A 72089-nucleotide genomic window follows, 5' to 3' on the forward strand; every position below is an offset into this window, starting at 1 on the left:
TTCCTCAATAAAGACACATGGAATATCGAATGAATCGAGGCTAACTCTAATGGTAAATCAAGTTTATAGGCCACCTTACCAATCATGCCTTAGGATCCTATCCCTCTATAGGGTATTTTATCCGAAGTGTACTACTTCTCACCACTTCATTCAACAAACCTCGAGTCATAATCAAGAAACACCTAATGCAATGTGAATTCACCCACATGCCATCAACACCACATTCAAGCCTAGTTCTATAACCACTCTAATGCACTTACTTGAAACCTTTAACAAGAAGTCATCGGTAGCCTATTACAATCAATCGCATAATGACAACCAAAAATTTAAGACTATCATTCTAACCACTTTATGGCCTTTATGAAGTCAACTTCACCTAAGAATTTTCATGTCTACCTTAGCATCTCTACATCCGCACTTGCTCTAACTCCTACCAAAAAGGCACACTAATATACTCTTACCTATCTATTTCACACAATAAAATCCCATCTTGCTCTTCCTCTATGTATATAACCTTAAATGTAATAAACATACCATAATTACCATAATAAGGAACACCCCTTCTCTCCCTATCTTCCATAACTCATCTACTACCATCAACATTGGTATCTAGATTGAGAAGGAAGGATCACTGGAATATCGAGAGCTATGGGATTTTTTGAATATCATTTCTCTCAAACCATAGACATCGGGAATACCTAATTATCTTTGATATGTCAAAACACCATCTCCCTTTTGGGAAAAAGCCTCAATGGCCTTTGCGGCAATCGTTTTATTCGATTCAAACAAAGTAAGATCATTATCTTGCTTAGACTTGACATCCTCCATCATAGACGATTCAGAACCATTTGGAAAACAACATCTCCATCCTCGACATAACCCAATCAACCATCCAAATGGCTAATCTATGAACATCTCAAACAAGTTCTTCCTTCAACTCTTTGAAACCTTCCTCACATGCTCCTAGCCTTTATGATTTCACTTTCCTTTAGGTCAACTTAATCAAGGATGAATCCATAATTAAAAACCCATGTCCAACTAGTCTTTCAACTTATTCTAACTCTTTCAATTCTACTGGGGGCCATTCGATAAGGAGAAAGAGATAGGCTATGTATTGGGGATTAGATCAATATTCCAAAGTCTATTTCCTTTTCAAGAGGGATGTCTAGGAAATTCTTGGGGAAAAATTCTGAAAACTCATTAACAACTGAAACTGACTCCAGAGTAGGAGCTTAAGAATTTGCATCCCTAACCCGGACTTGATGATAAATGCAATCTTTGGAAATTGTTTTTTGAGCTTTAAGGCATTAGATGGATTGACCCTTAATCATGGAATTACTACCTTTCAATTGTAGGACTGATCATTAGAAAACTAAAACTTTAGCACACGAGTTCTACAACATATAAAAGCATAACATGCATAAAGCCAATCCATATCGAGAAAAACATCAAAATTAGTGATATCAAGTCAATTGAGGCAATTTTTTGAAAAACTAAAACTAGGAAATTTATATTGACTCTTTTAGCAACAACTGAATCACCAACTGGAGTATAGACCAAGAACGGCTCTAACAAGATCTTGGGACTAACAATGAATCTCATAGTAAGATAGGGAGTAATAAATGATAGAGTAACACCTATTTCTAACAATGCATAAATATCAAATCAAAGACTTTTAACATACCAGATGGAGTACCTTGCAGGGTCGGAGAGTCTGAAGGATCACTAGACTCAACCTGTTGATAAATCTCCTTTCCCTTTCTAGAAGCCAATAGACAATCCCTCTTCTTATGTTTACTTTTTCCATAACCATAACAAATTCTTGTACTGGCAAAACACTCCTGTTGATGATTCTTACCATACTAATAGCACAAAGGTAGGATTTTTCCCTTCCATCATTCTTCATTGAATATGAACCCAATGTTTCCCCCATTGATATCATTTGAAAATTCAAATTAAAGTCATTTACTCTCCTCATATTCCTTTGGCTCACCCATTTTCTCTTCTTAAAATTTATGCTCAAAGAAGTTACCATTTGTTGATTCAATTGATCGGTCACAGCTTTAGCCAATAATAACATGGCATCACAAAACTCAGCATTAGAGATATCAATACTTGAGGGTAGATTAATGGGAGTGGAAGAGCAACCATCTTGATCAATCTTGTGGCTGGTCTCTTCTTGGTGAGACATAATCTAAAACACCTAGGACATGAGTTATAAGGAATCCTTATAGGGTTCAACTCTATCGCATAATAAGATTATGAAAGAAGTTGATGTTTTTCCTAAATGCCTCGTAGCCTCCTATTCACAGATATGGTATGCTTCATACCGATGAATAAGAATCTATCGATGTAGCATGTTGGTCTCCCTAGGATGCTTTAAATCTTTTTCTCTGTTACAAAGTTTGTCATGACCCATGCTATACCCTAGGTGCGACACGATGATTATCATCCCGAAGGACCCCAACCAAGCCTCTTAGCATATCATTTATGAGCATACATAAGATAATTAAGGAAATAAGCTAAGGCATAGACTCAGAAGCATAGTCTCAATAAGGAGCATAGGTCTCAAAATTTGGAATGAAAGACACCATAGAATCTAAACATCCAACATGCCTCTACTAACTATATGGTGGCATAGGAAAAAATGCTAGCTCACCCAATATAAGCAATGAAAGGAAGTCATAAGCTTATAAGAAAGTAAAGTTTCACATATTTGGAACATGAGGACTCGCCACAAGTAAAACCGTAATAAACTCTAGCCACAAAAAAGAGGATGAACGTGATCATCAGAACCTATATTATGATACAATATAAGAAAAAAGTATGCGTTAGTACATGGAATGAACTAAGTATGTGAGAAGTACGAATGAAAAATAAATATATGATATAATCACTATGAAACATGGAATTCAAGAATAATATCTTAAAATATGATTGAAACCATGAAAATATTAAAACATTAAACTTATTAGTCAATGCATCAAAACATCATCAACATGAGAATAGCTACTGGACCGAACTCCACCTTAAAAGTCCTCTCGATGCTAAGTCTTTGTCCCAATGTAACTTTCATGAAAACATAATAATTTACATCACTAGGAAAGATAATAATAGATATCAATCCTTCTTTACAAAAAACACAAGAATAGTTCATTTGTTAACTTCATCTCGAATGTGTGAGAAGTTTTCCATCACAATATTTAACTTCTTTAACACGATTGTGCAAGAATTATCCTTATTGCACTGTATGTTATTTGCTTATAGCATCATTGAAATATCATTCATAAAGATTTCATTGAAATAACTTAAAAATCATGATCATAACTCATAAATCATACTTGAATATCATAATCATAACTCATAAAACATACTTGAAACTAGCATATAACATAGGTCTTTGAAATTAATCTTGAAATCATTCAATGTAATGTGAATTATCCATAATTAAGATAATATAATTGAAATGTATCATATTTAAGAAGATCCAATGCAAATCATGAAATTAGGGCTTATAGAAGAAGAATTCATAAGAGATTTTGAGAAAAAATATTTGGAATTCAATGAGTGAAAAGGATGAAAGATGAATTCCCACATACCTTGACCTTTAGAAGCCCTAAATTGAAAGTAATTGAAGCTTTATCTTGAGGAAATCCTTAAAATTTACTTGAGGAGGAAGGAAACTTGGAGAGCACACTTTTAGAGAGAAGATTTTGATTTAGGGTATTTGGATGAGAATGAGATGGTTAAGAGGGCTTAGATAAGGTAGAATAAACTCCCCAAAACCATCTACATTCATTAATGAACACATAGGGAAAGAACAAATTACCCTAAACTTAAAAATTGGAAATCACATGGATGGGGGACCCACTATGGTTCGTGAAACTCACCACGGCCCGTGGTGGTGGTCATTGTGATTGACTTTGATTTGGGTCTGAAGGGGTGATCTTTACGTAGGCCACCATCGCTCATGGTGCCCACCATGGGTCGTGGTCCCTCTCATGGTCCTCACCCATGATCCAACCTTGCACTAGGCTAGACCACAATGCATTTTCACGGTCTGTATTCATCTTCACGGTCGGTGAAGGGTGGTCGTGAACAGGTGACTACCTAATAAGGCTTCTCTAAAATGGATATAATTTTTTACTCCAAACTCCAAATGAGACAAAATTATTGGCATTGAAAAGAGGACTTAGAGAAATTTAATTTGATAGGTAGTGGAATACCTAATTTATTATATTCTATATCAAAACTCAATCATTGAGGAGGCTTTCAACTCAACTTTGTGCTAGAGGATTCTTGTGACCTTAATACATCTCCAAATCTATTCCCACACTAAAGAATTAAACTTAACACCTAGGAACAATTTAGAATCACTCTACACGACCCTATACGCATAAGAAGAATAGTTATGGTTTTAGATTAGAAATTTTTATGGTGTTACACCTTTAGATTTTTCTTTGTTATCCTCATATGAGGCCTATTCCAATTCCTTATTTAGACCATGAATTTGATCCAAATGCCTAAGAGCTTTTGGTAAAAAAAATTGAATGGAAAGGAATATGTGAGTGTGAAGACCCATAAAGTAAGAGTATTTGTGCTTGGAATAACTTATACCTTATGAGTAAGTAGATTAATGATAAGGGATAAACGAAGAAAAAGTGGTGAAAAAGACGTAGTTGTTGAAGAAATGCGTAATGAGAAGTGTAATGTATTAAAGTTCTTGAAAAAGTAGTCATTATTTATAGCCAAAACATAGTTCCTACCCGTCCCTCTGCCTACATTACAATCTGTGAAGTCCTAGTTGATCTTAAACTATCATATTCTTAAATTAAGGGAGTAAGAAACTAAGGGAAAGCTAATGGTTTATCTTCTATTGCATGAGAATTTGTTTGGGAGAGTGAGCGGAATTTTATTATGTGTGAGTTCTTGTGGGTGTCTCTCTTGTAGTGAGGGCATATGTTCAATAAAAGTTTGGTTATTTATGTGATCTCTTGAATAAGTAGTATGCATGAGTTTGCTAAATTGGTGAGTCAATTCTTGAGGTTGGAATGTTTGAATGATTACTTTGTGCGATATTAGTTGGATAACATGCTTGTGAGTGATATGCCATTCATGCATATAGTGTGCGTGAGTTGTCTTGTGTTTTGAGTTGTGGATTTGTTCGAGGACAAAAAAGCTTTAAGTGTGGGATGGTAATCTTAGACGTATTTATATATCTATTAGCTATGTTTAACCCATGATTGCTGCTAAGTAAGAGAGAAAATCCCTAGTTATACTTACCAATCTAGTCTTATTTATGTAATTTTGTTAACAAGTGTAATTAGATGTTTTGTACAATGGAAGCTGGGCAAAAGGAGCTAATAAGGACAAGAATGGAAACCAAGCTCAAGAAGGACGTGAAAGACGAGTGAAAAAGCTTAGGCCATGTAAAAAAGGAAGTACATACATAAGTCTGCAATGCGGACCTGGGAAATGAAATTGGGCTTTGAGAATTTTGTTAGGCTGTGGAGTTCGCGTTAGCTGCACGCCGTCGAGAAGAAGCAAAGTTTTTAAAACCTTAGGTTAGGGAAATAGTCCTTGTCGTGGACTTGGCAATTTAATTTTGCTCACGTCAAGTTTTCAAACTCTATAAATAGCACAAGTGTATTAATTATTAATTTTTTAGTCTTTTATCGATGCGAATTGGGCGAATCATGTGATGAACTTTAAGGTTATTATACTACTCTTTCATTTTATTATACTTTTAAATTTTCATTAAACATTTTGATATGATGATTCGAACAATGAGTAGCTAATTTCCTTATTCTAGGGCTGTGGCCACAAGTGATGGTATAATATTGATTATCTTTAGTAGAAGATAAGTTATTGGATTAGTTATTCTTGAATTCTAGTTTTCTTTATTTTAATTCCTGATCAATATTAACATACACATATTTTCCATTTTTGAATTCCAGAGACGAAATGAGGGATCGAATAAGGAATGTGTTCATTCTAGGGCATAAACTTAGAATGTTTCAAATATAAGATCAAAATATAGTTATATGTGTTGTTTGGTTAATAAGAAGATGATAGATTAATGCTATTCTTATTACGACCAAATTTCTCACCTCATGATGGCACCTACTATCAACCCACCAGTAGTTAAGCCTAACCCTATAGTCCGGAACCTTAGGGTATGGACCATTACAAGCGAAAGAAAAGAACCGAATAATAATAATAATAATACTGAGAAAAGAAGAATAATAACAATACAACAAGATAAACCCCAAGACCTGGTATTAGTTCATAGTCAAGCTACTAGGCCAAATAAAGAAGTAAAAGGTTTATACATATACAATAATAATAATAGTAATACAGACTATCTCCAAATACGAAATAAAGACTGGTCCAAGTCCATCATAGAAGGAGATTGGCAACTCTGAATGCCAAGAGCTCACCCAAGTCTCCAAAATCCAAGAGCTACTCCACATAATATCCAAATCAATAGTGAAAACCCGTACTATGATCTACAAGGTGCAGAAGTGTAGTATGAGTACCAATAGGTGGCACTCACTAGGCATCGACTGACTGAGCTCTAAAGTTAAAGCAAGTATAAAGAACATGTAAGCACGGAGTGTATATCACAAGTAACTAACAAGAATATTAGGGAATCTTGGTGTTGCGTCCAAATGCACACGCAAGTGTACGCGATCTCAAAAGTAATTTAGTGACCCCTTTTAAGAGCCGGATATCGAACCCACAGAAAAATTTAATTAGGCATTAGTTAGCTTTTCAATGAATCAAATTATTCATGTGTGTTTTCAAAGAGTTGAGTTCATTTATATCTACAAAATAATTATACCAAAGACAATATGAAAATCTGATTTTAACGATATTAGAGAAATTTTATCAATTTAAAGTAGAGTCCCAGTGTTTTATCACTCATAGATTTCCTGTCTAACCTCTTTTACTTTGGTATCTAATAGGTTTTTCGATTACTGATTTATAGGGTTGATTTTATAATTATGATCTTCCGACCTTTAATTGCCTACTCTTGTTGACAACTTAAGTACATCGTTGAGAGGAGAAAAGCATAAACCAACAAAAAAGCATTAATCATATCAACCTGTTTAGAAACCAAACATGGTGTATACATATGCGTCATGGTCATTCTATACACGAATTATTCTAGACAATTCTTGAACAAACATTCTCCTTATATTCTAGTGTTCTATCCCCTTTCCATCTTCTGAGTTCCGGATGGACAACAATTTTTTTCTAATGGTGATCAAGCATTAAAACAATCAAAATGAGAATATAAGGGTAATCACATAAAAAAACTCATTTTCAACCAAAGCAATAAGATTTAAACCTTCATCTTGTGGATACAACCCAATAACAAGGGGATTTAGCCACTCAGTGTTTGTAACATAACTACATAAATCATTACTAACATAAAAACTTGAATTCCAATGAAAGAAAAGAAGAAACTATCACCAAAAGTAGCTCTTCCTTCATCTTCTTCAATCCTTTACCGACAACCTAATCTACTTTTTAATAAAGTATATAAAGGTGTTATTTATAGCACCAAAAATGCGGAATTAAAGTAGGTGCACTGAAGTCCGCGACATGGACATGGTTCATTTTAGAGCAATTTTTCAATTAATGTATCGGCAGAAATTAGTTCTATCCAGAACTAGGTCCGCGTCACACTATTGAGTTGAATAAATTCCAACTTTTGGAATTTAATCACTGAAGTTTAAGTCCGCGATGCACATACTTTTTTATAGTGCATTTTCTTCACATTTTGTTCTCAACTTCTCATTTGAGCTCCACTTTCAATCCGGTCAAGCTTTGAATGTCTATTCTTTCTCAATTAGCCCTGAAAGTGTCTAATCATGTTGATTGGTTACAACAATACACAAATATACAAAAACTATGAACTAAACTCTAGGAATTTGCTCTCAACTTGACTAATGAATTATGAGTTTTATGTACTATTGGGCACATAAATGTACCCAGGATCACCACCCCACACTTACAACTTTGTTATTCCTCGAACAAACTCCCAGCCTTATTTCTAAAATAACAAATACATGATATATAAAGTAATTCTACCAAACCACAGTGATTGCATAATTAGCTTGCAGTACAAACACATTTCTAATTTTTCAAGTAACTGACTAACTCAACACTGCATAAACTCGAGAGTTGACTCTATAATGAATCAAACTCATAGATCTTGTTAAATTAAAATTCCTGAAGAATTACCATTTCTTCATTAAACATGTTCTCTCACCAAGAAATATTTACCCATACTCTCGCAGTTACATTCTTTGTCAACAACAATGGGTATTTAGACAAAATTCGCTCACTCTCTCAAATGAAATCACAAGTTTCTCAAGATGAACCATAGGCTTGCCCTTAGTATATTAAGCAGTTCTATTAAGGCAGCTAAGAATTAAGGATCACTTAGGACTTTTTCAAGTTGTAACGTAGGCTAGGGGACGGGTAGGTAGAAATCTAGACATGTATAGTGACTTGGTTCCCAAGCGCTTTTAACACACTACATTCATTAATCCCATGTAAGTATTTTATAACCTTAGTCTTACCACTTTGTTATTTCATTAGCTTAACCTTTTACTTCCTTTATTTGTGTAGAGGAATTCTTCTTTTCTTTACTAACTTCAATCATAATGTGGTTGACGTTCTTTTCGCTTTCCACAAGCTTGTCTTCCCTAACACAAGATTTTATTTCAATTAATTGCACCAATGGTTTTATTCTTAGTAACCCAAGGTTGTTAACCCCCCATTTCTTAGCATTTTCTCTTGTAAAGCGCTTGGCTTCTTGGATAAAAATTATGGTCTCAGAAAAAATGGGAATAGGCTTCAAACTAGGCTGCCAAAGAATCAAGTCAAAGCCTCAAAAGGGCTAACTATGTACAACAAGTGGTTACCAAAGAATTGCCTAGATCCTTTCCCTAAATTCTAAACTTCCTTTGTTTTCACTACTCATACACATAGGGCAAGTTCTAGCAATCAAAAGAAACCAGGACTATATAATTAATCTTACTCAAACTGCATATGTTTAATTTCAGAACGATAATTCTTCAGAAATTTCAACCACAATCACATGAATAAAACATTATTCAAAACCTAACAACAGAGTCTTAAGCTCTGGAGTTCCCAATATTTCATTTATGCCCATTGGAGATAGAGGAACATCAATCCCTTGCACTGTGATGTAATGAGTATGTGATCAGGTTTATAATTTGCATAAAATTCCCATACCATGTGAAAATTACACGGCTTTAGGTCAGCGAACAAGAAATGCATATCTAGTTACTCTATTCTCCTCATGATTTGGGGTTAGTCTCTGGCCAATTTTTCTTTATCAATCGGCATATCGGAGAGATAGTAAGACTCAGTGTGTCATTTGTACCAGTGTTTCCCTGTTGGATGTACCGCTTTTAAGATAAATCGATGAGATTACCCTCGAGGCATAAGTGGGGCAGTTCGTATAAAGGGTTACCATTGCAAATAAGCCATCCAAAAACAACATATAAGAACCTTAATGTGCATTCGAATTTCAGGCCCGTAACCCACACTCAAGCATTTCATTAGCACACAAGTGATATAAAGGTACTCAAACTTCCCTTTATTTGAATACTTTGTGTATACATGCTAACAAACCAACCCACACTTCAAATAATCAATATGGTGACTCCAATACTATACAAATTCAAAAAAGCCTCCAATAATCTAGTATATCCCTCAAAAGGAAACACACATGATTCAATACCATAAGCCATTTCAACCCAAACTTTTAGAACAGTCCTACATCACCCACACTGAACTCACAGATAAACTCAAAATTAAAACAACATAGTATTCAAGTTCAAGCAGAAATGTGTATACATAATCATGACTACTACAAGCATGTTTTCAACCCAAGATTTGGAAAAATAGAAACTTCACCCCATACTATTTTCATAAATCAAACCAAGTTCAACACATTACTTTATGCATGTTTACTCAAGAATTTAACACATATTGTTCATAACAACCACAACATCCATTTTTTTCTAATTATCAAAATTCGGGTTAGATTTCAAGAACTTAACCCAAAATCAGTTAACCACAACAAACAATTTCTAAGAAATTTTACACACTTATAAGCATTTCAATCTTAGAAAAATGAAACTCAATTATATTGAGTCAAAACCTGAGGCCCAAGAACTTACTCATATAAATTTCAACCATTTATATCATAAAAGTAGTTCAAGAATACATACCTTGTTGGTCTGAAGTAGAAACTCAAAAATATTTACTTGAATTTGATGTGTGCATCACAGATTTTCCTTAGAATAAAGGAGATATTGAGAGTAGAAGAGAGAAAATGGTTTAATTTAAGGAATAAAATAAAGTTGAAAGGATCTTTCTTGGTGTTTAAAAACTGATTTAGTCAGGTACACCCATTAAAAATGATTTAAACTTATCTTTTTAAATGAAAGATCCCAAAAAATGTCTCAAGTCCGCGATGTGGACTTGCCACAAACCTTACTATTTAGCATGCCAAAATTCGAAATGGCAGTTTGTGCTAAAATAAGTCAGGTCCGCCGCGATGTGGACCTGGCGCAGACTTTACTTGGAACTTATTTTCACCAAAAATATTCAAAAACATACCTGAGAAAAATTTGAACTGAGATGAAATAGGTTCGCGATGCTGACTTGTTGCGAACCTTATTAAGCAAGCTTCGTCCAAATTCTGTTTTATTTTCTTTTTTTTTTTTTTTATACACTCATTTATACACTAAAACAAAATAAAATTTTAGCAAACAAAAAAATCCATTATAACATCTAATTAAAAAAAAATACACTACCTCACGGGTTGCCTCCCGTGCAACACCTAATTTAAAGTCGCGGCACGATTAAGTTGTAGCTTCATTCATTCTTAAAATCAATTCTTTCTTCCTCACGATCGACATCTTGTCCAAAGTAGTGTTTCACACGCTAGGCATTCACCACGAATATGGTTGATTTTTAGTTATTCCATAGTTCCACGACTCCATGTGCCGACATTTTCACCACCTCAAATGGTCCACTCTATTTTGATCAAAGCTTACCTAAAAAAAGATACAAAAGTGAGTTCAAAAGAAAGACTTTTTGACCTGGCTCAAATGTTCGACCGACTATATGCATGTCATGCCATCACTTCATCTTCTCTTTACACATCTTTGCATTCTCATAACCATGGAGTTTGAATTCCTCCAATTCATGGAGCTAATCCATACACTTTCTACCTACCTATTCTGTGTCTAGGTTCAACTTTTTGATTGCCCAATATGCTTGGTTCTCCAGTTCTACCGGCAGGTGACATGCTTTTTCAAAAACCATATGGTATAGTGAAGTGTCAATTGGTGTTTTGTATGTAGTCTGGTAGGCCCAGAGTGCTTCATCTAGTTTGATAGCCAGTCCTTCCTTGTAGCATTGGTTTTCTGAATGATTAGCTTTACCTTACGATTTGATACCTCAACATGTCCGCTAGTTAGGGGGTGATATGTTATGGTGACCTTGTGATTGACATGAAATATAGCTAACAGATTCTTTATCGTTTGGTTTATGAAATGCTTACCTCTATCGTTGATGATAGCCTTTGGATGCCAAACCTTGTGAAAATGTGCTTCTTGAGGAAGCGACTTACCACTTTAGAATCATTGGTTGGCAATGCAATGGACTCAACCCATTTAGAAACATAATCAACTGCCATAAGTATATACTGATTTCCATATGACGATGGGAAGGGACTCATGAAGTCAATTCCCCGCACATCAAAGATCTCTACCTCCAGGATGTCATTCAATGGCATCTCGTGCCTTCTTGATATTGTTCCCAAACTTCGGCATTGATCACAACTCTTCACAAATCCTGCAGCATCTTTAAATAAATTAGGCTAAAAGAAACTTGACTGTAATACCTTATAGTCTATTCATTCGCCTCCATGATGTCCACCGTAAGCAGGCAAATGGCAACTGTATAGAATTTATTGAACTTTAGACTCAGACATACATCTCCGTATCGTCTTATCAACTCATTTTTTGAACAAAAAAGGTTCATCCCGTACATAGAACTTTGCTTCATACATTAGCCTCTTCTTTTGTTGGAAGTTTGCTCCAGGGGGAAATACTCCACTCATAATATAGTTCACAATATCTGCATACTATACGAGGTCTTGTACCTGTATAGCCAATAATTTCTCATCCAAAAACTCTTCCTTTATTGACTTTTCCTCACCTACATGGGATGAATCCTCTAATCTTGATAAATGGTCTTCTATTTGATTTTCATGTCCCCTCCTATCTTTGATTTCAATATTGAATTCTTGGAGTAGTAAGATCCATCTGATTAATCTAGGTTTTGCATCCTTCTTGTTGAACAAGAACCTGAGGGCTGCATGGTTAATATAAACAATAACGTTTATACATACCAGGTAAGAGTAGAATTTATCAAACGCATAAACCAATTCTAGCATTTCCTTCTCTCTAACAGTGTAGTTGGCCCAAGTAGAGTCAAAAGTCTTTCTGGAATAATAGATGGAGTGAAAACATTTCTCATTCCTTTGTCCTAGAACTTCTCCCACTGCTATTAGCATCGCACATCAGCACAAAATGTAGCTCCCAGTCAGGAGCTATGAGGATGGGGTCTTCAATCAGCTTCTTCTTCAAGAGTTCAAAGTCCTACAAATATTTATCATCAAAAATAGATTTTCCTTCTTTTCTAACAACATGCACATGGTTCTTGCGATCTTTGAAAAATATTTGATGAATTACCGATAGAATCCAGCATGACCTAGAAAACTGCGGACACCTTTCACTGAAATAGGTGGTGGAAGCTTCTCAATCACTTCAATTTTAGCTTTGTGTACCTCCAAACCCTCTTTTGAAACTTTATACCCCAACATAATACCCTTCTTACCAACAAATGACATTTCTCCCAGTTTAAGATGAGATTTGTTTCTTCACACCTTGCTAGTACTTTCTCTAGATTATGGAAACAAAGATCAAAAGACTCTCCAAAGACTAAAAAGTCATCCATAAAAATCTCTACAAACTCTCCTCCATATGATGAAATATAGAAATCATGAACCTTTAAAAAGTGGCAGAAGCATTGCAAAGACCAAATGGCATACCCTTAAATGCATATGTCCCATACGGGCATGTGAACGTTGTCTTTTCCTAATCTTCCGGTGCAATGGTGATCTGGTTGTAACCCGAATACCTGTCCAAGAAATAATAGTACTATTGGCATTCTAACCTATCAATCATTTGGTCAATAAATGGTACAGGGTAGTGATCCTTTCTTGTGGCATTATTTAACTTTCTGTAGTCCATGCATATATGCCAACCAGTTACTGTTCTTGTGGGCATTAACTAATTCTTCTCATAAGTCACTACAGTCATTCCCCTTTTCTTTGGTAAATACTGAACTGGGCTTACCCACTTACTGTCAGAGATTGGGTATATTATGCATGCATCTAGCAACTTAATTATTTCTTTCTTCACCACCTCTTTCATGATAGGTTTTTTAACCGGCGTTGTGGTTGCATACTAGCTTTATGTCCTTCTTTCATAAGAATCCTATGCATCCACAAAGCGGGGCTGACACTATGAATACCATCCATTTTCCATCTAATTGCCTTCTTATGCCTTTTTATTACCTCAAGTATTGTTCTGACCTACCTCTCAGACAAAGCAGAAGAAGGAATTATAGGTAAATTATTATTCACTCTGAGAAAAGCATACCTAAAATGTGTTGGCAATTGCTTCAACTCCAAGGTAGGAGCTTCTTCCAGAGATGGCTTAGATGAAGGACCCAATTCTCTATTTAAAGGTTCCACACTCTTTTTCCACAGGATGACATTTGGCATATCAATCACACTAGCTAAGGAACTTTTGGTAAAGTGCATTGAGCTAAGACTTCCTCATCGATGACAGTTATAGAGAAAAACTCTTCATAGACTGCGGGCAACTTTAGTGCCTGATATACATCGAACACCTCTACTTTGTCATGTGCTCTCATAGTCAATCTACCTGCAGCCATGTCAATAAGTTCACTGCCTGTTTCTAAGTGCGAACGCCCCAAGATAAAAGAAACATCTAGGTCAAGATCAAAATATAATACAACAAAATCAACAGGAAAGATGAGGGATCCCACTTGAACTAACACATCCTCAATATTACCATCAGGTCTAGCTACAGAATGATCAGCTAACTATAACAAAATAGTGGTTGCCTTAAGTTCTCCCAAACCTAATTTCTTAAGCATAGATCTAGGCATCAAGTTTATACTAGCACCTAGATCACATAGACCTCTTGCATTACTGTACTTACCAATAGTTACCTTTACCATGAAACTACCTTATTTTTGTTCAGCTAGAAGCTAAACTTTGTTCAAGATTCTTGAGCTATACTCTTTAGTGAGTGCCACTGTTTTAAATTTAGCTAACTTGCTCTTGTTGGCCATAATATCTTTGACAAACTTGGCATATTTTAAAATGCCCTGCAACACATCAATCAAAGGTAAGCTAATTTGTACCTGTTTAAGCATGTCTATAAATTTTTCAAAATATTCCTCCTCTTTCTTCTTTTTAATTTTTTGTGGGAATGGGGGAGGTAGTTTTATTTTCTTCTCTTACTCCATTTGTGGTCGTCTAGATTCACTAGCTTCACTCTCCTTAGCTTTACCTTTGCCTTCACTACCTTTTCTTTGTGGTGCTAGCTCAACTAATGCTCATCTACTTTGTGTGCTCACAACATTTGCCTACTTGGGGTTGGGATCAGTGTTACCTGGTAAACCACCTTGTGGGCGCGAATTTTGAGCACTTTCTAGCTTTTCTACCTGTTTCTTTAAATTTTGAGTAGTGATTTGGTATTGACAAATGTCTGCAGCTAGCTTATCTTGGTCATTCATGAGTTTTTAAGCATGTCTTCCATACTCATGTTTCCTGCACTGCTTGATTGTTGGTTAGACTGGTCTTGCTAGTTATAGTGATGGCCTCCTCCTTGTGGTCTATATGGACCGTGAACTTGATGTTGATTTTGCTAATTTCCATCTTATAAGAAGTTAGGATGGTTTCTCCAATTTGGGTTTTAAGTATTTTCATAGTTCTAATTGCCTCCACCCTTAGGTGCATTACCTACTAAATCCACCGACTCAGAATTAGCTCCATAGTATTCTGGCACATGTTTGCTACTGCCACACATCTCGTACCACATGTGTTGTTATTAGACCATCTTCACCGGAACTTGCTACTGTCCTTTTGCTAAAGTGTTGAAATGTGTTGTCATTATGTTTTGCATTGATGTAATTGTGTAGTCAATGCTGTCACCGCATCAACTTCCAACATGCCTGCTTGTTTTTAAACTACAAGTCTAGAGTTTCCTCCGTTCCACTTAGGATTTCCTTGAGATATGTGATTAAGCAATGTATAGAGTTTATCATATGTTTTCTCTAGTGCCTTTCCACCTGCTGCAGAGTCAAGAAGAATTTTGGTGTTTGGTTCCAACCCTTGTATAAAGGTGTGGACCAACACCTCATTAGCATGATAATGGTGAGAAAAACTAATGAGTAAATATTTAAACCTGTCCCAAGATTGATATAATTTTTCTCCAAAGTTTTGTTTAAAGCTTAAAATTTCAGCCCTCAACTTAGCTTTTTTCCCTGAAGGAAAGAACTTGATAAGAAACTTGTGATCTAAATCATTCCATGAAGTGATTAAATTTGGTGTTTCCGACTTCAGCCACCTCTTAGCTTCCCCCAATAAAGAAAAGGGAAACAATGTTAACCTTACATAGTAAGGATATACCCCATTAGGTGTATAAGTATCGCTATTCTCCAAGATATTCTGGATATGGACTTGGGGATCTTCACGAGGCAAACCTGTAAATTTTCCATTAGAGTGCAACAGCTGCACCGTGTTCTATTTTAGTTCAAATCTTCCTTTTGCTGACAGTTTCTAAATATTGGAGGTTACATTCACTGTGAGTGGGACTGCCACATCACGTACTGTCCTGGCTTTCATATCCACAGGGACCTCTACAGGCACTTTGTTAGTATCGCCCACATTTACCTATGGTATTGGATATAGAAAAGTTGCTCTCCTTCTTTGCTGATGCAGAAATCTTTTAGGCTCAACTAACGACTCTACAATATTCCCACTTCTGTCCAGTGTGCCTTTGTGAGTTCTCCTACCAGCAATAACAGTTAATATCAAGTTGTTAACACAAACATAAATAATAATGAAACTTTGCAAAGAAAACTATTGCCAAATTAAATAATTTCCCTGGCAATGGAGCCAAAAACTTATTGCGTACAAACACACATGCAAGTGTATGTGATCTCAAAAGTAATATAGTGACCCTTTTGAAGAGCCGGATATCGAACCCACAGGAAAATATGAATCAAATTATTCATGTGTGTTTTCAAAGAGTTGAGTTCATTTATATCTACAAAATAATTATACCAAAAAGAATATGAAAATCTGATTTAATGATATTAGAGAAATTTTATCAATTTAAAGTAGAGTCCCAAAGTTGTAGCATTCATAGATTTCCATCCAGTCTAACCTCGTTTACTTTGGTATCCAATAGGTATTTAGATTACTGATTTACAGGGTTGATTTTACAATTATGATCTTCTAACCTCTAATTGCCTACTCTTTTTGATAACTTGACTACATCGTTAAGCGGGGATAAGCATGAACAAACTAAATACATTAATCATATCATCCTATTTAGTAACCAAACATGGTGTATATATGCGTCACAGTCATTCTATACACAAATTATTCTAGACAATTCTAGGACAAACATGCTCCTTATATTCTAGTGTTCTATCCCATTTCCGTCTTCTGAGTTCCGGGTGGACAATAAATTTGTTCTAATGGTGATCAAGCATTAAAACAATCAGAATAAGAATATAAGAGTAATCACATATAAAAACTCATTTTTAACCAATGTAATAAGATTTAAACCTTCATCTTGTGGCTACAACCCAAGAACAAGGGTATTTAGCCACTCATTATTTGTAACATAATTACATAAATCATTACTAACATAAAAACTTGAATTCCAATGAAAGAAAATAAGAAAATATCACCAAAAGTAGTTCTTCCTTTGAATTCTTCAATCCTTTCCCGACAATTTGATCTACTTTTTAATAAAGTATGTAAAGGTGCTATTTATAACACCAAAAATGCGGAATTAAAGTAGGCGCACTGAAGTCCGCGATGTGTATTTGGTTCATTTTAGTGCAATTTTTCAATTTATATGTCGGCAGAAATTAGTTCTATCCAGAATGCGGACCTGGCATGCACCACACTGTTGAGTAGAATAAATTCCATGTTTTGAAATTTAATCACTGAAGCTCAAGTCTGCTAAGCGGAAATACTTTTTTTTAGTGCATTTTCTTCACATTTTGTTTCCAACTTCTACTTTGAGCTCTACTTTCAATCCAATCAAGGTTTGAATGTTCATTATTTCTCAATTAGCCCTGAAAGTGTCTGATCATGTTGGTTGAGTACAACAATACACAAATATGCAAAAAATATGAACTAAACTCTAGGAATTTTCTCTCAACTTGACTAATGAATTATGGGTTTTATGTGCTATTGGGCACATAAATATACCCAAGATCACCTGTAATAAGAACATCTGATAAAAAGGGGGGGATAGTAAACAATCAAGGAAACAAAGGACGTACCTGGTGGCGTCATCCCAAGACCTAAATACGATAACACACTATGAAGGGGAGACAACTAAATGACAAACTACTAACAGAAGTAAGCACAGATAGAACATAAAGGCCCAAAGGACTATATCAACTAAATCCCTGTACAAAAGATAGATAAATAAGAACAAGGGTAGTAACTACCTTCAAACAAGAAACCACCCTTTATACCGCTACAAGTTCGCAAATAGTATAACAGTACCTCTCAAGCCCTTATGTACCCGAGAAGTTCACTCACAAACAGGTAAACCCGTATGGCATCCTTTACTATCGACAGGTACAAACAACTCTGTTGGTGATAGATAATGCATATATTCATGAAAGTAATGCAGCAAAACTAATAGTACCATCGATGCCCAGCACCTCATACCAAGATAGTATACCTACTTCTAGTCCTAGCCAGGAAGTAGGACCCATGCGCCTCTATGGGATCTCCATGGGGGGCTTGGGAATGCCCCTATATACCGCCTAGTCCCGATCCAGGTCTTATCTCAATCTGTAACATGAACGCATCCTCGATGCCTCAAATCAATATCATAAAATAAGAGCATCCTCGATAGCTCAAATCAGTATAAAATGAGCGCACCCTCGATGCCTCGAATTAGTATAAAAATGAGTGCATCCTCGATGTCTCAAATTAGTATGATAAAATGAGTGCATCCTCGATGCCTCCAGTCCACTGAAATAGTAGTAAAAAGGTAGTACAACCCTCCACTCGTATAAAATAGTTTGAGTTACAACCCAGCTTTCTCAAATCAATGCTACATCCAATGCATGCATTGGGATCGATTACATCCGTGAGAAAACAATGATCCAATGCAATGCATGTCATCACTAGCACCTAAAAAAATACACAATCACATACAATAATGACTCCATAAGCACCTATCCTCTAGAGCATACAACAAGGCTCACAAACATAATCAACCTCAAATCAAGACCTGAAACTCAACTTTACTCCTCTAACTCAAACACAAGGCCCAACAGGGAACTCAACCCCAACTGGATAACAAGAAGGAAGAAAAGAGGAAACAAGTGCTTAACTAGTCAATCAATACCTCCAGATCCATCTGGGAGAATATCCACCTTGAGATTCATAACCACAGATAGCCCCGCCAAATGGCAATAGGAAAGCATAGGGGATTCTAACTCTAAATCTAGAAATAGAGTCCAATAGTATTACACAAGCCTAACCAGGTGGAAATCACTACACCAAGGCTCTAACTCAAGTGTACTATAATAATAAAGAAACCAAGTCTCCCAAACCTTTGCCAACAATAATTACAGCAACTATAGATCAATTCAGACAAGTCTAAGGCACAAATCTGCCAATCATCATAAACAATGAAAACATCGCCTAAAATAGGTTAATAAAGGACAAACTAAGTAATTAAGGACAAACTAAGACATAATTAATAAGCTTACCAACTAGATAGGAAGTCTTATAAAGGCGAACTAGCCTAAGGCTCATACCGGGACAAAGAACCAAAAATCTAGGAATCAAGCCAAACCCGTCATATACAATCCAAACCACAAGAAAAATATACTAAATAATTGGAGCTCAATCAAAGAATAGAAGACCTTAGCTATAACACCCCTCAAAACTTTTCCCTAAGATTCGAACCCTTCTTGTATTTGGGTAGTGTCGAACTCTAGTATTGTAGAGCATTTGCATGAATTAAGATGAGTCTTTGAGAAATGGAGCAGCGTTAGAGGTGATGTGGGGTCATGAAGGACCCCTAGGACCAAATCAAATCCAAAAGATTCGTCGTGGCTAAGTTTGAGGAAGAGTTCACATAAGGGGGTTGACTTCTAAGGACCCTATCTTTTGAAATATGATGATCTGGGTGTCCCACGACCTATTGAATTAAAGGTCGTCAAGTCTTCTTTCCAACGCCACCAAGAATGTACATTTTGGAGTTTGGAATAAAAAGATATGACGATCCTAAGACGAACTATCATGGCAGGAATTTCATTTTTGGCCTGGGTTGCAACTGTTGGGGAAATGGCCTTGGCGTTGTAATGGAGAGATGTGCCACTATCGTGCCAGAAATATGCCTCAGTAGTTTATTCCTTAGCGCGACGCGCCACTAAAAGTTGTGCAGGATTTTTTAGGCCAAATTTCCAGAACCCAGAAAAAAAACTGGCCTTAGCGCTGTAAGGGCGCGACGCGCCACTATTGCTCTAGAAACATGCCTCAGTAGTTTGGTCTCTGGCGCGGCGCGCCACTAAAAGTTGTGCAGGTTTTTAGGCGTAATCGGCCTGGCGCTGCACTGGCGCGATGCACCACTTTCGCGCCAGGAGCATTTTAGCCTATTTTCAGAACTTTTAAGAAGGGGCAATTTGGGAACTTACCCAAGTTATATATGTATCATCCTTGGGAATTTTGGGATCACAATTTGCATCCCCACTCTCTCTCTAGAAAAGCCCTAGGAGTCTCTCTCTCTCTCTCTTCTTCTTCTTCTCCATTTCCAACAAGAAGAGTTCCAAGAGCTTCAAGACTCCAAGTTCCCATTGAAGGCCCAACAACAAGGTTTTCTTCAAGTCTTCACTAAGGTATGTAAGGATATCCAAAACATGGGTTGAGTCCACCCATGTGCCCTACTCTTGCTTTGAAGTTAGATGTCCATGAAAAATGGAGTTTCTTGGTATGGTTTATGTTTGAATGAGTTTTCTCCCCTATTTATTTGATGCTATATGTGTTGATATTGTTGAGCTAAGAAGTTCCTAAAACCTTCATGTTAGTGTGAGTTGATGGAGAGGACTTATTAATATGTTTTGTTGATCTCTTTAACCATGTAATTATGTTGCATAAGTCAATTTCCTTAAATGTGTTATTCTACTTAAATTGTTGAGCTAAAGTCATAGAGTTGTGATGAGTCTTGAGGAGATGTCATAAATGCTTATCTAAATGAGGCTTGATTGAGTTAATTGGAGGATAGAATTGACGAGTGGACGAGGTCCTAAATGGAACTTGCCATTATGACTTAATTAAGTTGAAATGAGGATAGAGTTGATGAGTTGGCAATGTCCCATATGAAACTAGCCGTGAGAGTCTGTTTGAGATAATTGGAGGGAGTCTTATGAGCATAGAGTCATGGGAGGAGTATTGAGCACCTAGGCGGGCGAGAGTATAGTTCGTACTCGAACCCCAGGAACTACGCCGCCAACGTAGGTAGGGATAGAACCGTTAAAGTCGGATGCTTACCATGGGATCGAACCGTTAAAGTCGGATATTTCCCATTTATTTGTCGTGAAATGATAGGACTTGACTAATCAATGGAATCCATGATTAGGGAGACGTTCATGCCCTGGCAAGGTATGGACGGACGTGGAAACAACATCTTATTTTTGTACTATCACTGGCTCATAAGTGATGGTTGTCGGATAAGAGAAACTCCTATTTAGATCTTGCTAGTACTCCGAGTCAGTTGAGTTGAGTGGCATGAGATTTGTTCCGATCTAAAACACTTCTTGTTAGACTTAGGACCCTTGAGTGAGTTGTTATGTATATATGTATATATGAGTTGAGATCCTGAGTTGATATTGATGTTTTCTTGATGTTCGTTTCTTCCGGCCATTTAACATACTCGTACATTCCATGTACTGACACCATTTAGCCTGCATCGTTTCATGATGCAGAGACAGGTACTAGAGATCATCAATCGGCACTTCGTTGAAGATCCACATACACTTCCAGCCAGTTGGTGAGTCCTCCTAGTTTCCGGAGGATGTTGAGCTTTCTTGTATAGTTTTGTTGTCATTTCCTTTATTTTGATTGTTGGTAGCCATGGGCTTGTCATTGGCACCTTCTAGACTTTGATAGAGGCTTCATAGACTAGAGTGTGGGAAGGTTGGACTGCTACTTTTGAGAAGTCTTATTATATCTGTTTTGATGAGTTGATAGTGATTGGCCCTTGGCCCTTATATCATAAATAGTATATTATGATTGAACCCTCCTTCGAGTGAATGTGATTGAATGATAGTGTGACTGAATCAGGTGGTTCGTTTGAAGGTCAGAAATGGCTTTCGAGTGCCGGTCACATCTAGGGTACCCTCCCGGGGCGTGAAAGTAGCCTACCTCGAAGCCGAACACGCACGCTCTAAGTCCACTTCGTGATAGTTTTTTGCTCCAAAATCAACTCCAATTGCCTCCAGGCTAACAAAATATGGATCACCTCGTCAATACAAACATTTTGACACTAAAATTATATTTTTGGAGACGGACATAAAATTGGGTCTAAAATGAGATTGTGGGACCCGCAATGGGAATCCCAAAAATAATGCACACTATTGATCTTGTACCCAAAAATGGGGCAAAAAATCGATGCTCAAAATATCCCAAATCAGCCCAATTATTTAAAACTCCATTAAAGCCCTAACTAAGCTTGAGCAGCTCCTTTGGGGTGGATTTTACCTCAAAACGTCACCTTGCATGCTTTCCTGAATACGCCAACACGTAGCCACGATCAACACAAACCCATAGCATATAAAATCACTCAATTGGGAGGTCTATATCTTCCAAAATTACAAAAGAGGGAAGGGGGTAAGGGATATTTACGTCACTGGTCTTAATTAAAAGACTAGTGAATTTCTATCCACAGACACGGAGAAAGGGTCCGCAAATGTGCAGGATAACCTCCAAAGGCTTCACGTACATGGAAATTCCATCGCGAATGCAAAGGGTTAAGCCATCTGGCTCTGCGAACGCGGCAGGGACAACGCAAACATAAAAGTCAATGTCTTAGGCTTCCGCAAATGAGGAGACCAAGATCCTTGGCTTCTATAAATGTGGCCCCAGAGGCACGAACGCGAAGACAAAAATTCGTCTGCACCATCTGATGCATATTCGTTGGTTTTGGAAATTTCCCAAACTCTGGTGGGGTGCTCAGAATATTTTTGAAATCCCGTGCATACACATGGACTATGCTACCCAACCAAATTCGATGTTCCGAACTCAATGGCACACTCGAAATTTCATCCAAGGTTTTCTTGACAAAATATGAGTCCCACACCCAAGCATAATTTTTTCCCATTTCCACTAGAATGTTCGAAATGAGACCGGAAGCCTTGGGACACAAAGGAAAGGTCGTTCTAGACCAAACTCGACATTTTGGAGCTAACTGCGCTGATAGAATTTCAATCTGAGGAAGTTTTCCAAGAATATTGACCAAAGTCAATCTTAGGCCATATTTCAAAGGCTAAAGAACCAAGTGGCCTCAAACTTGCACTGATTGCCTCGATACTCATGCTGACCATACTACTAGCCTAATTTGATCATTTCGAAGCTGATGGAACCATCGAAATTTTTTTTGAGGTCAATTTCATAGATTTTTGACCGAAGTCAACCATTCAAACTCCAAGGGATTCAAATCAAGGAAACGGGCATAAAACCCAAATGAATGACCAAGCAACCAAACTGTAAGTGACAGCAAGTCATAAATGGATTTGGGTCGCTACAAAACAGCTCTAAATATTGAAAATATTGGAGAAGGGCAAAAATGATCTTGAGGGTCATTACAATTGTGTTGGTTCATGCCTATCCCCGCTCAATGATATAGTTAGGCTGTCAATAGTAGTAGGCGATTAGAGGTTAAGAGACCATGATCGTAAATTTAACCTGGTGAATCAGTAACTTCATAACCTGTCAAATGCTAATGTAAGAAATATTATGCTAGAACTCAATTTGTGCTGCAAATCTAGATTTTCTTTCAATTTGTGAAAACCTTATGTTAAAGTGAATCATTTGTTAGCTAGTTAGTTAACTTTAATTGTCTTAAAACCATTAGTTTAAAATCCACTTTTGCAACTCTCTCACGCAAGCACATTTATTTTAGTTACATAGGAAAGTGAGTATTTGTCAAACTAAAGTACTTTGGGTTCGATAATCTGGCTTAAAAGAGTCACTATATTACTTGGTTGACCACGTAAATTTGTGTGTGTTATTGGGAACAACAGTTCCTTCTGAAATCTAACTGATATCTATTAACCAACGTGTGGTCATCTATATCACATACGTGTAAATATAGGCAGAAGGCCTCATACCTCCTAATTATAGCTCTAAAGTGGAATTCATAACATGTCATGTCATGGATTCATAATGCATGTATGTCATCATAATTACGTCGCCAATCTTGTCCCATTGACACTCTTATTCTCATTATCTTGTAATTACTTTTGTATAACATGTAAATACCTCGTAGAACCTCATATATTTTTAGAATAAATATGAACACTTAACTCGACTTTAGAAAGGTAACTAAACCTGTGAATATTCATAAAGAGCATAAGGTGCTTCACTTAGATACTATACATGTTTCCTTAATAGTTTGTAAAATACAGTATTTCAAAAACAATGTTCTTTAGTAGTTTAAATATACAATTTATATTTGAGATTTTTGGAAATTGATGTAGTACTTTAAAGTTTTCCAAAATATACTTTAGCAAGGAAGGAGGACTGTTGCAAATTCTTGATGTTCCTTCATAGTATATTTAAGTCACAACACCCAACGAAGAATAAGAATTACACATATGAACATATAGTTAAGGAAGTCGATAAAACTACATATAACCAAATGAGTGGAGTATCAACATAATAGAATAACAAAAATACTTCAGTTGCGATCCGAATGCCTTTAATAGAAGGTTTTTATAGCAATAGAATAGTAAAATATCCCATTTGATGATTTAGAAATTTTCCTAAATTCGTGCTTAAAGGAAGGATGAAGCTTAGCCTAAATAACATACCTCTCAAACGAGCAATCAAATTCTTAAAGTTCTTTCACAATTAGTCCTCATTATATCCTAACTTTATAAAAAAATATAAATATGTAACTCATAAGTGGCTAAAACAGTTTTAAAAAATCTAAAAACAATCCTTATTAAAGCTAAAACGGATGATTTTTCTTTAGAGACATAACTTGTCAAAACAATCATATAACTTCCCACAAATGATCACAAGTGTCCTTGGACTCTTACCTTATCACTACAAGCTTAAATATCCAAGAACCTATAAGAATTACCAAGTTCTTTCATTCGAAAATAACTTCAAATATCACCAAATAATATAGATAACACGTGCTAGTTGCTCTCCACAACACCCCTAGCATATGCTTTGATTTTTGGAGGATTTGGATGGTGATATCTATTTGTTTTGATTTTGAAACCCTAACTAAAAGTGAGGAATACAAACTATCTATTTTAGAGTTTATTTGGGACTAAAAAATGTCCCAAAATAGACTTATAAAGTGATTTTGACCCGACCCGGTTCACTAACCAGGGTCTTCTCGGACAATCTATGATAATATGGTCATAGCTCTTTACTCCAATGTCAGATTGGCATATGGTTTTATGAGTTGGAAACTAGACTCACATAGCTTCAATTTGATAGGCCGTGGTCCCTCCATCTCATTATATATATTGAGAGATATGCCCACCCCAAGTCAACCCATGAATTGTACGAAATTTTTTCATCAATTAATCGATCAATTAGAATTTTTGTTCCAGGGCTCCCGTTTGCCTATAACATTGGTTTGAGTTTTTTTTTCAAATGAATTAATATAAATAATTCTTGGTAAAATAACTCATTTTCAACTTTACTCTCCCAATTTCGTATAAATTCATCGATCTTGCTTAAAACAATAACGTAAAACTATAGAATCTGGATAGTAAACCTTCGATGGGATAATTTAACACTCTGTAAATGAAGGGTATTACATGCATCAACTTACTTTAGCCCAACCACACATCACCTTCTCTGTCAACAATGAAGCTAATATATGCACTCACCTATTTTTTACCATTGGGTTGTCGTGAAGCACATCTTGCGATATTTAAAATCCAGTAAACTCATACTAATGGTTTATTCTTCTCATTTCACGGCACACACTCCTTATATGGTTTTTATTATTTTAACTAGGTAGGTGATGTCGATAATTTAAGCTAAATATGTATCATCGATTTGATAAATTGTGAATTATTACTTATATTTGTTACTAAAATGACTTCTATTTAAGTAATTTATTTAGTTATTATGTTTAAGTAAATATAAGTTGTATAATTAAAAAATTAAAAAATATTTCAGTAAAAACAACTCAAAATACTTTAGACATGATAGACATAGACACATGATAAATAATAATTTCCTTAAAATGATCTCAAAATAATTTAAACTACTTATGTGTGAAGCCCAAGAGAATCATATATTAGTGTTTATCTGTAAGGCGCTGTAAGTTGAGTCGAAACAAAGGAACAATTCCGGAAAATGAGCTGAAATCAAGTCCTATGACTCACTATACGAGTCGTAGAAGATCCTATAAGTCATAGAAATGACTCGTAGGACTCACTACGAGGTCTGAAAATTTGACTAACTGAATAGGGGGTTTACAATCCATGTTACAACTCATAGAAAAAATGACTAGTAGTAGAAATGACTCGTCAAGAAACTTCAGAGGCTCAGGTTGTGCAGGGCTTCAGACCCGTAGGATGAGTCCATTTGATGACTAGTAGAAATGTTTACAAGTTGTATACATGGCTCATAAGAAAACTTCATAGGCTTGGTTAATCAATGTTTCCTCATATCCTACACGATAAGTAATTTCTACGACTCATCGAAAGTTCTACGACCCATAGGGTCGACTAGTAGGGTCGGTTTTGACCAACTTTTTAAAGGTATATTAGTCTTTTTTGCATTTTAACATAATGTGGTCATATTGGGGGCTGAATAGACCCTATATAAGGACCCTAAACTATCCCAATCCCTCATTCTCACACTTAGACTCAAACACACAAAGTTCTTTCCTCTCAAGTTCTTCCAAGGATTTTAATCAAAATCTAGGGTTTCACTTCAAGGTTCTCCAAGTCTCTATCATTCAAAGTACATTAGGGCTTTATTCCCCAAGTTATGTGAGTCCCATCCATTGGTTCTTCCCACCATGGAGCCCAAGTATTTTTCTAACCTAGCAATTCAATTTTACTTGATGAATTTTATATGAGTTTTCATGTTATGATTTCCAAATGTATAAGTTATTGAGTATTTAAAGTTTATGTACCTATCTTAGCCTATATTTTATCTTAATTGCATAAAATCTTTGAGGTATTAAAGGTCTTCATTTGAAGACATGAAAGAAGTTTTAAAGTTTATTGGTGGGTGGTTTTAAAGATGAATTAAGTGATGTATTCCATTACTCGCATGCATGGTAGCATTGTTTTAAATGACTTGAACGTTGATTGATTTTAACAAACCTAGCTTTACTATGTTTCAATAAAGTTTGAATTGAAAGCTTGACTCCAAATGAATGTTCATGAAAGTAAATATCTATGAACAAAAGGGAGTGTTATGAAATAAAAGAATGATTGAATGATGATGAAAGGGCTTCTTAGCCAAAGAATGGATTCTATGTGATAAGGACAATTCTCAGATTTGAATCATCAAGTTTTAATGAGCTATTCTACCTAATGATGATTTGATGATGTCTATGTAAATGATTATGTTCTTATATTTTTAAACTATTCTGTGGGATTTGACTTAGCACCAAATGGGGAATTGAGGTGATTTGTCAAGTCCCTTTGTTTTTGACTAAAGAAAGGTAAGTATCATCTAGCTTTTATGATAGAAATTAAAGAAAGAGTTGTTGGTTAAGATGAGCTAGAGTACATTCAAACCGAGAAAGGAAATTATGTTGATGTGTCATTGCATTAGTAAATACAAAGTATAGGTGTTGAACAAAAGAACAAAGTATTCATGAGTTGTTAGGTCCACGCTAGGCTTATGATTTTGAAGGGAGAGCCCCATGATATTCATAGGGTTATGGAACTATTTAAGAAATTAGTATAATGAATGGGTAAATAGTATTTAAGTTGTGAAAGCGAATGAGACAATAAACTATAACTAGGTAGACTAGAAGATAAAGATTGACTACTTTTCATAATGTCTTGGTGGGTGAGTGTTTCTTAATTTTATTTAGTAGTCATAAGTTAGTATAGTATATGAGAAATTATAATGCTATCCCATCACAGCACAGGGATTTTGGAATTGACTCCCCTTGATTCGAGATCCGAAAGAAGGGTGTGTTTAGTACTAGACCCTAAGGTTGCATTTTAGATGAGCATTGGGAAAAAGGGGATAGCATTATGAGATTGATAGTGTTAGTTCGGAGGTTTGATCTTGTAGGCTTGACATATCATATGCAAGAGATTAAGATATTAACTTGCAAGAAGTGTGATGTTAAAAATGCATTGTATGTGACCTTAGATGAGAGAAATGAAGTGTGTCAAAGTCATTAGACAAGCAAGAGCATTAAGAGGTGTACCAAAAATCGTATATAGTTAGATGAGTCTCTCATTTAGTTTATGATTTTCTATGTGTGCCTAGATAGTATATTTGAGGCATCAATGTAGAGTAGGATGATGTGAGCATTCTTTATTACCCATAAGAATTTGTTCAAAAGGATCATATAATGACAATTATGAGATAATTAAATATAGTACAAGTATCCTCCATTTAGGTAGATATGATCTTAGAATAGCAATATTGGAGGGATAAGAAGTACAAGTCAAACTATTAAGAGTTAATAAGGCATCTTTATAAGACAATTTGGGTAACAATTAAAGAAACACTTATATACAAGCATGATGAAGTTAAGAGAAGCATCTCAAAAAGAAGCCCTAGAATGAATCTTACCTGCACCTGGAGAGTTCAATAGATATGACATCAGCATTTTCTGGGTACTAGAATAAAGCGAATATTGGCAAATTTAGAGCATGTGGAATAGCACGATAGTCTTAGAGTGTCGGCTTCAATCCTAAGGGGGAGATGATAAGGTGAGGAAATAATTCAAGTGATAAGAATCAGATAGTGATGTGTTCAAAAAAGTTTTGGTGATATATCAATCCATTCCTGCTCTAGTTCATTCCTCAAATTTTAATCGTTATAACACCCTATTTATATCTCACATATCAGAATTATGTCCATGACCTATGCTCATACACTTCAAATAGATTCACATCTATGTCAAGTTCCCATAATAAGAGACGGAGACATTAGCCTATTGATCTCAATCTAACTCTATTTAATTTCCAATATTAGCCTCATGATATGAATCTAATCATATAAGCATTCAGGTCTTATAGTATGCTCAGCCTCAAAAATTCATGATTTTCCCTCAGTGTCTTGCGAAGTAATGCTATGCCATGCATATCGTATATCAAAATTTCTCAAATGAATCGTGCTCTGGATCTCTCATTGTAAGCCCCTCCAATGATCCTCTTCTAATTTTGATGGTGATACTAATGGTAGTAGTTGAGTATTGATAGATAGGAGAAGTTTGATGTTTCTTGTTGTGATAGTGGTGGTGTGTTATTTTATCTAAGGTAAGGTTATAAATGTGTAGGAAGAGCAATATGAGGTTTTCTTATGAGTAATAGTTAGATGAGAGTATTTGGTCTATCTGCTTATAGTGATGCATAATATTTTAGTGGCTGGAGAACATAAAAAGGCGGGCAATTCTTGGAAGAGTTGGTTACTTAGAGTCCATGGAGTGGTTATAGTACTAGGCTTCATATGGAATTGAGGGCACATGGATGAATTTTTGGTGCATTAGATACTTCTTCATTAGGAATCGAAGTTTGTTGAATGTTGTTGAAGGAGTAGCACTCTTGGGATGAAACTCCCTACAGAGGAATGGAAGATTAATCTTGAGATTTAGATTAGTATAATCAATTTATGTGTTGTACCACGTGACTTAGAGTTAGGCTTGAACTTACTAAAAGTGAATCATTTCCATTCCTTTTCATCTTGACCATTATTCGAGGATGAATGATACCAAAGGGGAGTTATTGTAACACCCCAAAATATTTTTAGCTATGATCCGAACCATTCTTCATATGTGTATAGGATCATACCGGGAGATTCTTAATTGTGCATAGGTGTTAAGGTTAATTATTTAGTGCGGTAATATATTTAGAGATGAATCAAGGTCACATGAATCCTTTATCACAAAGTTGAGTTGAAAGCTTCCTTACCGATTGAGTTTTGATATAAAATTTTACTTCTGTCAAATTCAAATGATGATATTTCTCAGCATATCATGAATTAGGTGGCCTATAACCTAGAAAATTGAAGGTCTATGATTCTTCTGTCAAATTCAAATGATGATATTTCTCAGCATATCACGAATTAGGTGGCCTATAACCTAGCAAATTGAAGGTCTATGATTCTTCTTTCCAAGTCCACTAAGTTTTCCTAATTTAGAGTTAGGAGTAAAATGTTATAATTTTTTTACCAGAGATTGCCAGATAAGAGTTTTCATAATCAGTAACTAAGGACCTGACCTACAGGTTGTAGGTCGAGGTACGGTCCGTAGAGTTCACTCATGGGAAAATTCTTGAAAGTCATTTTTATGGGTATAATCCTATAGACCCAAGAACAGATCGTAGAAGCATCTACGTCGTAGTTTAAGATGGTAGGATGAAGTCCAGAACCTCATATTTCAGCTAAGTTACTACAATTCAGTCCTACGACCTATAAAAGCTTCTACAGATCGTAAATAATCTTGTAGACTACTTCGCCAATATTATAAAAGGGGTTATTTTAGACTTTTCCCATCCCTTTTAAGCTTAAACCCCGATGGTTTACACCTAATTAAGTTCCTAAGCATTACTATTCGACCTCATAACTCTCAAACACTTTCCCAATGCTTAAGAGAAAGAATCAAGGGGAGAAAACTAGGGATTCAAGTATCTTCGTCAAAATTTTTCAAAAATCTAGTTCTTCAAGTTTTGTAAGGCTAATCATAGCAGGATTGAATTAGTTCTTTCGCTATACATCTCAATTTTCTCATTAAAGAGTTCAACTTTGAAATTTAGTAGAAATTGTATTGAATTTCGAATGTGTTATAATTTCCTTTCATTGAGTCCTATTGTAATACCTCATAAGTCAAAAAGTCAAAAAGAAGAAAAAACCTTTGAAAAAGTGGACTGCATGTTTACAAATCCAGCTACGAGTCGTAGATGCTTCTACGAGTCATAAAAGTAACTCATAGAGAGGGCCCTGAGGAAAGGAAATTGACTAAGGGTTAGGGAGACCTTATGAGTCGAGTTTATGACTCCTTTCTCGTTCGACGACTCGTGAAACCAATCTGTAGAGAAAGTTCACAGAATCAGTTCTCAGGGTGTCTCAGACCCAGCAGGACGAGTCCCTTGTATGAGTCATAGAAGTGTTTAAAAGTCATAGAGAAACTTCAGAGACTCAATCCTCAGGGTTTTCTCAGACCCTGTACGACGATTCCTTTTTATGAGTCATAGGGAGGTCTACGATTCGTAAGGACCATTCATAGGATCTGTCCGGCATGTTTTTAAGAAAGGCATTTTAGTCTTTTTCTATGTTTTATCAGCAAAGTGTTTTCATTTTGGGAACAAATTTGACCTACCTAATGATCCTAATCCTCCTCAAACCCCTCATTCTTACCTTCACTTCAATTTCACAAAACCCTCCTCTCCTAAAAGCTCCTCACAAAGATCTTCTTTATCACAAGCAAAGTCTAGGGTTCCTCAAGAACAAGTCTCCTCCTCCACTTTCAAGGTCGAAAATTATCAAGGTATGTCTTTATCCATGTGTTCTTCCATCCATGGAGCCCAAAACAACTTTTAAACTAAGTCTTTGATTTCAAGTAAGAATTTCTTGTGGTTTGCTCCACCCTCTACTTAATAGTATGAATCATGATTAAGCTAATGATTATTGGTCTATTTTGAGGTAATATGATTTCAAATGAATGGATTGTTTGATTTCAAGTGCCTTCTCTATTTTTAGTTCCTTAAACTCTTTCTTCAAATTCATGCTGGGTTATTCAAAGCATGATTTTAAATTGATGAATTCCCCAATGTTTATGCATGATTTCCATTACTCACATGCTGGAAGTTGAATTGACTTTAACCCACTCAATTCCACTCTATTTTCACGAAATTATGATTTTAAAGTTATGGACTCTAACTCATGTTTATGAAAGCTAATGATTTTGATTATGGGAGTCTTGAAATAAAAGAATGAATGTTGGTGAGAGGCTTCTCACCCAAGCTAATTGATTCTCTATGCGATAAGGACAATTATTGCATACTTGAATCACCAAAGGCTTTTAAGGTGCTATTCTACCGAATGATGATTTGATGTCTTAAATTATACGTATGATTATGTTACTGTGAAATGCTATTTTTTGGTATTTGACTTAGCACAGAGTGAGTCTTGAGGTGGCGTTCGTTAAGGAATCCTCGTAGCAACCTCTAGTTTTTTAAACTATGTGCCAATATAGGAGACCTTGTAGGGTAGGCTAGTGGATCCACAAAAAGCCATTAAATGTTAAAGAAATGAATGTTGACTTAGTTATAGTTGGAAAGTAGTTTCCCCTTCTATTTTAGGGGGTTACGTTCGATTCCATGTTATAGCTCACATGGTCTTAATGTCGATTATAGTCATCTTCCCACAAATGAATGTTTCAAATGCTATGTACTTGATTACTCTTGCATGCACTTATTCATTTTTACTTTATAAATTCCTATTGTTTTTCATTGTATTGCATTCCTACATACTTAGTACATTCAAAGTACTAACGCTTACTTTGGCCTAAATATTATCACCATGTAGAACCGGTGGTCCTTCTCATTCTCCTCCACGTGACTAGTTGAGACTTTCGATTGAAAGCTAATTTTGGTCAGTTCCTATATTTCGGGAATAATATTCCTTTTACCTTTATATATTATGATATGTTGAGACCTTTGGACACTTATTATGGCATTTCATTCTATTTTTATTGAGGTTGAGCTAGGGACTTGTCCTAACCCTCGCCAAATCTAAATGTTAGAGGTATTGTTGGACATATATAAGTTAAAGTTTGATCGTTATGGTTTTTTCTATGATGTTTCCCTTAGTCCCTCTTTTCACTTTTTTCCCACTTGTTGATTTATTGTCATTACCTATCAAAGGCTAAATTAATGCTAAGAGACTTCGGTGATGTACCTCCAAGTTCCTCATTCGCCATGTCACGTCTAGGACCTAGGCTTGGGTCGTAACACCTATGTATATTTATTGAGATAGTGAATATTCCTAAGATTCAAATTCTTAAAGTTGTTGTTTATGCTGATTTCCACATGAACCAAAGTTGAGTTACTAAGTTGCTTATTATTACGCATTGTTTTAGGATAAAGAGAGAGTATTTTCATGCTTAGAGTAAAACAAGAGTTTTTTAGGAAACATGAGAGTCCCAAGTGCATTACAGTACTTGAGTTTATGAAGTCTTACATTATTGATTTTATGCATGATTTTCAGAGTTGAAATGAGTTAGAGTACTATGCATAATTGATATTTTGAGAATGAGTAGTAGTACTAAATGCTTGTTATTTTAAAAAGAGAGAGCAGAAAGAGATTGGAAAAGAGCTGACTTAGTCAAAGACCATTGAGACTAAATGAGGTGTATTTTAAGTCTCTTACTCAATTTATTCTATGAGCATCATTGCATGATTATTAAGTAGAATTAAAAACCAATTTGGGTAAGAATTTAGGTAACTCAAACCCTATAAACTACGTATCCAGCATAGGATAGTATCGTACCGTTAGTTCGGGCGACTCCTCAATTTAGTCCCTGATACATCCTTTTATATGGATACATGAGTTGAGTTTGTGTCTCTTATCTTGCTAAGGTATTGGACGGTTCAGGCAACTTGATTAGTATGTTGTATCAGCACAAGGATCATAGTGATGGTTGTCGATTAGAGAAACTACACAAGAAAAGAAAAGTATTATTTTTAAAGAGTTGCATTTGTTGCCTTATTTCAGTTGCAAAGCTTTGAGGTTTTCACTACACTTGCATGTTTTACTTTCAATCTAGTTATTTTTAGTATTCCTTTTAGTATGAGTATTCAGTTCACCTCAACATTTTCATTCAGCTGTATTACATATACGGTATATTCCATGTACTAAAGTCATTCGACATTGCATCATTTTATGATGCATATTCTGGTACTCACGATCAAAGCACTTCATTAAGATTCCTTTCCATAAGCAGTTAGCGAGACCTCCCAACTTTTGAAGGCCTCCAATTCAGTTTATTTAATTATGAGTCATCCTTAGTGGAGTAGACTGGTCATGGGTCTTGTCCCTTTACCTATCTCAGTATAGTAGAGGCTTCATGGACAAAATTAGTGAGTTAGTTCAATCTTTTATTTTCAAAAGTTTCAAACAGTTTTATTAGTATTATTATTAGTATTTATATTAAATTTTAAAAAAAAAAAATTGCATGAGATTTACTTAAATTTCTTAAAGGTTCACTTTATGAAGCTTCCACACATATGTTTAGTCTTCAGTTTAGTAATCAACCAGACTAAGGGTTCTCTTGGGACCAGCAATGATTTTTGAGTGTTAGCCATGTCTAGGGTGTAGGCTCGGGGCCTGACAATAGCAGTATAATCCTGCTATTGCGCTGCAGTCATAGAAAAATAACCCGCTATAGTGGGAAATAATTCACATGCTATAGCAGCATGCATGATATAGAAACTTGGAAATCTCCCAAAAAGTGTTCATTTCAAAACACACCTTTAAAACTTGACGTTCTAAACCAACTCTTTCACGTCAAGTTCAATATCAAAGTTCTATTTAATCGAATTTACTTCTAAAAAATCCAACGGCCTCCTTAATGTATTAAATTATGGTATAACTAACACACACTAAGGCAATTTACCAAATCCTTTCACAGATTTCCCTAGACTTCACCTTGCTCAGAAATTGTCTGAACCTAGCTTTAAATTTCCAACTTACAATCGTGGATATTTTCTAATCCAAATTTCTTCACCATCAGCTTACCCATAACGATAGAAAGAATTGTTATAATTTGTTCACATAAATCCTTAGATTGATCGCACGAAGTCTACAAAATTTAATAGCATAAGAGCATGGCATATGATAATTTTCTAACATCATTTGTTCTTGGACTGCACTACTTAATGAATCTATATTAAAAATTACAAAAATATCATACCACAAAGATCAAACTCATTGTCAGTGGGTTCTTGAACGATAGGTGATCGTTCTACTGATGTATACTTGTGAAGCGTTTGTTGATCAACATGATTAGCAAACGTTTCAGAACTACGAAAAAATAAAGATAAAGAATTATCATTCCAAATAAAAGTTATACCAAACATGGGATGTCCAACAGATGTAAAATAACATGAATATCGACCAAAGTTAATCACTACATCTTTTGGATCACGAATACCCTTTTTTTTCTTCTAAAAATACATTCTAAACGTTCATATTTGAGAGATAGTGTGAATTATTGCACTACTATAGGAGGATGACTCTATCTCACATAACCGTCTTCATGCAAAATTTCTCCTCCCAAATATAAATTAACTCTTACATTGTTAAATTCATTTTTAAAGTAGTAACAAGGAATTGCAAAATATTTGAACAGAGGACGACAAAATGTTTGAAATAAGAACAACAAAATATTTAAAGTTTTGTAAACTAGTAAGTTAGAATAATACAAGCGTTTGGACAACTATATATAGAGAGTTCGATTATAAAGCGTAAATAACTACATGTCTTACATCAAACTAATTTAATGCAAGGCGTGAGGTAATTCACGCTTTATGTTAAATCTTGTCAAACTAAGAAGGGCAGTGCGGTGATTTGGAGAACAATGAGGTAGTGGGGAAAGTGAAGGGGTCATGGCAGAGGGGGTTTGGCTTTAAAAAATGTGATGGCCATGAAGAGGAAGGCGTGGGAGCCCTTGAGTCTTATAACGTGTGTGACTCGTGCACCTTCCTCATTTCACCATTTAATGGTCGTTAACAAAAAAAGGGGCAAGAAATGGGGAGAGCTATGTCCTATAAGGCACGTGAGACCGTACACCTTCCTCATTTCACCTTTTAATGATTGTTAACATAAAAGGGGCAAGGTAGGAGAGCACTACGCCTTTGCCCCTTTGGGGTTTTTTCCAAATGTTGGTTGCCCTTTGAACATTTTTGCAACAAATATCCCCTTTAGGTTCTGGACTCTGACACATGACATGAGTTTAATTTACTGGCTAAGATTTAATTAATTAAAACAAAGCCTTTATAATAGTTAGAATAATTAATTACTTTCATATATTTCCTCCCAATTTTTTCTTACAATCCACAATTCTAGATCTACATCATATTTTTTTAAAATATATATTTTAAAAATTCTTTCTGGCCCTGAGTAAATTTCGTAAATGTATAAGTGTGAGTAATTACATATCTAATCATTTTGCCTCCATTTTGTCGTTATAAATCCGAATTATTTTGATTAGAGAGTATCAAATATAGAACAACTGAAAAACTATAATGTAGATTTCATATTACGAGATTGTAAAAATCTTTTGGGAGGATATATGTGGAAGTAATTAATTATATTAATAATAATTTGGGCTTTGTTTTTATTTATTAAATTTTAGCCATTAAATTAAATATATGCCCTTATGTCACAAATCTAAGTAGGAACTTGATGAAAATGGAGAGGAGCTGGATCAACACGTTAAACCTCAAAATTAAAATAAATTGGGCTAAGAAAATGATAAGTAAATCTTATGGGCTGACATTTTGCATAATTTGCCCTAGTTTGATAGGTTAAGCCTCAGTTTTTAATTCCATTCCATTTCCACTGTCATCTCCAATGGTACGAGTCATTGTGTTTCTATTGCTGCTACTTCTATCCGATGTGGTCTCGTCGCACATCATCGTTGAGACTCTTCCTGGATTCGATGGAAAACTTCCATTTACACTTAAAACTGGGTAAGTACATAATTGTTTTGTCATTCCTTAATTCCCCTTCCCCTACACACTAAATCATGGTATGTTCACCAGTTACATTGGTGTTGGAGAAGAGGAAAAAGTGCAGCTATTTTACTTCTTTGTAGAATCTGAGAGAGACCCAAAAAATGATCCTCTCATGCTTTGGCTCACCGGAGGTCCTGGTTGCTCCGGTCTCTCTTCCTTTGTATATGAGAATGGTATGTCAATTTTCTCCCTTATATACTTATGTTTAATTTTCCATCAATTTCGAATTTTTTTAATTTTATACATGGAAAACGGGATAGCTTTTTGCACTACATATGTGGGTGTTCTAAATGGAGAAAAAGACCAAAATAATTCCTTATCTTTGATATTGGACTCTTTCTTTCGACCAAAATTTTTATCCATTAATTCATTACGGACGTAATATATCCAAAGGATCATACAACATCATTTTTACACTTTGATATTAGACTAGAAGTCACCTTTTTTCTTTTACATAAATACTATGGGTTCGTATGATAACTAGTTAAAGTTATGCAGATATTAGTATTGAAAATATTAGTAATGAGGGACTTTATGTATTATTTTATGCACGTATTAGTTATTCTTGTATTAGTTTACATGTGAAAAATATTTTTAGATTTTTGGAAGAATAAATAACATAGTTTTCTAGTAGTCACTTGGGTAAGCATCTTGTCAAAATATGATAATATTATTGTAGAGTGGAAAATAAAGTTACTTAAATTTTCTTGTTCATATATCTAGAATAATATCTAGAACCATCCATGGGTGAGTATAAATAGAGGTAGTCTTGTACTTTTGTAATCAACCAAAGAAAAAATAATCCAAGCTAGTTCTTTTGTTACAAAATATTTTTTTTTATCCAAAATCCTCTCTCTCCTTTCATAGCTTCCTTTTCTTTAGTTAAATTGTTTGATCTTTGTTAATAATCTTGTTTAGCGTGAGGTTTATCTAGTTATACTTTTCTCTTTTTATTCTCTATATAGTATTAGAGTCATAGCCGTAGATTGACTTATGAAATTTATTTTGAGATTGTTTTAGTAGTAGATTCAACTCGTTTTAGTGGTAGATTCAACTTGTTTGTCTAAATGAATGTAGAGCGGTCGTGTAATGGATTGGAAATAGAGTTGTTGAACCAGTCTAATTTCAAGGTAGGGAAAACATATATGAAATTGTTCCTTGTGGGTGAGAATTTATGGGATATTATTAATGGGAGTAACACAAGTTCATATCTCGACAAACCAAAAAATAGCAGCGTATACAAAAAGTGGAAGCAGATTAATTCGAAGGTGGAGTTCTGTCACGCCCTGAGTCTACACCCTATGTGTGATTGGTATTCAGAAACCATTGTTGGTTCCCAAGCGAACCCTTGGCCTAACTAACTACTCAGTGAAAGACTCAACTCAAGTACAACAATTTATGAAGATGGGCATATAAAAGAATATAAGTATTTTTCCTCAAATATTAGTCTCAAATACTCAAATATATACATAGCAGGATGTTTATAAAATGAAACTAAATGAACTTTAAACTATGTCTATGTCTGTAAAGCCTCGAATGACTCTAGATAGGTATTAGGACAGGCCAACAACTACCTCAAAAGACTAATAAATAAAGATTGAATAAACAAAGAGTTCTTCTGAATGCAAGGTGGTCTCACCAAATGCGGGAAGGGACTGATTTTTAATGATGCACTTGTTGGGTATCTTTAACACTTGTATCCGCATCATGAAATGATGCAACGTCGAAAGATGTCAGTACATGGAATGTATGATAAGTAAAATAGATGAAAGAAAGCATACTCAAAAATACTCAATGGAATGAATACTAAAATACTCAACTCAATAAAGCATGCAAATATAAGAATAAGACAATGCTTTGGAAAATATAAATAAGTGAATGCAAATCAATATTAAAATAATATTTACTTTTTGGAGAGTTTCTCTAATCGACAACCATCACTATTAGCATTATGATGATACAACGATCTGTTCTCATTGTCAAAGCTGTCCAATACCTTGCCAAGGTAGGGAAACAAACTTATCTCATGGATCCAATAAAAGTTTGTATTAGGGACTGAAGTGAGGTTTCTTCCGAACCAATGACAAAGCTCTATCCTAAGCTGGCTTCGTAGTTTTTGGAGTTCGAGTTATCTACTCTTACTCAAACCGGTGCTCATGTTAATCACAAAATCATACATTATGCTCATATACTAATGTGAATTAAATTACTCAAAATATAACTCATTTCAACTCATTGGACTTTACTCAATTTAACTCAACTTTAATCAAGATCACTATGTTCTCTTTAAAATAGCTATACTTCTCGAACTTAGTAAATGTATAAAAAGATATTTTTCATTTTCTCAATCTCAGTCTCTACATGAATGCATACTGCTATAACTCAATAGATTTGATAAGAATCATACTCAAAATTAGTAGTAAAAGACCTCAAAACTCCTTTCTCAAGTAATACATGAAAATGTATAAACTCTTCAACTCAAATACTGCATAGTAAGAAGTAGCTATAAGTACTTAATTAGGGTTCATCTGAATGTAAACATGAATAACTATTCAAGAACTCAACTCATGGAAATCACCACAATAGAATTAAATATATAGAAAATTCAATAAGTTATTATGTAACTAACTCAACAACTCAACATAACAGGATTGGAAATCAAGCTTGAACTCTTTAATTATGGAATTGAGATATAGGGTGTTAAGATGAACACAATCCAATTTTATCAATATCCTTACATACCTGAAAGATTGTTTTCCTATGCAAAACACGAAGAATTTTGTTGAAACTCTCGAACCCTAACTTTTCTCCTCTCCAATCCTTTCTCTCAAAATATTGTAAGTGTTAAAGATAGAAAAGGCATGTAGGATACTGTAAGGACCTATTTTTAGTCTTAAAATATCAGGGTTTTAGTTTGGGAAAGGTGGAAAAGAGCCAAACTATCCTTCATTAAAATTGTCTCTGGACCATCGACTGGTCGTTCTATGGGTCGTAGGAACTCCTACGGATCATAGAAGAGCAGTTGTAGGAATTGGGTACCAAATTAGGATTTCACTGGAATTTTTAATGTCAGGTCTACGAACCCATACTTTGGGTCGTAGACCCCTCAAGGAATCGTGGAAGGCACTCATAGGGTTCAACTGTCGAACTTAGGCCTGGGGTCTACGGAACCCTCTACGTATCGTAAGACATGTTACAGTTCATAGAACCTTATCGTAGGATCTTGATTCAATTTCTAGTAGCTATTGGAATTTTTTCATTAGGTGTACGAGTCCCTTCTACGGGTCCTATACCCTTTGACGATTCATAAAAAGGGGCTCGTAGAATAGGGTTTAAAGACTAGGTTCACGGTCACTTCTACCGACCCTTTCTATTGTCGGTAGAAACTTTTACGGGCCCTAGAAATCATTCGTTCAATGGTTCTCAACAAACACAACTTTTACTAATTCTTTGGGAGGGTTCTACGGGTCGTAGGTGTCACTCGTGGTCCACTGGATAGTGTACTGCCCTTGCTTCTCTAGGCTTCTCGGAACTGAACTAAGTTAGAATAATTTGGGGTGTTACAAGTTCATCCTGAAGAGGTCTATTTGATCATATTATAAGTTGTAACCATCTCATGAAATATGGAGGACTCTCAATCAGTTATTCAACAAGAAGAGTGAAGCTTAACAACAGATATTGGAGAATGAATTGGCTAACACCATTCAAATTAAGCTTTCTATTGCCGGTATTTTTTGAAGATTAAAAACTTATATTCTGAAATTTTATATTGATTCTGGATGTGGATATTTCTGAAGCACAAATAAGAAAACTACTATTTGTGGTTTAAGGCCAGAATATATTCCCTATGTTACATCAATTTAAGGATGGAGACAGCAACTATTCTTGGAGGAGTTTGAAAATTTATTATAATTACCAGAGCTACTAGGCAAACAGATTGTTATTGTATTTGTTGAAGAAGGGGAAGAAAATGCCCTGGTAGCCAACAAGAGGAAATTTAAAGAAAAATAAGAGATATGTCACAATATCGATCCTTAGGTGGTTCAAGCTCACCTGGAAAGAAGGAAGATTCTTCTAACAAATATAGTAAGTAAGAAGCCTCTCAAATGTTTTCATTGTGGTAAAGTAGGACACAAAAAATATATTGCTGAGCTCAAGGGAGCAATATGGTTCAAATTGAGAAAGAGGCTCAGAAAGAAGAAAAAGATTAGAAAGGTGTTTCGTAGCTGAGACTCGAGTAATAGATGACATGGCTTCCATCAATTTTGAAAGAGATTGGATCGTGGATTCAAGATATAATAAATGGTAGCTACTATTGAGGAAATCAAAGAAGCAGATTCTAAACTGACAATAGAAGTTTAGACGTGAAGGATGTTGAAGTAGATCCTGAATAAGTAGTTTTTGAAACTATATATGCCAGTGTGGACTTTTACAGAGCAAGCACTAAAAGAGATGCATACGAATTTGAAATCTTTGGTCAGTTACCTACCATATCGAGGTCAACCATAGGATTAGATCAAATATTGAAAGAAAATGGATAAGATGAAAATCAAATCGATGAAGAAGCTGACCTTAAATGTGAAATTTCAGGTAGAGAGACAAATGACATAATTTTTTGAAGCTCTGAAGTTACCAAACAGTTTATTGAGGAGTTGGAAAAGGAAGCTAGTGGCGATCCTACGTTGGTTATGAGGTTTTAAAGGAAATCAATGATCAAATCATTATCGAATTAGATGAGGTGGCTGATATTGATCTAGTTTCCCTATATTATTAAATTAATAGAAAATGCAGAATCCTTGAGTTCCAAATCATTCCATCACAAGTATTGTGTCTCCATATAATACAATTCTCAAGGAGCTAAGAGAAAAGGGCCTTAAAAATTCAAGAACATGAAACTCAGACAAAGATGACTCACGTAGTTTGCGAAGGCCAAAGAGGACTATGGTCAAGCTAGCCCTCTACAAAGATGAAAATTTTGCCACTACATATTCTTGTATCTATGTAGGACCAATTGTGATGGGAAATCTTAGTCATTTGAAGAAACAAGAGGAGTCATCAAAAAAACTATTGTTATTTTCACCATGGCTTGGTTCAAAGCTTCGTCTGAGTTCTTTCACGTCAAATTTGGAATAATTTTCAAAATATTTCATTAAGGGGAAGTGTGAAAAATATTTCTTTAGTTGAATATTTCGATCTTAAGTAACGATCTTGAGCTAGCAGAAGTGATAAAATATATGCGTCCACCACACGAGTCAGGGAACCAGGTTCCTTGACACAGTCAGTGAACAAAATACTTAAATTAAGTGCATAAGGTAAAATGATATACAATGTTTACGTGGAAAGCCTCCTTGCTCAAAGGAGAAAAAACCACGACCTGGCCCTCAAGATTTAGGTGCCAATCTTCACTAAGGTGCAAGAGCAAAATAAACTATTACAACCTATTGTACCTAGTTACTAACCCTCTTTATCCCTTTGCTTGCAACACCACTATTACAAGCCTCAAGCCTAAGCAATGTCACTATTGCCCACTACACTTCTTCCTCTCAATGATGTAGACTTTTCAAACAAACTTCAAAACTAACTCTAGCAATGAATTCACAATCAAAACAATACATCTAGAAATAATCAAGATTTCTTTATACACCAGGAACTGATTTTACAATATAACACATAAGACTCAAAACTACAACACAACAACAAAAAAGAATATCTTGAGCAACTCTATCAGGTCCGTTGCAGCTTTTGTTGAAGTTTTGTCTTTTCTTGAGAGAGCACACAAAGAACATTTTTGACTGTCAAATCTAGAAGATAAATACCAAAGAAATTTGTTGTCCAAGGTTTGAGTATTAATGTTTCAGATCCACAACCAAGGATTCATTTGATTGGCTTCATGTTTGGTGCCTCTGCTAGTTCTACCAACCACAGTAGAGAATGGCATCTTTACAGCTGGCCAGTCTGCAAGTTGACTTGCTTATGGGACCAGGTCCATGTATCAGGTCCTATAGTTTGTTGATCATCGAAACTAAATAAATTTTTCCCCTTTTTTTGATGATGACAAACTATGCAAGCCAATAAATGTTCCCCCTATCAACAAGTTTCCTTATCAACAATATCTTCCAATGCATTGTTTCCCTCTATTCCAACCTGGTCGACTAGAAGAAACTTTCCATCCTAAGATGATTCACACACCTTCCTCCTTTTGGTATCATAAAACAAAAGCACAGTAAACCAGACGAGTACAGTATACAAACAAGTAAATTCATGGCTACTAGGGCAACACTGAACATGAGTAGGATCATTAGAAACATAAAAAGCAAGTAGTAGAACAAACCATCAACATATTGAGTGAGTTTTAACCTCAGCAGTAAAAGCAGAATTTTGAGATTTTAACTCAATAATTTAACTTGAACCAGATCCCTCGATCTGAGCTAGCAATAACTGGGAATTGAGACTTGAAATCTCGGCATCCCAGCTTACCTAGATCACTTTCATTTCTTCTAATTCCTGGTTCAATTTTTCCTGCTGCTCCAGGAGATCAAACATTTGAGACTTGTCCTTATTGCCGGTTCTACCTTTAACACACTCACACTCCTGAAGGGTGGTTTGTGTGAATGCTTGCTTAATAATACCCTTAACACCATTGCCTACCGCAACTCCAAAATGCTTAAAGACCAAGTTGAGCAAATACCCATAACCTAACCCATGCTTCCCATCTCTCGCCTTCATTGTTTTAGAAATATGCTCCATCATAATGGTGGGAAGGTTGATGGGTTCTAGTTTGATAAGTGTTTCCATCAGAAGCAAGTCAACTGAAGATGAAACCGTCCTTTCTGATCTGGACAAAAGAACCTTGTTCACAACCTCAAAGTAGAGTTGATATTGGCCTTTCAAAAACTTTTTAGGAACACTTGTACCACTCAAACCTGGTAACTTACCAGCTTTAAGGATAAAAGCGGGTGAGGGAACTACTTTATATACAGATGCAACTCCCTTCCTTGGAACTCCAAGAATGTTCCCCAGAATTTCTTCAGAAAGATGGAACATAATGCCACCCACTATTGTGTTGAGACTACCATTATCAGCAAATCCAGATTGCAGTAAAACTCTCATACCTCCTTTTCATAAGGAGTGGGAAAGGCCACTCAAATAAGGATGTCCACCCTTGAATTTCAACTGCATCAACCAGGTCCCTCATTCCTGGGCGATCAAAGACTTTTGGATCAAATATTCTATTGCTCAACACCTTCTGAGTGCATAGAATTTTGACCCTCTCATCCATGCTAAATTGTTTTTATATTTTTCACCTTTTGTTAGGCGGACCTTTCCTTTTCAGGAGAAGTTACCTCCATACTAACAAGCTTCTTTTCTTTGGCAGTTCTTATACATTTAGTTTGCGCCCCTTTGGACGCAGCAAGTGACACTTCATCCCTTCTTTTCTTTGTAGCAGCAACCACATTATCGGAAATAGTATCACTATCCTCAGCAACTACAAACATATCAATTACTTGATCATCTAGAGTAGTGTCATTGGCAGTCCCTACTTGATGTTGTAGTTCCGTTCGCAACAAAGTATTTGATTTGGTTGCCTCAATGGCATCACTAAGTAACCTCTTCTGAGTGCTCCAAGTATCTTTTCGAGGAAGCTTAAAATTGACTTCCTTTCCTTTGTTAGATGTCTTTTTGGATATTTTGGGGACTACAACCTTTTCTAGAACCATAATTGTTTTGCCCAATGGATCACTCACAATAGTCGGCTAATGAGTTGAGATCCCTTTGTTTGCCAATTTTTGTTTGTGTTGAGTTTTTCGTGCAAACCTGGTCAGAAGAGGCATCTCTCTACATCCTTATCTTCTTTGTCAATAGTTACCCTAGGTAACTCTTGCACTGGGGTCTGATCGAAGATAGGATCTAACCCTACAACTGTAACATCAGGTGACTTTTCTTTCTCACTAGAGAAGAGAGGTTTAATTCCATCTCCTCGCATCTCAGCCAGACTTTGGACAATCCATTCCTCCCTTGCAGCCAGTATGTTGGACCTAGTGGTGCATTCAATAGGAAAATCTCCATCAAATTTGCATTCAGACATATTTGAGGACATTAGAGTAGGTTGAGATGAAGAAGTATTATCAACTGAAGGTTCATTCTCGGGGGAGGGAAGATTAGGTTTGACCACAGAATGAACAGAATTCTAAGGAGACAACTTTTAAGATTTGGAGATTACGAGAGTTGGAGAACAGGTTGGAGTGCTTTCATATCGAGGAGAGGATGAGGGAGATGTGTATATGCAAGAGGTGAGCAGAATTTGAATAGAGGAATGAGCGATTTTGATTTCTGGCAGGGGTTCACTCATTGGAGTTTTATGGTGGGATTCAGGTTTAAATATTTGGGGGTTTTCAAAGGGGATGGCTCACTAGATATGCTTTGAGTGAAGAAACAAAAGTTGAAAGAGGGATTATTTGTTTTGAGAGGACTGAACGAGTTCTGATCTAAGGAAGAGAAAGAGAGATATTTGAAGGAGAGTAAGCAAAAGTTTGTTGGCAGCAGTTATAATGAGATTGAATAGAGATATTTGTTCACTATGGTAGCATCGCTTGAGTGTTTAATTTGAAAAGTCAGCGAATCAGAAGAGGGGTGTTTGACATGTGGAAGTTTTAGCATTTTCTAGAACATAGTTCAAAATTAGTATATAGAATGTTAACCTATGAGTAGAGACCTAGTCCCTCTCAAGTTTGAGTGTCGATTGTTTAGATCTATCCTACTATTTCCTTTCCTTCATCTGATCAACCATGGGTTTATACCTGCACAGGTATAAAACTGAATTTAGAACTCATGTATACATAAGGATACCTGTGTCTTGAATCTAATTAATAAGAGGAAGTGAGTAAATTACTCAGTTGGTCAGTTTAATTTGATCATTCCAAGTTTTAGGCAATTCCTTACAAACTGATCCCTGCTCAACCCCTTTGTGAAGATGTCATCAATTTGATCCTCAGTCTTGCAAAACTTCACACATATATTTCCTTTCTCAATATTATCTCTCAGAATATAATGTCTCACATCAATGTGTTTCGTTCTCTTATGTTGGACTAGGTTCTTGGCCATGTTAAGAGCACTAGTATTGTCGCACATCAATGGAACAGTAACAGTGAGTACTCTAAAATCCTCTAACTGTTGTTTGATCAATAATAATTGTGCATAGCACGAGGCAGTTGCAACATACTTATCCTCTGCACTAGATAGAGCAACTGGGTTTTTTTTCTTGGTTCCCCAAGAGATGAGTGAGGATTCTAGAAAGTGAGCCATTCTTGAGGTACTTTTCCTATCAACCAAGTACCCTGCATAATCAACATCAGCATATCCCACCAGGTTAAAGGAGTCTCCAGCCGGATAGTATAGGACCATGTCCTTAGTTCCCTTTAAGTACCTTAGAATCCTTTTTGCAGCCTTCAAATCGGATTCTTTTGGACATGCTTGAAACCTTACACTCATTCCCACACTAAATACAATATCAGGTCTACTCACCGTTAGACATAACAGAGATCCAATAATTCCTCTGTACATGGTTTCATTTACTGAAGGACTAGGTTCATCAACATCAAGTGTTGATTTTATTCCCATAGGGGTATTAATTGGCCTTGAGTCTGCCATGTGAAACTTCTTTAGGAGATCCTTGATGTATTTCTCTTGACAGATGGACGTACCATGTGATGATTGCCTTATTGCCCAAAAAGATTATCAATTCCCCCATTATGCTCATCTCAAATTCACTTGACATAAGGATGCAAAGTCCTTGCACAAGAGGCTTGAAGTGGCTCCGAAAATAATGTCATCCACGTAAATTTGAACAATCAGCAAGTCTCTTCCTTCTTGCCTTCAAGAAAAGTCTGTTATCAATCTTCCCTCTCTTAAATTTGTTATCAAGTAGAAATTTTGGCAACCTCTCATAGAAGTCCCTGGGGGACTATTTCAGACCATAGAGTGCTTTGTCGAGTTTGAGCACATGATCTGGTCGATCAACATCTTCAAAACTAGGAGGTTGTTTGACATATACTTCTTCTTTCAAGTATCCATTCAAAAATGCACTCTTGACATCCATTTGAAATAATTTGAATTCCATAAACGTAGCATATGCAATCAGAATTCTAATTTCTTCTATCCGGGCAACCGGAGCAAATGTCTCATCATAATCAATTCCCTCTTCTTGATTGTAGCCCTGAACTACCAGCCTCAATTTGTTCCTGGTTGTTACACCATTTTCATCCATGTTATTATGGTACATCCACCAGGTTCCTATAATGGTTCTTTTAGAGGGACGAGGAACCAGGTGCCATACCTTGCTTCTCTCAAATTGATGAAGTTCTTCTTGCATAGAGTTTATCCAATCAGCATCTTCAGAGCTTCCTTCACATTTTTAGGCTCAATAGAGGACAAAAATGTTTAAAATAATACTAGATTTCTAGTCTTGGACTAGTATGGATTCCAGAATCTAACGGTGAAATAAGATTATTCGAGGGATGGAAAGATTGATGCTTCCACCCTGGGTGATCTCATGGTTGTTGATTAGTGGAAGTATTCGTCCCTTCATCATTTGACAAAGTCTCTTCAGGTTGAGCTTGATTGTTATCCATGATGTCTGTAGGCTGAACTGGTTCTTCTTCTCCTTGAGTTGAACCAGGTCACTTATTTGGTTCCTTATCTTCATTTGTTTCATCATTATTTTCATCCTCATCGGCCTGAGCTTCATCACTTGCAAAAATGTTGTCTCTCTGAACCTGCAAAAGCTCTTCAATCTCAAAATCATTTATCATTGAGATTATCTATTTTTGTAGATTCATCAAAGATAACATGGACACTTTCTTCAATACATATCGTCCTCTTTTTGTACACTCGGTAAGCTTTGCTGGAAGAGGAGTACCCAACAAATATCCCTTTATCTCTCTTGGGATCAAATTTATCTAGATCATCTTTTCCATTATTCAACACAAAGCACTTTTACCCAAAGGTTCTAAGATAACTCAGCTTGGGCCTTCGGTTATTCAGTAATTCATATGGATTCTTGTTGAGTATTGACCTGACCATGGAATGATTAGTTACATAACAGGCCGTATTTACTACCTCAGCCCAGAAACTCTTTGGTAGCTTGGAGTCAATCAGCATAGTTCTTGCAATGTCAACCAGGGTTCTATTTTTCCTTTCAACTACCCCATTTTGTTGTGGAGTCCTTGGAGCTGAGAAATTGTGATGTATTCCGTGTTCTGCACAAAAGCTTTCCACCCTAGCATTCTTGAACTCTATTCCATGATCTGACCTGATCCAAGATATCATGTAGTTCAGCTTGGTTTGGATCATTATTTCAAAGTTTATCAGCACATCAGCCATCTCATTCTTGCTTTTTAAGAACATTATCCATGTGAACCTTGAGAAATCATCAATAATAATAAAAATGTGCTTCTTTCCTCCTCGACTTTGTATCTTGACCGATCTGCACAAATCCATATGAATGAGTTCTAATTATCTGGTGGTGCTTACCTCTTTCATTATTTTGAAAGAAGTTCTAGTTTGCTTTCCTTCAACACAAGCATCAAAAACTCCGTTATTAGTAAAGTTCACCTTTGGAAGTCCTCGAACCAGGTCCTTGGTTACAAGTTTGTTTAGCAAGAATGAACTAACATGTCCAGCCTTCTATGCCACAGTTCTGCACTTTCATCTTGGACTCTGGGACATGTTAAATTATTTCCTTCAGCAGAGTTCAAATCAGCTACATACATGTTCTTACATCATTTTGCAGTCAAGAGTATCTCCTACGATGACAAATTTGTGACAATGCATTTCTCAAATGAGAATCTGACCTCATTTCCTTTATCAAAAATTTGAGATACATTGAGTAGGTTGTACTTAAACCCATTTACGTAGTACACATCTTCAATTGAATACTCCAGTGACTTTCGAATTCTTCCAATACCAAGAATATAGCCTTTTTTTCCATTTCCAAACGAAACACTTCCACCTTCAATAGCCTTGAGAGAGAGAAATTTTTCACTCCTTCCAGTCATGTGTTTTGAGCAACCACTATCCATAAACCAGCACTGACTGCTTCCTCCAGACCTTTCCTACACAAAAGTTATTAATTCGATTTGGGAACCCATTTAAGTTTGAGCTCGCAGTATGCAAAAAGTGGTGTGATCAAAGCTTTCCTAGTCCAGTAGGGTAGCATCACCTTCCTTATCGGCTTATTTGGACTAGGTGCTTTCTTTTGACTATCTTTATGCAGGAAATATTTTGAAACACTCTTTTTAGATTTTTCCCATGCATCACAATTCCCTTTTAGATGACCGTTTCTACCATAATGAATGCATAGCAAATTATCAGATACAAATATATACTTGCTATGCAGATTAAAAGGAGGCTCTATCATTTTGCATCCTAGACCCTTTCCACCATTATAACCTTGATTTGTCAGATTTTCAAGTATTTTGGATGATGTAGTCCACTTGAGAGATTTTCTTAGCTCTTCCTTGACTCGGACCAGGTCCTTCTGTAGTTTGAAATTTCTTTTTAGGGCCATGGCTAATTTTAATTCGGAGTTTTTAAGTCTTTCTTCAAGTTCCAGGTCAACTCTATTAGCCTTACCCTTTAGCTTTACGTCTATTTCAGGAATGCATTCCAACATTTCCTTGACACTGCTATTCTCATCTTCCAATGACATAATTTTTTCTTCTAATTCAGAAATTTGAATAACCAAGGAAGTTTTTTCATTTTGAAAATTGTCAATGCTACTATTTAGGAAATCCTTTTCAGAGGTTAATTCACATAATGAATCAATCAAGACACAGGCCAGTTTTTTGAGTTTCATAAAGGAGTAGGCATTGATGTTTTTCTTATGGTCAAGTATGGTTACCTCTTCGTCTGCTTCATCATCAGATCTCTCCATAAAGGAAAATATGGAGTTGAACATCTCATCATCATCCTTCACAACCAGCATAGCGGCATCTTCAGGATGATCTGATTCCTCTGAGTCACTTGAAGAGTTTCCCATACAACAAGAGCTCTTTTCACTACATAGTCAGCTGCAGATCTTCTTTTTAGTTTATCAGGAACCTAGTCCCTTCATTTATCTCTATCACCTCCTGTTTTGTCGTAGTTTCTGTATTCTCTTTCTGCATGGGACAGTCTCTGATAAAATGTCCTGGTTTTCCGCATCTATGACACAGGTCGGTGCCAATGGCAGCTCTGCTTGTGTTACCTCTTTTCATTAACCCTCCATGCTTCCACATAATTTTGTGAAACCTTTTGGTTAAGTATGCCATATTCTAATATTCTTCATAGTCTTCGCCTTGAGGTACATTAAGAACTAAGGATTTTTCCTTCTTTGTGTCTTTTCTGGAGTAATCTTGTTGTTATTTAACTTATGGTCTGAAGGTTTCCAATTAACTTGTCCATGGTAAGAATCGCCAGATCCTTTGCTTCTGTGATGGCATCTACTTTTCTTTCCCAGGACTTAGGGAGAATCTTGAGAATTTTCCTGACCTGTTTACTGGGATGAATGGGTTCACCTAGACACCAAAGTTTATTGGTGATAGAGGTGCACCTGGTATGCATCTCTTGAATGGTCTCCCCTTATTTCATAATGAAGTTCTCATATTGAGTAGTTAACATATCAACTTTTGACTCCTTCACTTGAGTAGTTCCTTCGTGAGCAATCCTTAAGCAATCCTAAATTTCATTGGCATATTCACATGCCAAAATTCGATTGTATTCATCAGGTCCTATTCCACAGACCAGCAACTTTTTTGCTTTGTAGTTCATTTCTATCTTCTTTCTGTTATCTTTGTCATACTCCTTTCGAGTTTTTGGTATAACTCAAGTAACTTCTCCTTCTTTAATCTCTTTTACAGGAAATTGGGTCCATTCAGAACAACATCTCATATTTCTCTATCCTCTTCCATGAGAAAATCGTGCATGCGAGTTTTTCACCACCTATAGAACTTACCATTAAATCTAAGCGGCCTAGTAGTAGATTGTCCCTTTTTAAGATTAGGTAGAGCAGCCATCCTTCAATCCACAAGATCTTCTCTCGGTGTTAATCATATAGAAAACACTTGCTCTGATACCAATTGATAGAATATATGCGTCCACCACACGAGTCAGGGGACCAGGTCCCTTGACACAGTCAGTTAATAGAATGCTTAAATTAAGTGCAAAAGGTAAAATGACACACAATGTTTACGTGAAAAACCTCCTTGTTCAAGGAAGAAAAAACCACAACCTGACCCTTAGGATTTAACTGTCAATCTTCATTAAGTTGCAAGAGCAAAGTAAACTATTACAACCTATTGTACCTAGTTACTAGCCCTCTTCACCCCTTTGCTTGCAACACCACTATTGCAAGCCTCAAGCCTAAGTAATGTCACTATTGTCCACTACACCACTGCCTCTCAATGATGTAGACTTTTCAAACAAACTTCAAAACTAACTCTAGCAATGAAGTCACAATAAAAGCAATACATCTGGAAATAATCAAGATTCCTTTATACACCAGGAACTGATTTTACAATATAACGCATAAGATTCAAAACTACAACATAGCTACAAAAAAGAATATCTTGAGCAGCTCTATCAGGTCCTTTGCAATTTTTGTTGAAGTTCTGTCTTTTCTTGAGAGAGAGCACAAAGAATGTTTTTGATTGTCAATTCTAGAAGAGAAAAGTCAAAGAACTTTGTTGTCCAAGGTTTGAGTATTAACGTTGCAGATCCACAACTTAGGATTCATTTGATTGGCTTCAAGTCTGCTGCCTCTACTGGTTCTACCAACCACAGTAGAGGATGGTAGCTTTATAGCTGGCTAGTCTGCAACTTGACTTCCTCATGAGACCAGGTCGACCATGTCCGTGTATCAAGTCCTATAGTTTTTTGATCATCAAAACTAAATAATAAGAAGTTTTTTCCAAAAAGAAAAAAAACATAAATAGACCATATAAGATTTAAGTATTATAAGTTATAACAAGAGTTCTAGTTTTCAATACGTAACAGAAGAGTTCTATCAAAACATAACAAAGGGGTTAAAAAACACTGATCTCTTCTTTCTAATCTTCTTGCAAAAGTATCTCCCCATCAACATTCTCTTCTTCCATAATTCATGCAAAAAAAAAAATTCTTCCTAATTTTCTTTACAAAAAATCTCTCCTTCATGATCTTCTTCCTAAATTATCTCTTCTTAATATCTCACACGATTTTCTTCTTAAATTTTTAATACACAGATATTTTTCTCTTCTTTATTTATCTCCAATACAAATTTAACTGTAATCGGGTTTCACACATTAGTCGACATGATTTTTATGGTTTAATCCATGTTTTTTAAATTTATTTTATAAATCTTGAAAGGTAACAAAACTTATCCTTTTTCTAATATGAAAGATGACAGCGTTCATTCAATCATTATTAATTCAACACGGAGGTAAATGAGATGAAGAGGCCATTTGAATTTGGCTTATAAGCTGCTTATAAGTTGTTTTCACATTTTTTGAGTGTTTAACTGGCCAACTTAACGTCATTTTGTGCTTAAAATAAGCTCCAATAGCTTATAAGTAAAAAAAAAGTTGGTCTGCACTACTTTTTTTTAACTTATAAGCTGCTTAAAAATAAATCAATCCAAACAGGCTAGAAAACTTGATTAAAAAAAATAAACACATGGCGTATGGAATTGATATACAAAATGGTGTCACCAAAATTAAAAATCACAATCCATAGATACCAGTGTATATAACAATTCATACACTAAAATAATTAATAACATATAAAATTTGGTGAGCACCAACTTGCATATCAATTTCCAAAGACATTAACACATCCCATACAAATATGACATATATGAAGCAACTTTATAAATCAATTTCATTTAATATATAATCTAAAGTATATCCCCTAAATTAAATATCACAATCCATTGATACCAATTCGTATACCAATTTCATAAACAAAACCAATTAATAAAATATAAAATTTGGTGAGCATAAATTTTTATACCAATTTTCATAGTCAATATACACATTACATACACTAAAACATATTTATATATAATTTGGTATAAAAAAAATATTGAGTAAACCAGTTTTTATATCCATTCCATACATAGAGTTCCAGACTATAGATAATGAATATTCAAAAAGGTCAACATACCATATTATATCTCCATTTCATAAAATACATAGTAAAACAAATTTGATGCAATAGAATAGTGAAACACTTCTACTACTAACGAAGAATAGTAAAATAATCCAAAATAATTGAATTTTGTGTCTGCATTCTTCATCATATAATTCATTATTCTTGTATTTGGACCCATGAGTACTCTCTTCTTCTAGACCTGTTTTACAAAGAAGAAAACACCACAAAAACACACCAAGAAATTTAATCCACAAAGACTATTGGAAACCCACCAAGAAACACAAAATCAAAAACCCCAAAATAAAATGGAAACCCATGCCGATGAAAATTGATAAGAAACTTGACTACTCTCTTTTCTTTGACGAACAATTGCACTAAGAATATCGATTTTCGGGTAGAGTATATAGTATTCTAAAAAAGGAGAACTATGGAGGAGAGAGTAACAAATGTATTTTCCTTTTTTTAAAATTGAATAGAGTTGAAATTAGAGAGAGAAACATGAAATGTATGGAAAATACATTTACGCATCCGAAACATTAGGCCCACAGTGAATCTTTCTTCCATGAAATAATCTCAAATCTGCCCAAATCTCTTATGTCCAAAACGATCCTAATCTGCTATGACTTGTAATTAAACCTACATTTTTTAAATAGTAAAAAATATGTTTATGACTTGTAATATAGAGTTTTGAATAAGTATGTGGTGTGATTTTCTATTCTCCGATTATACATTTCTTTTGTTCTTATCTACAATACATCTACAATACATGTAATAGTTATTTCACCTTCTATCACGTATAAAATTATACATAGATTTTCTCATAACTTGTACATGTATTAATTATGTAGATTTCTAAATTGCAAGCAAAACACCATATTAATTTATACATAAATAATTTACCTCATAACCAACTACGAAACTTGATTTACTTACAAAAGATTTAATATTTGCATAATTCATCTCTAAACCAGCTACCAAACAAACCTGAATAGTCCTCAAATATTTGAAATATTGAAGCACTATTTCTCCCCCGCCTAAACTTTATTGAACGCTCAAACCTAATAGGATCATCTAAAATTTCAAATTCCAAATAGACATTAAAAGTAGAAAAGGAAAAAGAAAACAGCAAGCGTGAGAAGCAAAACATGACGCTTTGGAATTCTGTTGACAAAAAACATTCATTAGTGTAAGAGGAACAAATAAGAATGTTCGGAACAAGTGTGTGCTTGTTTGGATTATTGTGTCTCAAAAGTTAATAAGAAAATTGATCTCTCTCTTCTTTGATGAAGAATCGCACTAAGAATATCTATTTTTGGGGAGAGTATTCGTAAAAAGAGAGAACTATATTGGAGAGAAGGAACATATTTGTTTTCTCTTTTTAAAAATAGAATAGAGTTGAAAAGAGAGAGGGAAACATGTGTTCGGAACAAGTGTTTGGATTATTGTGTCTCAAAAGTTAGTACGTTGTAGAAATGACCTTGATGCTTCTTTCAGGTCCTTTAACCTTTGATTTTGCAAATTCTAGTGGAAATTTCCCGAAATTGGAGTTGAACTCACATTCTTGGACCAAGGTTTGTAAGCTTACTCTTTTACAAATTGCTTATATTTGCATTGTTGCTCGTCTATAATCTCGTTTTCATTACTAGGTAGCCAACATAATATTTATAGATCAACCTGCTGGCACAGGGTACTCATATGCAAAGACTTCAGAAGCTTACAACTGCAGTGATACTCTCTCTGTAACTCTAACTTATGACTTCCTTAGAAAGGTGAGAGAATTTTGTTCTGAGCAAATTCATTCAGGTTTTATGTGTAGCTGAAATTGCTTCTATAGATGTTTAAGAGGCGTGTTTGAATGTTATTCTTCGATAACATTTGTTTATCTAACCTATGAAACATTCAGAAGCAAATCCATGAGACTGTGAAATTGTTGTGCTGTAGTGGCTTATGGATCATCCCAAGTATCTCAAGAATCCACTTTATGTTAGTGGTGGTTCCTACTCAGGCATTTTTGTTGCACTGCTTACTCGCAAAATATACGATGGTATTGAAGTTGGTGATAAGCCTCAATTGAATATCAAAGTATGAACTACAATGCATTCAGTTGCTCACCTCTGCTTGCTTTTCTCATTATTGATACTTCTCATTTTAAGCTCTGCTGTCAAACCTGAGGTTTTGGATTGAATGTAGGGATATATACAAGGTAATGCTATAACAGATAGATACATCGACTTCAATGGTAGAGTCAAATATGCTAATCGTATGGGACTTATTTCAGATAAGATCTATCAGGTATCTAATCCTAGCTTATGGTCTAGAAGGAAAAATCAGTGCCCCTGCCCCCTCCCACAGATATACTAACAAAGTGAATTCTTGTATTAAAGCAATTAACTTTTACAGTAGTTCAACTAGAAATTACAAGAAATTCATTATGATTCTTCAATAATCTTCGTTATGTTACTGTGTAGTCCACTAAAGCAAATTGCAATGGGAACTACGTTGATGTTGATCCAAATAACAAATTATGTCTAAGTGATCTTCAGAAATTAGAAAGGGTAAGGTATCAAGTTCTGCACTTACAAAATATTAAGATATCTTCAAAGTTCAATTACGCTTAAATAGTCAGCCATTGCATGTGATTAGTGTCTCAAGAACATACGAGGGGCGCATATTTTAGAACCTTGGTGTGACCTTCCCTTTTCTATGAGCATTCTCCAAGAAACTCCTGCAAATGTCCAGTCAGTATTTCCAATTGCAGGACCATGGTGTCGAGTAAGTCTCTGTTTCTCCCTCCTAATTAGCCTCCTTAGCATTCTGTACTGTGTTAATTCTGTTGGTACATTATACAAGAATTTGCAGAGCTAACTTTTAAAACCCCAAAACCAGGAAAAAAATTACATATACTCGTATGTTTGGGCAAATGATAAACCTGTCCAGAAAGCACTAAACGTTCATGAGGTATGCAAATACAGTCCTTATTCCTACTGTCCATATCCAATTCTATCCCCACCCCCCACCCCCCCCACCCCATGTTTTCAAGTAGGTTTAACCAGGGAAGAGAAGCCTTTGAATGATATGGTCATGTAAGAAAACCAGGGAACAACATTGGAGTGGGTAAGATGCAATGAAAGCATGCATTATAGAGGTAAGGAGAGAACAGAGTCATATGTGTATGATGTCCCAAGTACCATTGCCGATCATCGCCATCTCACCAGCAAATCCTGTCGAGCACTAATTTATAGGTATTACTCCAAGATAGCTTTCTTCTTCTTTATGTTACGCTGTTCTTCGAAGTGACCTTAATACATTAATCACTAATCTAATAAAGATCTTCTTTTTTGTTTTAATAATTACTAGGAAATAGTAAAAAAAACAAAAGGCAAAGAAACAAGAGGTATCAACTTCAGTGTTCTGGCTTAAGAAAAATAAGCAGTTATTAGTACTATATTAAGCCTAATCACTAGAAAAAAGTTACCAAGAAGAGAATGTTTGACAAATTTTTACTTTGATAGTGGTGATCATGACATGTTTGTTCCTCATTTGAGCACGGAAGAATGGATAGACACTTTGAAACTGCCAATTGCAGATGATTGGGAGCCTTGGTTTGTTGATGGTCAAGTTGCAGGGTTGGTTCCTTGGTCGTTAATGCTTTTTTGACTCACTCGATCGATCTTGAACATGCACCATAATTGCTAATTTTTCTCACACTTTGTTTATGTAGATACAAGGTGAAGTATTTACAAAATGATTATGAGCTGACATATGCAACTGTTAAGGTAAGGACTATTTCCTATTACAATAACTCTAAACCAACAGCATTGTATCTTATTCTTCCATGCATTATTTTATTTAGGGTGCTGGTCATACAGCTTCTGAATACAAGCCTGAACAATGCCTGGCCATGGTTGATAGGTGGTTTTCCGGTGACCCTCTTTAATTTCACCCTTGCAAGACATTAATGTACTCATTTGTTTATCTCGATCAACATAAGTTGCTTCTTTGACATATATAGCACCACCAGACATTAAGCATCGTGTAATCTTGACATGGAAAATAATATGTTAAAGTATATATGATTCGAGGTTGACGCTATTTATATTTGTTTGTACTTTGTAGTATGAGAAGTTCATGAAAGGAAGTACTTGTCAAATTTATTCTGTTTTTTACGAATCACCCATGGAGCTCATATTTAATATATAGAAAATTTATTTCTTCTTAACTTTCCCATACTAAACCAAATCCATCAGTTGAAATCATGGGACAAATGAATAGGGAAGCCCAGTGCTCTAAAAAAGGGTCGGACTACAAAGGTTCATTGTATGCAATTTTAACCTGCATTTTTGCAAGAGACCATTTTCATAGTTTGAACTCGTGACCTCTATTTTTTCATATTAAATTCAACTTTTTCTGAGAAAATCCGTGAGCTAAGGTCTATTGTACGCAGCCTTTTTCTGCATTTCAGCAAGAGACTGCTTCTACAACTTGAACTCACGACCTCCTAATCACATGTCAACAACTTTATCAGTTACGCCAAGATTCTCTTCTTGTGGCACAACTGTATGTGACGAAATATAAAGGATGCAAAAGTTTAATGAAAGTAAGAGCCTCAGAACTTTGAAGTTGCATGTATGCTAAAATAACTTATAATTCCAGATTTAAACACACAATCAAGCTCCAACAAAAAAGTGACAAAATAAGTAAAATCATTGAGCATTTGGAGTATGACAAGGAGAATAAAAACAAAACTAAAATAAGTCTAAAGGAGAATTCTTTCTCACTGAAAAGGATTGTCTCTTTCTTGGGGAAGCTGCATAGCCACCAACCAATAGAGTATTTCACTATGGAATTGGGAGTATTACATCGTACATCTTTTCATAGCAAGTCGATGCGGACTTCTTGCAAAATTGCTTTATTCCCTATCTTAATCTCTAGGAAAATCCCAAATAATTCACCTTATGGATTTATCTCGGGAGGTCTTGGGGGAATTTACTTGGGATTTTTGTTGCTTGGGGAATTATTTAGGGATTTTTGCTTGGGATTAATCCTTGGGAATATACCTAGAAATTTTATTACTTGGTAACATATGTGGGGATGTTTTGCTTAATTTTAGTTGGGGATTTTGTTACAGCAAATTTAACTAAGATTTTTTTTCTTGGGAATTTACGTATGGATTTTATGACGTTTTCCTTTAGATTTGATCTATTGAGATGTTTGGGGCCTTACCAATTTAACAGCTTGTTGAGAATCTACTTAGTCATCCCATTAAAACAAGTTCAATCGAATTAGGGTTGTGAATTTCAAGCCATAAACATTCTATCTAAGAATATATGACATTTCCCCATGTATCATGACCCCCCATACATCTAAACAGAATGGATGTGTTGAGCACCAACATTGCCATGTGGTTGTGACATGCTAAGTCTTATTGCATCACGCATTGGTCCCTCGTCGTTTTTGGTTCAATTCTTTGGAAACTGCTGTTAATATCATTAATCATTTTTCTACACCTTATATTCAACATATTTCTCCCCTTGATATTTTGTTTCAAGCCAAGTGTGACTACAATCTACTTCGTGTTCTTGATTGCTTATATTTTCTTAGTTGCGTCCATATGAAAAAGTAAATTATATACTTGGCCAAACCTAGTATTTTTTTGGGATATAGTAGACTCACAAAGAATACAAATCTTATGATCAATTATCTAAATAATTCTTTAACTCACATCTTATTCTATTTGATGGATTATCTTCCCCTTTTAGGCACAAAATTGTATGACGCCTCCTCCATCGCCATGGACTAATTTGCTTCTCACCATCATCATCCCAGTACCTTGGTAGTCATGTACCTTAGCATATTGTCACCAGCTACACCTTCTTTACCATCCACCACCATTGCTTTTGCATAAAAAAGAGATCCTTCCTTGTCTTCTGAGTTAGACACACTAAACATAATGGTATGAATTCTGTGTTATGAGTCGGTGTGGAGGAGTCTAGCACTCCTCAAGCATCTACTAGTACATCTCCATACTCTTCTCCCACATGAGTGCATCCTATGGACAAAGATGAGTAATCTTAAGATAAAGAGAATTTAATCATTTGTTTCCTCGACGACAACATAGCATAGTACAATGCACAGGATGCCAAATCTCCTCATTGCATACGACGATGGCTACTGAGTATAGTGCGTTACTGTCCAATGGAACTTGGCACTTGGCTCTGAAAGTGCAAGAGAGGGGGGGGGGGGTGAATTGCTCTTTTTCTTCTTTCCTCGCTAATAGTCAACTAATGGAACAGGTTTGTCGACTAAAGTTGACAGAATCAGAAATACACTATTGAAAGTGCTGAATAATAAAATTGACACAAAATATTTTATACTTCTTGGAATTCAATGTGGATCTTACTCCAGTCCTCTTGGGTTGCAAGGGTGTTCTCTTCTATCCCTTTTGAAGTATTTTGTGAGTAAAAAGTTTAAGAGTAGATCCTATCACTATGCTCAGAATTTTCTCTGTTTTTCTTTCTGATACAACGCCTCACCAACAAAGTTATTCTCTCCTCTCTTTTTTGATTACACAATAAAACTCCTAGTAATACAATGTTTAATGAAAAGTAGAGCAAAGAAATAGTGATTGATTCAGATTTATTGTATTTTCTTTTTGATGCAGCACTTGTATATATAGTGCAAATCTGATCTTTTCATCTTTAGAAGAGAGCAACCTAAGAGTGTTGATCCTTGAAAAAGGCAATGAGAATCCTTTTCCAAGAATAAAGAGGAGGGCTTTTACTTTGGAAGTGATATCTTCCCTGATTTTGAGTATCTCCTTGATGCGCTGAATTTGAAAATCTTCAATCAGTAACCATTTGGAAGGTCTTCAATTTTGCCTCAATTCTTCAATCAACACTTGTCTTTGGAAGGTCTTGATTTAGACATCCTTTGATTATGGTACTTGTTGATTTTTTTCCCTATCATGATCCAAGCACAGGGTCTAGACGTGACATGACGAATGAGAAACTCGAAATTACCTCAAACAGGACTCTTAGCATTCTCTTAGCCTTTCATAGGTAATGATAATAAATAAACAGGCAGAAATCATAATAGTAAATCTTCAACTTACATTTGTCCAACAATACCTCTAACATTTAAAATTAACGTGGCTAAGACAAGTCCCTAGCTCACCGTCAATCATAATAGAAAGAAATATCATAATAAGTGTCTAAAGACCACAATATATCATACGCTAAAAAGATAAATGAGTATTGTTTCCGGAATATGGAAACTCATCAAAAGTAGCCTTCAAATAAAATCTCAACAAGCCACGTGGAGGAGAACGAGCAGGAGCACCGGTTCCTACATGGTGATATCATGTAGGAAAAATAGTATACGTTAGTACTTTGAATGTACTAAGTATGTAGGCATGCATTAACATTGAGAAAATATTAAAACATTTATGTAATATGAAACATAATTCAATGCATGCATAATCAATCATATAGATATCCTTTAAAACATTTATTTTGTGGGAAGATGACCATAACCAATATTTAAGACCATGCGAGCTATTACATAGAATCCAACATAACCCCATACATTGGCCGGGGAGACTACTTGCTGGGTAGAACTCTGTCAACTTCTTTAATTTCTTTAACGTTAACTTTAAGGGCTTTCATGGATCCATTAACCTAAGCCTACAAGGGCTCCTATGTTGGCACAAAGTTAATGAGACAAGGGGTTGCTACTAGGATTCCCTTACAGAATCCCACCTCAATGCCTCATTCGGTGCTAAGTCAATCCCACAGAATAGTTTATTACTTCAAAATAGTCATAGCATATAGCTTGAGATTTCAAAACATCATATTCGGTAGAATAGCTCATTAAAACCTTTAGTGATTCAAATATGCAATAATTGTCCTTATATCATAAAGAATCCATCATTCATAACATTTCATCATTCTTTTATTTTATAAGACTCCTTTTGATCATGGACATTGCTTTCATGAACATTTATTTGGAGTCAAAACTTTAAGTTAAACTTCATTGAAAATATAGTAAAACTAGGTGGATTTAAATCACTTCAACTTTCAAACATGTATGTAAATGATATTATGCATAAATACTTTGACATCCATTAATTAAAAATCATGCTTTAAACAACCCACCATGAATTTCAAGAACTTTTAAAGAGATAAATAGAGAAATTACTTGCAAACCATCAATTCATACATATGAAATTATTTCGCATCAAATAGACTAATAATCATTAGTTTAACCATGATTCATGCCATTAAATATAGATAAGAATTATCCATAAAAAAACTTACTTGAAATCAAGAGATTTAATTGAAAGAGTTTAGGACTACATGGGTGGAAGAATCCACAGACAAACACCTATATACCTTAGAGTAAAGCTTAAAGAAAATAAACATAATTTATCATATAATCAAAATACTTTAGGCATGAGAGTGGAAGAAATACTCTCATTGAAACCTTATATACCTTAGAGTAAGCTTGAAGATAATTGAGTAAATAAACATAATTTATCATATAATCAAAATAATTTAGGCATGAGAGTGGAAGGAATACTCTCATTAAAGTCTTACATACGCTAATATAAGATAGGTAATTAAACTTTAAATACTTAATAATCTATGCATTTGGAATCTTGATATGAAAACCCCTAAAATTTCATACTTGAATTAAATAGAAGACTTTGATAATTCATTTGGGCTTCATGGATAAAAGAATTCATGAATCAATACTCACATACCTTAGATCCGAAGCTTTACTCAGAATCGAAGGACTTAATGAACACTCTTGAATCCTAGCCTTTTCTCCTCGCCAGAGCATTTTGTGTACTACCCAGAGTATATGAATCACCAGAATAGTATTTTTACACTACTAAGAACTAAAACTATATTTTGAGAATGAGTAAAGAAGTGTATAGAGAGAAGAGTTTCTTGAGAAAGATGGATGAACAAATTGATGAAATAAGATGGGTATTTATAGGTGTGAATGAAGGACCTAAAAATAATTAAAATAATTATAAAAAAAATTAAAAATTTCATGGAGGATTGTAATGCTATGGATGATGTCAAATGAAGGATTATTGATTTAATGAGTGATGTCAAATAGATCTAGATCTTCTATGGTTGGTGAGATGAATCTTCTTTTTATGAAATACTCTTTTTCGGATCTACGTTTGAACAACATAACTTCCTAATTAGGATTGGTGTCTTCATATAAATTGTATATCTAGAAGTCTTCGTTCATATCGTTTAAGAATCAACTGATTTGGAGCACAATACAGTGAGATATGATTTTTCTTCTACAAATACTCCATTTTATCACATCACCAGGTCTTGCAAAGATTAATTTAGTTGACCTACTTAGCCTCCGAATCCTAAGTTATGGTCTCACAAAATTTATAGGTAATGATGTTGGGGTTATTCAAAATTTTGAATCACCTAAGTTAGATCATCCTATGAAAAGTTATGCCCAAAATATAAAATTAGTATCATTTTCGTCGAGAATTGGAATACCATATACAACGTTTTTAGGGTGTGTTACATTATCTCCCCTTTGGGAGCATTCGTCCTCGAATGAAACAAGATTTAGCTTGAGTAGAGTAGTGTGTAAACCAACAACCCATATTAATGTAATAGTTTAATTTAAAACATCGTTCGAAATATGTTTCATAATTTTACATGCACATGACAAGAAAAGTTGAAATGCAAGAATTTCAAGTAATTGAGCAAGGACAACTTAATACCTTAGGCTTGAGTAGAGGAAAAAAAATATGAGGGTATCACTTCATCATATCTGCTTCCCACGTAGTACTTTCGACTTGTCTATCCCTCCCAAGAGCTTTGACGGATGCAACTTCCTTGTTCCTCAACATCTTGACTTGCCAGTCCAAAATCTTAACTAGGACCTTCTCATAGGTCAAGTTTTTTTCAACATTCACTATTTCCAAAGGCACAATGGAAATTGGATCACCTACACACTTCCTCCACATAGACACATGGAATACCAAATGAACCTAGACTAACTCCAATGACAAATCCCGTTCATAGGCCACCTTATAAAAAAATAGCCTTAGGGCCCTATACCTTTATATGAAATTCTATTCCAAGAGTACTTTACCTTACTACCATATTCAACAAACCATGAGATCTAATAAACAAACACCCAATACATCATACATTCACCCACATGCCATCAATACCACATTTAAGCCTAGTTCTATAAACCATTCTAATACACTCATTTGAAATTTTTAACAAGAAGTCATCAATAGCCTACTACAATCACTCACGTATCTACAACCACACATTCAATTATATCATTTTAACCACTTTATGGCTCCCTTGAAGTCAACATCACTTAAACATTTTCATGCCTACCTTAGGATCTCTACATCAAAATTTGAATTAACTTATACCAAGGGTAAACCAATATACTCTTACCTATCTAATGCACACACAAGATCCATCTAGCTCTTCTTCCATGTCTATAAGCTTAAATGAAACAAGCATGCCACTATCATGACTATATGGAACACCCACTCTCTCTCTATCTATCATGACTCATCTAATATCATTAACAATAGAAAACCCAACCGACCTTCATAACTAGGTATTCCATCTTCCCCTTGTAAGAGAACTTCAATCTTCTTATTAACCACCAATTTCTTTAATTTAACTAAGGTTGGACCTATTTCTTGCCTTGATTTTACATTCGCTACCAATGATGATTCAGAACCAGTTTGAAAAAGAATATCGCCCTCATTAATATAAATCCCACTTTTGGATTGGAACTCTTGTTGAAGGCATCTTCTCAAGATCGCAAAGAAAAATTGTTAGGGGGAAAAGACCTAGAGTATGCTCTAACGCACGACATGGATCATAAAAGAAGGGAAACTTTTCTAAACGCCTCATAGTCTACTATTCATAATTATGGCGTTTTTCACAACCATGAACAAGACCCTATCATAGTGGTATGTTGGACTCTGAGGATCATTCAAGACCTCGGGCTCCCATACCAAGTTTTTCATGACCCAAACCTAGGGCCTAGACGTGACATGGTGAATAAGAAACCCGAAAGTACCTCAAACAAGCCTCTTAGCTTTCCTTTACCCTTTCATAGGTAATGAAAATAAATAAACAAGTGAAAATCACAATAGTAAATCTTCAACTTACATATGTCCAACAATACATCTAACATTTAGAATTAAAGGGCTAAGACAAGACCCCATCTCACCTTCAATCATAATAGAAAGAAATATCATAGTAAGTGTCTAAAGACCACAACATATCATACACTAGAAAGATAAAGGAGTATTGTTCCCGAAACATGGGAACTCACCAAAAGTAGCCTTCAAATAAAATCTCAACTATCTACGTGGACGAGAACGAGGAGGAGCACCGGTCCCTACATGGTGATATCATATAGGCAAAAGAGTATGCGCTAGTACTTTGAATGTATAAGTATGTAGGCATGCATGAACATTGAGGAAATATTAAAATACTTATGAAATATGAAACATAATACAACACATGCATAATCAATCATATAGTTAGCCTTTAAAACATTCATTTACTGGGAAGATTACCATAACCGACATTTAAGACCATGCGAGCTATTACCTGGAATCCAACATAACCCCTTGGAGGAGAGACTACTTGCTGGGTAGAACTCCGTTAACTTCTTTCATTTCTTTAACTTTAACTTTAAGGTCTTTCATGGATCCATTAGCCTAAGTCTACAAGGGCTCCTATGTTGGCACATAGTTAATGAGACAAGGGGTTGCTACTAGGATTCCCTTACCAAATCCCACCTCAATGTCTCATTCGGTGCTAAGTCAATCACATATAATAGTTTAATACTTTAAAATAGTCATAGCATATAGCTTGAGAATTCAAAATATCATAATCGGTGGAATAGATTATTAAAATCTTTAGCAATTCAAATATGCAATAATTATCGTTATAGCATAAAGAATCCATCATTCATATCATTTCATCAATCTTTTATTTTATAAGACTCCTTTTTATCATAGACATTGCTTTCATAAATATTTATTTGGAGTCAAAGATATCAAGTCAAACTTCATTGAAAATATAGTAAAACTAGGTGGGCATAAGTCACTTCAACTTTCAAACATATATGTAAATGAAATAATGCACAAATACTTTGAAATCCATTTATTAAAAATCATGCACAAACCATCAATTGATAGATATGAAATTATTTTTCATTAAAATGGACCAATAATTATTCGTTTAACCAGGATTCATGCTATTAAGTGGAAATAAGAATTACCTATAAGAAACTCTTATTTGAAATCAAGAGATTTAGTTGAAAGAATTTTGAACTACATTGGTGGAAGAATCCATGGATAAACACCTACATACCTTAGAGTAAAGCTTAAAGAAAATAAACATAATTTATCATATAATCAAAATACTTTAGGCATGAGAGTGGAAAAAATACTCTCATTGAAGCCTTACATACGCTAATATAAGATAGGTAATTAAACTTCAAATACTTAATAATCTATGCATTTGAAATCATAATATAAAAACCCATAAAGTTTCACACTTGAATTAAATAGAAGACTTTGATAATTCATTTGGGCTTCATGGTTGAAAAGATCCATGAATCGATACCCACATACCTTAGAGTAAAGCTTAAAGAAAATAAACATAATTTATTATATAATCAAAATACTTTAGGCATGAGAGTGGAAGAAATACTCTCATTGAAGCCTTACATACCTGAAATCCGAAGCATTACTCAGAAACAAAGGACTTAATGAACACTCTTGAATCCTAACATTTTCTCCTCGCCAAAGCATTTTGTGTACTACCCGGAGTATATGAATCACCGAAATTGTATTTGTACACTACTAAGAACTAAAACTATATTTTGAGAATGAGTAACGAAGTGTATAGAGAGAAGGGTTGCTTGAAAAAGCTTGATGAACAAAATGATAAAATAAGGTGGTATTTATAGGTGTGAAGGAGGGACCTAATAATAATTAAAATAATTATAAAGAAAAATATGAAAATTTAATAGAGGATTTTGATGCCATGCTGATATCAAATGGAGGAGTATTGATGTCATGGGTGATGTCAAATGGATCCAGATCTTCTATGGTTGGTTAAATGAATCTTCTTTTTACGAAATACCTTTTTGCGGAGCTATGTTTGAACCATATAACTTCCTAATTAGGATTTGATGACTTCATATGAATTTTAGCTCTAGAAGAATTCATTAATGTCGTTTAAGAATCAACTGATTTGGAGTATCCTATGGTGAGATATGATTTTTCTTCTACAATTCCTCCATTTCATCACAGCACCAGGTCTTGCAAAGATTAATTTATTTGATCTACTTAGCCTCTGAATATTAAGTTATAACCTTCATAAAAGTCGTAGGTAATGATGTTGGGGTTATTTTAAAATTTAAATCACCTAATTTGGACCAATCTATGAAAAGTTATTCCCAAAATACAAAAGTATTTTAATTTTCATCGATAATTTATAACACCATATACAATATTTTAAGGGGGTGTTATATTCTATAACCACTCCAATGCACTTACTTGAAACCCTTAACAAGAAGTCATCAGTAGCCTATTGAACTTTAATGCACTTACTGGACCACAATGCATTTTCATGATCCGTATTCATCTTTACGGCCCGTGAAGGATGGTCGTGAGCAAGAAACTACCTAATAGGGCTTCTCTAGAATGAATATATTTTTATACTCCAAACTCCAAATGAGACAAAATTGGTGGGTTGGAAAGAGGACTCAAAGAAATTTAATTTGATAGGTAGTGGAATACCTAATTTATTATATTCTATATCGAAACTCAATCGTTGAGGAAGTTTTCAACTCAACTATGTGCTAGAGGATTCTTGTGACCTTAAAACATCTCCAAATCTGTTCCTACACTAAAGAATTAAAATTAAAACCTAGGCACAATTTAGAGTCACGCGATACGACCCTATACACATAAGAAGAATAGTTCTGGTTTTAGATTAGAAATTTTTGAGGTGTTACACCTTTAGATTTTTCTTTGTTAGCCTCATATGAAGTCTATTCCCATTCCTTCTTTCGCCCATGAATTTCAAATGCCTATGTGCTTTTGGTTAAAAAATTGAAGGGAAAGGAATATGTGAGTATGAAGTCCAGTAAAGTAAGAGTATTTGTACTATGAGTAAGTAGCTTAAAGATAAGAGATAAACGAAGAAAAAGTGGTGAAAAAGACATAGTTGTTGAAAATATACGTAATGAGAAGTGTAATGTATTAAAGTGCTTGGGAAAGTAGTCATTATTTATAGCCAAAATATAGTTTCTACCCGTCCCTCAGCCTACATTACAATCTGTGAAGTCCTAGTTGATCTTAAACTATCACATTCTTATATTAATGGAGCAAGACACTAAGGAAAAGCCTATGGTTAATCTTCTATTGCATGGGAATTTGTTTGGGAGAGTGAGCGGAATTTTATTCTCCCCCCACTTACATTAAAACTTTTATGTGTGAGTGCTTGTGGGTGTCTTTCTTATGGTGAGGGCACATGTTCAATAAAATTTTGGTGATTTATGTGATCTCTTGAATAAGTAGTATGCATGAGTTTGCTAATTTGGAGAGTCAATTCTTGAGGTTGGAATATTTTGATTGAGTCCTTTGTGCGATATTGGTTGGATAACATTCTTGTGAGTGATGTGCCATTCATGCAATTTGTTGTAGCCTAAGCTTGAAACACCTTATGTTGTATAGTGTGTGTGAGTTGTCTTGTGTTTTGAGTTGTGTATTTGTTCGAGGACAAACAAATCTTTAATTGTACGGTGGTGATCTTAGGCGTATTTATATGTCTATTAACTATGTTTAACCTATGATTGTGGCTAAGTTATAGAGAAAATCTCTTGTTATTGTTAGTATTCTAGATTTATTTATGTAATTTTGATAACAAGTGTGATTAGATGTTTTGTAGAATGGAAGCTGGGCTAAAAGGAGATAATAAGTACAAGAATGGAAACTAAGCTCAAGAAGAACGTGAAAGACAAGTGAAAGAGCTTAGGCCATGTGAAAAAGGAAGTACAGACATAGGTCCGCAATGCGGACTTGGGAAATGAAATTGGGCTTCGAGAATTTTGTTAGCCAGTGGAGTTTGCGTTAGCTGCACACCATGGAGAAGAACCAAAGTTTTAAAACCTCACGTAGGGGAAATAGTCCGTGTCGTGGACCTGGCAGTTTAATTTTGCTCGTGTCAATTTTTCAAACTCTATAAATAGCACAAGTGTATTAATTATTGATTGTTCAGTCTTCTATCGATGAGAGCATGACTTGGGCGACTCGTGTTTGGAGCTTTAAGGTTATTCTACTTCTCTTTCATTTTATTAAACTCTTAAATACTAATTAAACATTTTGATATGATGATTCGAACAATGAGTGGCTAATTTTCCTTATTCTAGGGTTGTGGCCACAAGTGACAATATAATATTGATTATCTTTAGTAGAAGATGAGTTATTAATTTAGTTATTCTTGTATTCTAGTTCTTTGTTTTAATGCCTGATCAACATTAACATACACATATTGTCCACTCTTGAATTCGAGAGACGAATGGAGGGATAGAACAAGAAATGTGAGGAACGTGTTAATTCTAGGGCATAAACTTAAATTGTTTCACATACCTATATGACTCATTTGGTTAATAAGCAAGATGATAACTTAATGCTATTCTGTTGGTTCATGTCTATCCCCGCTCAACGATGTAGTTAGGCTATCAATAGTAGAGCCTATTAGAGGTCGAGAGACCATGATCATATATTTAACCTTGTGAATCAGTAACTTCATAACCAGTCAAATGCTAAAGCAAGAAATATTATGCTAGAACTCAATTTGTGTTACAACCCTAGATTTTCTCTCAATTTGTGAAAACCTTGTGTTAAAGTGAATCATTTGCTAGCTAGTTAGTTAACTTTAATTTTCTTAAAACCATTAGCTTAAAATCCACTTTTACAACTCTCTCACACAAGCACATTTATTTTAGTTACATAGGAAAGTGAGTATTTGTCAAACTAAAGTCCTTTGGGTTCGATAATCTGGCTCGAAAGAGTCACTATATTACTTGGTTGACCACGTATACTTGCATGTGTTATTGGGAGAAACCATGCCTTCTGATATCTACCCGGCATCCTATTAACCAACGTGTGGTCATCTATATCTGATACATGTAAATATAGGAAGTAGGCCTCATACCTCCTGATTATATCTTTGAAGTGGAATGCATAACATGTCATGTCATGGATTCATAATGCATGTATGTCATCATAATCATGTTGCCAATCTTATCCCATTTTTACTCTTATTCTCATAATCTTGTAATTACTTTTGTATAACATGTAAATAGCTCGTAGAACCTCATATGCTTTTAGAATAAATATGAACACTTCACTCGACTTTAGAAAGGTAACTTAAATCTGTGAATGTTCATAAAGAGCTTAAGATGCTTTATTTAGATACTATACATGTTTCCTTAATAGTTTGTAAAATAAAGTATTTCAAAAACAATGTCTTTTAATAGTTTAAACATACAATTTATATTTGACAATTTTGGAAATTGACGTAGTCCTTTAAAGTTTTCCAAAAAATACTTTAGCAAGGAAGAGGACTGTTGCAAATTCTTGATGTTTCTTCATAGTATTTTTAAGTCACAACACCCAACGAAGAATAAGAATCCACACATATGGACATATAGTTAAGGAAGTCGATAAAACTACATATAACCAAGCTAGTGGAGTATTAACATAATAGAATAACAAAAATACTTCAGTTGCGATCCCAATGCCTTTAATAGAAGGTTTTTCAAGCAATAGAATAGTAAAATATAGCATTTGATGATTTAGAAATTTTCTTAAATTCGTGCTTAAAGGAAGGACAAAGCTTAGCCTAAATAACACACCTCTCAAACTCAAATTCTTAAAGTTCCTTGACAATTATTCCTCAATATATCCTAAATTCATAAAAAATATAAATATAAAACTCATAAGTGGCTAAAACAGTTAATAAAAATCTAAAACAATCCTTATTAAAGCTAAAATTGCTTATTATTCATTAGAGACATAACTTGTCAAACAATCATAAAACTTCCCAAAAATGATCACAAGTGTCCTTGGCTCTTACCTTATTACTACAAGCTAAAAGATTTAAGAACCTATAAGAATTACCAAGTTCTTTCTTTCGAAAACAACTCCAAACATCTCCAAATAATATAAATAACATGTGCTTGTGGCTCTCCACAACACCCCTAGCATATGCCGTGATTTTCGGAGGATTTTGATGGTGAAATCTATTTGTTTTGATTTTGGAACCCTAACTAAAAGTGAGAAATACAAAATATCTATTTTAGGGTTTATTTTGGACTGTAAACCGTCCCAAAATAGACTTATAAAGTGATTTTGACCCGACCCATTTTACTATCCCAGGTCTTCTCGGACAATCTGTGGTAATATGGTCATAATTCTTTACACAAATGTGAGATTGACATATAGTTTTATGAGTTAAAAACTAGACTCACATAACTTCAATTTGATAGGCCGTGGTCCCTGCAACTCATTATATATATTGAGCGACAACAAAAATACTTCAGCTGTGATCCAAATACCATTAATAGAAGGTTTTTCAAGAAATAGAATTGTAAAATATCGCATTTGATGATTTAGAAAGTTTCTTAAATTCGTGCTTAACGGAAGGACAAAGCTTAGCCTAAATAACATACCTCTCAAACTCAAATTCTTAAAGTTCCTTCACAATTATTCCTCATTATTTCCTAACTTCATAAAAAATGTAAATATTCAACTCATAAGTGGCTAAAACAGTTAATGAAAATCTAAAAAAATCCTTATTAAAGCTAAAACGGCTGATTATTCTTTAGAGACATAACTTGTCAAAACAATCATAAAACTTCTCATAAATGATCACAAGTGTCTTTGGCGTTTATCTTATTACAACAAGCTTAAAGATCCAAGAACCTATAAGAATTACCAAGTTATTTCTTTCGAAAATAATTTCAAACATCACCAAATAATATAAATAACATGTGCTAGTTGCTCTCCACAACACCCCTAGCATATGCCGTGATTTTTGGAGGATTTTGATGGTGAAATCTATTTGTTTTGATTTTGGAACCCTAACTAAAAGTGAGAAATACAAATTATCTATTTTAGGGTTTATTTTGGACTGAGAACCGTCCCAAAATAGACTTATAAAGTGATTTTGACCCGACCCATTTTACTATTCCAGGTCTTCTCGGACAATCTATGGTAATATGGTCATAATTCTTTACACCAATGTCAGATTGACATATAGTTTTATGAGTTAAAAACTAGACTCACATAACTTCAATTTGATAGGCCGTGGTCCCTGCAAATCATTATATATATATTGAAAGATATGCCCACACCAAGTCAGCCCATGAATATTAATGTATGAAAATTTTTTATCAATTAATCGGTCCATTAGGATTTTTGTTCCATGGCTCCCCTTTGCCTATAACATTGGTTTGAATATTTTCTTTCAAATGAATTAATATAAATAATTCTTGGTAAATTTACTCATTTTCAACTTTACTCTTCATATTTCGTATAAATTCATCGATCTCGCTTAAAAAAATAATGTAAAACAATAGAATTTGGATAGTAAACCTTTGATGGGATAATTTAACACTCTTTAAATGAAGGGTATTGCATGCATCAACTTAATTATACCCAACCACACATCTCCTTCTTTGTCAACAATGAAGCTAATGTATGCACTCACCTATTATTTACCATTGGTTTGTCATAAAGCACATCTTGCGATACTTAAAATCCAGTAAAATCATACTAATGGTTTATTCTTCTCATTTCATGGCACACACTCCTTATATGGTTTCTGTTATTTTCATTTGGTACGTGATGTCGACAATTTAAGCTAAATATGTATCGTCGATTCGATAAATTGCAAATCATTACTTATATTTGTTACTAAAATGACTTCTAATTAAGTAATTTATTTAATTATTATGTTTAAGTAAATATACGTTGTACATTTAAATAATCTAAAAATATTTCAGTGAAAATAACTCAAAATACTTTAGACATGATAGACGTAGACACATGATAAATAGTAATTTTCTTAAAACGATCTCAAAATAATTTAAACTACTTACGTGTGAAGACCAAGAGAATAATATATTAGTGCTGATCTGTAAGGCCCCATAGGTTGAAGATTTGAAATGAAGGAAGAATTATGGAAAATGAGTTG

The 72089-nt window shown here is 35.0% G+C and overlaps 1 protein-coding gene across 1 annotated transcript; it reads left to right on the plus strand.

Annotated features, from left to right (window-relative positions):
* Positions 1–36376: 36376 nt before the first annotated feature.
* On the plus strand, positions 36377–56918 carry LOC129876555 (serine carboxypeptidase-like 17). Its single transcript, XM_055952014.1, has 13 exons — positions 36377–36570; positions 36643–36788; positions 54274–54350; positions 54426–54548; positions 54721–54861; positions 54970–55071; positions 55248–55334; positions 55423–55551; positions 55666–55737; positions 55876–56021; positions 56292–56405; positions 56501–56555; positions 56633–56918. The coding sequence occupies exons 1-13, from the start codon at positions 36452–36454 to the stop codon at positions 56714–56716; spliced, it is 1395 nt and encodes a 464-aa protein (XP_055807989.1). The 5' UTR covers positions 36377–36451; the 3' UTR covers positions 56717–56918.
* Positions 56919–72089: the final 15171 nt, after the last annotated feature.

Source organism: Solanum dulcamara, chromosome 12 (assembly GCF_947179165.1).
Source record: "Solanum dulcamara chromosome 12, daSolDulc1.2, whole genome shotgun sequence".
Taxonomy (NCBI): Eukaryota; Viridiplantae; Streptophyta; class Magnoliopsida; order Solanales; family Solanaceae; genus Solanum; species Solanum dulcamara.

Excerpts from the sequence above, each read along its gene's own strand:
- LOC129876555 (XM_055952014.1), top strand. The coding sequence starts at position 36,452 with ATGGTACGAGTCATTGTGTTTCTATTGCTGCTACTTCTATCCGATGTG. Across the intron at positions 36,789-54,273 it reads TTCCTTTGTATATGAGAATG|GTCCTTTAACCTTTGATTTT; the intron begins GTATGTCAATTT and ends TGCTTCTTTCAG. Across the intron at positions 54,351-54,425 it reads ACTCACATTCTTGGACCAAG|GTAGCCAACATAATATTTAT; the intron begins GTTTGTAAGCTT and ends TTTCATTACTAG.